Source organism: Pleurodeles waltl, chromosome 4_1 (genome assembly GCF_031143425.1).
Source record: "Pleurodeles waltl isolate 20211129_DDA chromosome 4_1, aPleWal1.hap1.20221129, whole genome shotgun sequence".
In the NCBI taxonomy this organism is placed as follows: domain Eukaryota; kingdom Metazoa; phylum Chordata; class Amphibia; order Caudata; family Salamandridae; genus Pleurodeles; species Pleurodeles waltl.
The window spans coordinates 40,536,505-40,587,223 of NC_090442.1; the positions used below are offsets into that span (position 1 = coordinate 40,536,505).

The 50,719-nt window shown below is 40.5% G+C and overlaps 4 non-coding genes across 4 annotated transcripts; all 4 read right to left on the reverse strand.

The window, feature by feature from the left end:
* Positions 1–5,294: 5,294 nt before the first annotated feature.
* Positions 5,295–5,367, reverse strand: TRNAQ-UUG (transfer RNA glutamine (anticodon UUG)). Its single transcript has one exon. It is a non-coding gene; the product is annotated as a tRNA-Gln (tRNA).
* A 7,218-nt stretch (positions 5,368–12,585) lies between these two features.
* Positions 12,586–12,658, reverse strand: TRNAQ-UUG (transfer RNA glutamine (anticodon UUG)). The gene has a single exon. It is a non-coding gene; the product is annotated as a tRNA-Gln (tRNA).
* Positions 12,659–30,201: 17,543 nt separating this feature from the next.
* TRNAR-UCG (transfer RNA arginine (anticodon UCG)) lies at positions 30,202–30,274 on the reverse strand. Its single transcript has one exon. It is a non-coding gene; the product is annotated as a tRNA-Arg (tRNA).
* An 18,163-nt stretch (positions 30,275–48,437) lies between these two features.
* TRNAR-UCG (transfer RNA arginine (anticodon UCG)) lies at positions 48,438–48,510 on the reverse strand. The gene has a single exon. It is a non-coding gene; the product is annotated as a tRNA-Arg (tRNA).
* Between the last annotated feature and the right edge of the window lie 2,209 nt (positions 48,511–50,719).

A 50,719-nucleotide genomic window follows, 5' to 3' on the forward strand; every position in this document is an offset into this window, starting at 1 on the left:
ATTTTCTTGCTTAAACCATTCTGTGACTCTGCCTTGTTTGTGGATTCCCTGTCTGGGTCAGTTTGACAGTTGGTTGTTTTTCACCTCACACCAGACAGTGACACAAAGGGAGCTGGGGTGTAACCTGCATTTCCTGATTAGCCATCTCTGCTAGGAGGGAGGGGTGGAGTGGTCACTCTCATCTGAAAGGACTGTGCCTGCCTCTAACAATGCCAGCTCCAACCCCCTGGTGTGTGTCTGAGGCCTTGCCTTGGCAAGGCAGGATTTCACAAGTAGGTGTGAGTCCCCTTTGAAGAAAGGTGACTTCAAAGACTAAAATGGGTATAAGAAGGGCACCCAAATCTACAGACTTGAGAAACACTTCTGGAACCAAGAGGAACCTCTGCCTGGAGAAGAGCTGAATAGCTGAGGAAGAAGAGCTGCCCTGCCTGTGACTGTGCTTTGTGGAGCTATCCTGCAGTTGCTGCTTCTGCCAGAGTAAGAGGGCAAAGACTGGACTTTTTGTGCCTTCCATCTTGAGAAGAAATCTTCAAGGGCTTGATCTAGAGCTTGCCTCCTGTTGTTTGAAGTCTCAGGGACAGCAAAGACTTCTCTCTGCCAGCACCTGGAGTCTCTGGAGAGACTCCTGCTCTGCCCTGTGGTGCCCATCCAGTTCCTGGGACCCTGAAAGGAGAAGCTGGCAGCCTAAAGACAAGAAAATCCACACACAGAGCGCCGTGCGGGGAAAAGATTGACGCGAATCCGATCTGCGGCTGAAAAAACGACGCGCCGCCGGCTCCGCAGCTGAGAAACGACGCTCGCAGGAAACGCGACCAAAAAATCAACGCACGGAGCAGGAGAAACGATTTTCGGATCATCGTGCGGCTGGATTTTCGACTCGCGTACCGCCGTGCGGAGTTATTTTTGACGCACACGCGCCCGTGCGGGGTTATTTTTGACGCGCACCAGGTACATTTTCAATCTAGCAGCGCTAGTGTGTTTTTAAAACTACTTAAAGACTCTTTTTGATTTTTAATTAATAACTTGACTTGTGTATGGTGGATTTTTGTCGTTTTGGTCTTGTTTTGTTTAGATAAATATTTCCTATTGTTCTAAACTGGTGTTGTGTCATTTTCTAGTGTTTTCATTAAGTTACTGTGTGTGTTGATACAAATACTTTACACCTAGCACTCTGAGGTTAAGCCTACTGCTCTGCCAAGCTACCAAGGGGGTAAGCAGGGGTTAGCTGAGGGTGATTCTCTTTTACCCTGACTAGAGTGAGGGTCTTTGCTTGAACAGGGGGTAACCTGACTGTCAACCAAAGACCCCATTTCTAACAATTCTTCTCTAGTACTATACTTTTTCTGAGGGACAATTTGCATTATTCCTGGAGAAAATCATAGAGCTTCTACGCATCCATAGTTTCTGCTTTCTGCACACACACACACTCCCTGCACTGCATCTACCCACAGTTCTGTTCAGAATGATTGTGCCATGTCATATTGTTGCATACGTATTGCATATCCGTGGCATTTATGAAGAGGTACTTTGGTATGACAGAAATACAGAAAAGTAGCAATGCTGAAGGCATAATGTGACTGCTTGTGCAGTTTGCATTGGGCTTCATTAATGAGTGAGAGTGAAAGGAGTATTGTAAGAGTGTGCCTCCAGTTTGTATGTAAAGATAAGTTGGGTGCTGTGAGAAAAAGACTCAACCATGAAAGGATTTGAACCCTCAATCTTCTGATTTGAAGTCAGACGCCTTATCCATTAGGCCACATGGTCACTGACTGTGGTATGTTTGGGTGTTTAGGGTTAGGTGGTATGAATGGATGTGGCACATATCAATTACAGTTGCGCAGGACAGGATCCCATACCGTTCTTCATCTTCTTTCCATCAAAATGAGTTTTTTCAAACAATATCTTGATAATTTCCAAAGTTTCATATCTTATGATGTGCTTTTTTGCAGTTAATCCTCCTTTCTTCTTTTATGGAATACTCTTTTTTATGCTGCAATGGTATTTTTGGATTATTTGAAAAGAGAATGAAACTGCTTTGACAGTAGTTCACACTTCCCATTTCTTGACTTGCTAATTTGCTCCCTTAATTAGCTTATACAAGTGACATGAACAGGGCCTTGACCAAAGCACGTACCTGAAAGCCTGTCACCACCTCTAGAAATAAAATTCACAGCAGCTCAAATCAATCATTTTGAAAGAGAATATTTCAAGTGAGTCCAAGTTTAATTTCAATAAAGAAAGCTGTATAAAATGACACGCTGCACATTTGGTTAACCAGCATGACTCTTTTCAGTGAAGAAGTGGAATGGTTCTGTTGCAATATACTATCACCCTGGTAAGCTGCTACGAGGAAGAGTAAACAATATGATTAGGTTTCAGCAAAAAAGTATTAGTTCAGAGTGTGCACCTCAGATAGACTTAAACTTACACACCCTGGTCTGTGAGAGTAGTGCCCTATCCATTGCGGCATTGAGGGTAATCTGCAAGACAGAGTTCCAAAATCATCCTTTCATCTCAGTTCATGGCCACATAGACTATTTCCGTAGTCATTCGTTTCACTTTTCTGTCTTTAATTAAACAGACCATTTTAAACCTCCACCACCCACCACTTCAATGTTACCGTTTTTATGTTATAGTAGGGCCTGGAACTTTTGGCAAGTGGACAGAAGCAATCAGAGAACCACATGACAATACATACTCCTTTGCCTGATACGTTTCACAAGAAACTGCTCTTGGAAAAAGACGTTAACCGGTCCTTGCTCTCAGACAGACACAGAAAGCCCATCACCACCTCTACTAACATACTTCAACCAAACCAATATATATCATTCAAACAATTATGCCTCTGTATCAATATAACTACAACTCGAGACAGAAAGGAATTTACAAAACAATCTGCCCATTTGAATAACCAGCATGGTTTTAAGGACGTACAAATTGGAATGTGACAATTTCAGAGTTCCTCATTCATAAGAAGTCTGTGAGATAGTATCTCAGAAAGATCTCAAGTTTTTAGAAAAAATGGTTCTAAGGGTAATTTTTACCACACAATTGCAACTAGGTGCCTCAATCTGCAAGAGACCAGTCCTTGACAGATTACACAACTGGGGCAACAGCAAAGGCAGCAATTGTGTCAATCCTTTATGATTCTTCTCTAGTACTATACTTTTTCTGAGGGACAATTTGCATTATTCCTGGAGAAAATCATAGAGCTTCTACGCATGCATAGTTTCTGCTTTCTGCACGCACACACACTCCCTGCACTGAATCTACCCAAAGTTCTGTTCAGAATGATTGTGCCATGTCATATTGTTGCATACGTATTGCATATCCGTAGCGTTTATGAAGAGGTACTTTGGTATGGCAGAAAGACAGAAAAGTAGCAATGCTGAAGGCATAACGTGACTGATTGTGCAGTTTGCATTGGGCTTTCTTAATGAGTGAGAGTGAAAGGAGTATTGTAAGAGTGTGCCTCCAGTTTGTATGTAAAGATAAGTTGGGTGCTGTGAGAAAAAGGCTCAACCATGAAGGGACTTGAACCCTCAATCTTCTGATTCAAAGTCAGATGCCTTACCCATTAGAACACATGGTCACTGACAAAACTAAAATTGGGTGTTTGGGGTTAGGTGGTATGAATAGATGTGGAACATATCAATTACAGTCGTGCAGGTCAGTATCACATACCGCTCTTCATCTTCTTTCCTGCAAAGGACTTTTTTCAAACAATATCTTCATAATTTCCAAAGTTTCATATCTTATAACGTGCTTTTTTGCCGTTAATCCTCCTTTCTTCTTTTATTGAATACTCTGTTTTATGCCGCAATGGTATTTTTGGATTATTTGAAAAGATAATGAAACTGCTTTGACAGTAGTTCTGAGTTCCCATTTCTTGACTTGCTAATTTGCTCCCTGAATTAGCTTATACAAGTGACATGAACAGGGCCTTGACCTAAGCACGTACCTGAAAGCCTGTCACCACCTTACAGCAAAATTCACAGCAGCTCAAAACATTCATTTTGAAAGAGAATATTTCAAGTGAGTCCAAGTTTAATTTCAATAAAGAAAGCTGTGAAGAAGTAGAATGGTTCTGTTGCAATATACTATCACCCTGGCAAGCTGCTACGAGGAAGAGTAAACAATATGATTAGGTTTCAGCAAAAATGTATTAGTTCAGGGTGTGCACCTCAGATAGACTTAAACTTACACACCCTGGTCTGTGAGAGTAGTGCCCTATCCATTGCTGCATTGAGGGTAATCTGCAAGACAGAGTTCCAAAATCATCCTTTCATCTCAGTTCATGGCCACATAGAGTATTTCTGCAGTCATTCGTTTCACTTTTCTGTCTTTAATTAAACTGACCATTTTAAACCTCCACCACCCACCACTTCAATGTTACAGTTTTTATGTTATAATAGGGCCTTGGAACTTTTGGCAAGTGGACAGAAGCAGTCAGAGAACCACACGACAATACATACTCCTTTGCCTAATACCTTTCACAACAAACTGCTCTTGGAAAAAGACGTTAACCGGTCCTTGCTCTCAGACAGACACAGAAAGCCTATCACCACATCTACTAACATACTTCAACCAAACCAATATATATCATTCAAACAATTATGCCTCTGTATCAATATAGCTACAACTCGAGACAGAAAGGAATTTACAAAACAATCTGCCCATTTGAATAACCAGCATGGTTTTAAGGACGTACAAATTGGAATGTGACAATTTCAGAGTTCCTCATTCATAAGAAGTCTGTGAGATAGTATCTCAGAAAGATCTCAAGTTTATAGCAAAAATGGTTGTAAGGGTGATTTTTACCACACAATTGCAACTAGGTGCCTCAATCTGCAAGAGACCAGTCCTTGACAGATTGCACAATTGGGGCAACAGCAAAGGCAGCAATTGTGTCAATCCTTTATGATTCTTCTCCAGTACTATATTTTTTCTGAGGGACCATTTGCATTATTCCTGGAGAAAATCATAGAGCTTCTATGCATGCATAGTTTCTGATTACTGCACGCACACATTCCCTGCACTGCATCTACCCACAGTTCTGTTAAGAATGATTGTGCCGTGTCATATTGTTGCATACGTATTGCATATCCGTGGCATTTATGAAGAGGTACTTTGGTATGGCAGAAAGACAGAAAAGTAGCAATGCTGAAGGCATAACGTGACTGATTGTGCAGTTTGTATTGGGCTTTCTTAATGAGTGAGAGTGAAAGGAGTATTGTAAGAGTGTGCCTCCAGTTTGCATGTAAAGATAAAATGGGTGCTGTGAGAAAAAGACTCAACCACGAAGGGACTCGAACCCTCTATCTTCTGATCCAAAGTCAGACGCCTTATCCATTAGGCCACATGGTCACTGACTGCAGTATGTTTGGGTGTTTAGGGTTAGGTGGTATGAATGGATGTGGAACATATCAATTACAGTTGCGCAGGACAGGATCCCATACCGTTCTTCATCTTCTTTCCATCAAAGGAGTTTTTTCAAACAATATCTTGATAATTTCCAAAGTTTCATATCTTATGATGTGCTTTTTTGTCGTTAATCCTCCTTTCTTCTTTTATTGAATACTCTGTTTTATGCTGCAATGGTATTTTTGGATTATTTGAAAAGAGAATGAAACTGCTTTGACAGTAGTTCAGACTTCCCATTTCTTGACTTGCTAATTTGCTCCATGAATTAGCTTATACAAGTGACATGAATAGGGCCTTGACCTAAGCACGTACCTGAAAGCCTGTCACCACCTGTAGAAATAAAATTCACAGCAGCTCAAAACAATCATTTTGATAGAGAATGTTTCAAGTGAGTCTAAGTTTAATTTCAATAAAGAAAGCTGTATAAAATGACACGCTGCACATTTGGGTAACCAGCATGACTCTTTTCAGTGAAGAAGTGGAATGATTCTGTTGCAATATACTATCACCCTGACAAGCTCTTACGAGGAAGAGTAAACAATATGATTAGGTTTCAGCAAAAATGTATTAGTTCAGGGTGTGCACCTCAGATAGACTTAAACTTACACACCCTGGTCTGTGAGAGTAGTGCCCTATCCATTGCGGCATTGAGGGTAATCTGCAAAAACAGAGTTCCAAAATCATCCTTTCATCTCAGTTCATGGCCACATAGAGTATTTCTGCAGTCATTTGTTTCACTTTTCTGTCTTTAATTAAACTGACCATTTTAAACCTCCACCACCCACCACTTCAATGTTACAGTTTTTATGTTATAATAGGGCCTTGGAACTTTTGGCAAGTGGACAGAAGCAGTCAGAGAACCACACGACAATACATACTCCTTTGCCTAATACCTTTCACAACAAACTGCTCTTGGAAAAAGACGTTAACCGGTCCTTGCTCTCAGACAGACACAGAAAGCCTATCACCACCTCTACTAACATACTTCAACCAAACCAATATATATCATTCAAACAATTATGCCTCTGTATCAATATAGCTACAACTCGAGACAGAAAGGAATTTACAAAACAATCTGCCCATTTGAATAACCAGCATGATTTTAAGGACGTACAAATTGGAATGTGACAATTTCAGAGTTCCTCATTCATAAGAAGTCTGTGAGATAGTATCTCAGAAAGATCTCAAGTTTATAGCAAAAATGGTTGTAAGGGTGATTTTTACCACACAATTGCAACTAGGTGCCTCAATCTGCAAGAGACCAGTCCTTGACAGATTGCACAATTGGGGCAACAGCAAAGGCAGCAATTGTGTCAATCCTTTATGATTCTTCTCCAGTACTATACTTTTTCTGAGGGACAATTTGCATTATTCCTGGAGAAAATCACAGAGCTTCTACGCATGCATAGTTTCTGATTTCTGTACGCACACACTCCCTGCACTGCATCTACCCACAGTTCTGTTAAGAATGATTGGGCCGTGTCATATTGTTGCATACGTATTGCATATCCGTGGCATTTATGAAGAGGTACTTTGGTATGGCAGAAAGACAGAAAAGTAGCAATGCTGAAGGCATAATGTGACTGATTGTGCAGTTTGCATTGGGCTTTATTAATGAGTGAGAGTGAAACGAATATTGTAAGAGTGTGCCTCCAGTTTGTATGTAAAGATAAGTTGGGTGCTGTGAGAAAAAGACTCAACCATGAAGGGACTTGAACCCTCAATCTTCTGATTTGAAGTCAGATGCCTTACCCATTAGTCCACATGGTCACTGACTGCAGTATGTTTGGGTGTTTAGGGTTAGGTGGTATGATTGGATGTGGAACATTTCAATTACAGGAGTTCAGGACAGGATCCCATACCGTTCTTCATCTTCTTTCCATCAAAGGAGTTTTTTCAAACAATATCTAGATAATTTCCAAAGTTTCATATCTTATGACGTGCATTTTTGCCGTTAATCCTCCTTTCTTCTTTTATTGAATACTCTGTTTTATGCTGCAATGGTATTTTTGTATTATTTGAAAAGAGAATGAAACTGCTTTGACAGTAGTTCAGACTTCCCATTTGTTGACTTGCTAATTTGCTCCCTGAATTAGTTTATACAAGTGACATGAACAGGGCCATGACCTAAGCACGTACCTGAAAGCCTGTCACCACCTGTAGAAATAAAATTCACAGCAGCTCAAAACAATCATTTTGATAGAGAATATTTCAAGTGAGTCTAAGTTTAATTTCAATAAAGAAAGCTGTATAAAATGGCACGCTGCACATTTGGGTAACCAGCATGACTCTTTTCAGTGAAGAAGTGGAATGGTTCTGTTGCAATATACTATCACCCTGGCAAGCTCCTACGGGGAAGAGTAAACAATATGATTAGGTTTCAGCAAAAATGTATTAGTTCAGGGTGTGCACCTCAGATAGACTTAAACTTACACACCCTGGTCTGTGAGAGTAGTGCCCTATCCATTGCGGCATTGAGGGTAATCTGCAAGACAGAGTTCCAAACTCATCCTTTCATCTCAGTTCATGGCCACATAGAGTATTTCTGCAGTCATTCGTTTCACTTTTCTGTCTTTAATTAAACTGACCATTTTAAACCTCCACCACCCACCACTTCAATGTTACCGTTTTTATGTTATAATAGGGCCTTGGAACTTTTGGCAAGTGGACAGAAGCAGTCAGAGAACCTCATGACAATACATACTCCTTTGCCTGATACCTTTCACAACAAACTGTTCTTTGAAAAAGACGTTAACCGGTCCTTGCTCTCAGACAGACACAGAAAGCCTATCACCACCTCTACGAACATATTTCAATCAAACCAATATATATCATTCAACAATTATGCCTCTGTATCAATATAACTACAACTCGAGACAGAAAGGAATTTAAAAAACAATCTGCCCATTTGAATAACCAGCATAGTTTTAAGGACGTACAAATTGGAATGTGACAATTTCAGAGTTCCTCATTCATAAGAAGTCTGTGAGATAGTATCTCAGAAAGATCTTAAGTTTATAGCAAAAATGGTTGTAAGGGTGATTTTTATCACACAATTGCAACTAGGTGCTTCAGTCTGCAAGAGACCAGTCTTTGACAGATTACACAACTGGGGCAACAGCAAAGGCAGCAATTGTGTCAATCCTTTATGATTCTTCTCTAGTACTATACTTTTTCTGAGGGACAATTTGCATTATTCCTGGAGAAAATCATAGAGCTTCTACCCATGCATAGTTTCTGCTTTCTGCACGCACACACTCCCTGCACTGAATCTACCCACAGTTCTGTTCGGAATGATTGTGCCATGTCATATTGTTGTATACGTATTGCATATCCGTAGCGTTTATGAAGAGGTACTTTGGTATGGCAGAAAGACAGAAAAGTAGCAATGCTGAAGGCATAACGTGACTGATTGTGCAGTTTGCATTGGGCTTTCTTAATGAGTGAGAGTGAAAGGAGAATTGTAAGAGTGTGTTTCCAGTTTGTATGTAAAGATAAGTTGGGTGCTGTGAGAAAAAGACTCAACCATGAAGACACTCAAACCCTCAATCTTCCGATCCGAAGTCAGACACCTTACCCATTAGGCCAAATGATTACTGACTGCAATATGTTTGGGTGTTTAAGGTTAGGTGGTATGAATGGATGTGGAACATATCAATTACAGTTGCGCAGGACAGGATCCCATACCGTTCTTCATCTTCTTTCCATCAAAGGAGTTTTTTCAAACAATATCTAGATAATTTCCAAAGTTTCATATCTTATAACGTGCTTTTTTGCCGTTAATCCTCCTTTCTTCTTTTATTGAATACTCTGTTTTATGCTGCAATGGTATTTTTGGATTATTTGAAAAGAGAATGAAACTGCTTTGACAGTAGTTCAAACTTCCCATTACTTGACTTGCTAATTTGCTCCCTGAATTAGCTTATACAAGTGACATGAACAGGGCCTTGACCTAAGCACGTACCTGAAAGCCTGTCACCACCTCTAGAAATAAAATTCACAGCAGCTCAAAACATTCATTTTGAAAGAGAATATTTCAAGTGAGTCCAAGTTTAATTTCAATAAAGAAAGCTGTATAAAATGACACGCTGCACATTTGGGTAACCAGCATGACTCTTTTCAGTGAAGAAGTGGAATGGTTCTGTTGCAATATACTATCACCCTGGCAAGCTGCTATGAGGAAGAGTAAACAATATGATTAGGTTTCAGCAAAAATGTATTAGTTCAGGGTGTGCACCTCAGATAGACTTAAACTTACACACCCTGGTCTGTGAGAGTAGTGCCCTATCCATTGCGGCATTGAGGGTAATCTGCAAGACAGAGTTCCAAAATCATCCTTTCATCTCAGTTCATGGCCACATACAGTATTTCTGCAGTCATTCGTTTCACTTTTCTGTCTTTAATTAAACTGACCATTTTAAACCTCCGGCACCCACCACTTCAATCTTACCGTTTTTGTGCTATCATAGGGCCTTGGAACTTTTGGCAAGTGGACAGAAGCAGTCAGAGAACCACATCACAATACATACTCCTTTGCCTGATACCTTTCACAACAAACTGCTCTTGGAAAAAGACGTTAACCGGTCCTTGCTCTCAGACAGACACAGAAAGCCTATCACCACCTCTACGAACATATTTCAATCAAACCAATATATATCATTCAACAATTATGCCTCTGTATCAATATAACTACAACTCGAGACAGAAAGGAATTTAAAAAACAATCTGCCCATTTGAATAACCAGCATAGTTTTAAGGACGTACAAATTGGAATGTGACAATTTCAGAGTTCCTCATTCATAAGAAGTCTGTGAGATAGTATCTCAGAAAGATCTCAAGTTTATAGCAAAAATGGTTGTAAGGGTGATTTTTACCACACAATTGCAACTAGGTGCCTCAATCTGCAAGAGACCAGTCCTTGACAGATTACACAACTGCGGCAACAGCAAAGGCAGCAATTGTGTCAATCCTTTATGATTCTTCTCTAGTACTATACTTTTTCTGAGGGACAATTTGCATTATTCCTGGAGAAAATCATAGAGCTTCTACCCATGCATAGTTTCTGCTTTCTGCACGCACACACTCCCTGCACTGAATCTACCCACAGTTCTGTTCAGAATGATTGTGCCATGTCATATTGTTGTATACGTATTGGATATCCGTGGCATTTATGAAGAGGTACTTTGGTATGGCAGAAAGACAGAAAAGTAGCAATGCTGAAGGTATAACGTGACTGATTGTATTGGGCTTTCTTAATGAGTGAGAGTGAAAGGAGTATTGTAAGAGTGTGCCTCCAGTTTGTATGTAAAGATAAGTTGGGTGCTGTGAGAAAACGACTCAACCACGAAGGGATTCAAACCCTCAATCTTCTGAGCCAAAGTCAGACACCTTATCCATTAGGCGACATGGTCACTGACTGCAATATGTTTGGGTTTTTAGGGTTAGGTGTATGATTGGATGTGGAACATATCAATTACAGGTGCGCAGGACAGGATCCCATACCGTTCTTCATCTTCTTTCCATCAAAGGAGTTTTTTCAAACAATATCTAGATAATTTCCAAAGTTTCATATCTTATGATGTGCTTTTTTGCCGTTAATCCTCCTTTCTTCTTTTATTGAATACTCTGTTTTATGCTGCAATGGTATTTTTGGATTATTTGAAAAGAGAATGAAACTGCTTTGACAGTAGTTCAGACTTCCCATTTCTTGACTTGCTAATTTGCTCCCTGAATTAGCTTATACAAGTGACATGAACAGGGCCTTGACCTAAGCACGTACCTGAAAGCCTGTCACCACCTCTAGAAATAAAATTCACAGCAGCTCAAAACATTCATTTTGAAAGAGAATATTTCAAGTGAGTCCAAGTTTAATTTCAATAAAGAAAGCTGTATAAAATGACACGCTGCACATTTGGGTAACCAGCATGACTCTTTTCAGTGAAGAAGTGGAATGGTTCTGTTGCAATATACTATCACCCTGGCAAGCTGCTACGAGGAAGAGTAAACAATATGATTAGGTTTCAGCAAAAATGTATTAGTTCAGGGTGTGCACCTCAGATAGACTTAAACTTACACACCCTGGTCTGTGAGAGTAGTGCCCTATCCATTGTGGCATTAAGGGAATCTGCAAGACAGAGTTCCAAAATCATCCTTTCATCTCAGTTCATGGCCACATACAGTATTTCTGCAGTCATTCGTTTCACTTTTCTGTCTTTAATTAAACTGACCATTTTAAACCTCCGGCACCCACCACTTCAATCTTACCGTTTTTGTGCTATCATAGGGCCTTGGAACTTTTGGCAAGTGGACAGAAGCAGTCAGAGAACCACATCACAATACATACTCCTTTGCCTGATACCTTTCACAACAAACTGCTCTTGGAAAAAGACGTTAACCGGTCCTTGCTCTCAGACAGACACAGAAAGCCTATCACCACCTCTACGAACATATTTCAATCAAACCAATATATATCATTCAACAATTATGCCTCTGTATCAATATAACTACAACTAGAGACAGAAAGGAATTTAAAAAACAATCTGCCCATTTGAATAACCAGCATAGTTTTAAGGACGTACAAATTGGAATGTGACAATTTCAGAGTTCCTCATTCATAAGAAGTCTGTGAGATAGTATCTCAGAAAGATCTCAAGTTTATAGCAAAAATGGTAGTAAGGGTGATTTATACCACACAATTGCAACTAGGTGCCTCAATCTGCAAGAGACCAGTCCTTGACAGATTACACAATTGGGGCAACAGCAAAGGCAGCAATTGTGTCAATCCTTTATGATTCTTCTCCAGTACTATATTTTTTCTGAGGGACAATTTGCATTATTCCTGGAGAAAATCATAGAGCTTCTAACCATGCATAGTTTCTGCTTTCTGCGTGCACACACTCCCTGCACTGAACCTACCCACAGTTCTGTTCAGAATGATTGTGCCATGTCATATTGTTGTATACATGTTGCATATCCGTGGCATTTATGAAGAGGTACTTTGGTATGGCAGAAAGACAGAAAAGTAGCAATTCTGCAGGCATAACGTGACTGACTGTGCAGTTTGTATTGGGCTTTCTTAATGAGTGAGAGTGAAAGGAGTATTGTAAGAGTGTGTTTCCAGTTTGTATGTGAAGATAAGTTGGGTGCTGTGAGAAAAAGACTCAACCATGAAGGGACTCAAACCCTCAATCTTCTGATCCAAAGTCAGACGCCTTACCCATTAGGCCACATGGTCACTTACTGCAATATGTTTGGGTGTTTAGGGTTAGGTGGCATGAATGGAAGTGGAATTATCATTTACAGGTGCGCAGGACAGGATCCCATACCGTTCTTCATCTTCTTTCCATCAAAGGAGTTTTTTCAAACAATATCTAGATAATTTCCAAAGTTTCATATCTTATGATGTGCTTTTTTGCCGTTAATCCTCCTTTCTTCTTTTATTGAATACTCTGTTTTATGCTGCAATGGTATTTTTGGATTATTTGAAAATAGAATGAAACTGCTTTGACAGTAGTTTAGACTTCCCATTTCTTGACTTGCTAATTTGCTCCCTGAATTAGCTTATACAAGTGACATGAACAGGGCCTTGACCTAAGCACGCACCTGAAAGCCTGTCACCACCTCTAGAAATAAAATTCACAGCAGCTCAAAACATTCATTTTGAAAGAGAATATTTGAAGTGAGTCCAAGTTTAATTTCAATAAAGAAAGCTGTATAAAATGACACGCTGGACATTTGGGTAACCAGCATGACTCTTTTCAGTGAAGAAGTGGAATGGTTCTGTTGCAATATACTATCACCCTGGCAAGCTGCTACGAGGAAGAGTAAACAATATGATTAGGTTTCAGCAAAAATGTATTAGTTCAGGGTGTGCACCTCAGATAGACTTAAACTTACACACCCTGGTCTGTGAGAGTAGTGCCCTATCCATTGCGGCATTGAGGGTAATCTGCAAGACAGAGTTCCAAAATCATCCTTTCATCTCAGTTCATGGCCACATACAGTATTTCTGCAGTCATTCGTTTCACTTTTCTGTCTTTAATTAAACTGACCATTTTAAACCTCCGGCACCCACCACTTCAATCTTACCGTGTTTGTGCTATCATAGGGCCTTGGAACTTTTGGCAAGTGGACAGAAGCAGTCAGAGAACCACATCACAATACATACTCCTTTGCCTGATACCTTTCACAACAAACTGCTCTTGGAAAAAGACGTTAACCGGTCCTTGCTCTCAGACAGACACAGAAAGCCTATCACCACCTCTACGAACATATTTCAATCAAACCAATATATATCATTCAACAATTATGCCTCTGTATCAATATAACTACAACTCGAGACAGAAAGGAATTTAAAAAACAATCTGCCCATTTGAATAACCAGCATAATTTTAAGGACGTACAAATTGGAATGTGACAATTTCAGAGTTTCTCATTCATAAGAAGTCTGGGAGATAGTATCTCAGAAAGATCTCAAGTTTATAGCAAAAATGGTTGTAAGGGTGATTTTTACCACACAATTGCAACTAGGTGCGTCAATCTACAAGAGACGAGTCCTTGACAGATTACACAACTGGGGCAACAGCAAAGGCAGCAATTGTGTCAATCCTTTATGATTCTTCTCTAGTACTATACTTTTTCTGAGGGACAATTTGCATTATTCCTGGAGAAAATCATAGAGCTTCTACCCATGCATAGTTTCTGCTTTCTGCACGCACACACTCCCTGCACTGAATCTACCCACAGTTCTGTTCAGAATGATTGTGCCATGTCATATTGTTGTATACGTATTGCATATCCGTGGCATTTATGAAGAGGTACTTTGGTATGGCAGAAAGACAGAAAAGTAGCAATGCTGAAGGCATAACGTGACTGATTGTGCAGTTTGCATTGGGCTTTCTTAATGAGTGAGAGTGAAAGGAGTATTGTAAGAGTGTTTTTCCAGTTTGTATGTTAAGATAAGTTGGGTGCTGTGAGAAAAAGACTCAACCATGAAGGGACTCAAACACTCAATCTTCTGATTCAAAGTCAGACGCCTTATCCATTAGGCCACATGGTCACTGACTGCAATAGGTTTGGGTGTTTAGGGTTAGGTGGTATGAATGGATGTGGAATTATCAATTACAGGTGCGCAGGACAGGATCCCATACCGTTCTTCATCTTCTTTCCATCAAAGGAGTTTTTTCAAACAATATCTAGATAATTTCCAAAGTTTCATATCTTATGATGTGCTTTTTTGCCGTTAATCCTCCTTTCTACTTTTATTGAATACTCTGTTTTATGCTGCAATGGTATTTTTGGATTATTTGAAAAGAGAATGAAACTGCTTTGACAGTAGTTCAGACTTCCCATTTCTTGACTTGCTAATTTGCTCTCTGAATTAGCTTATACAAGTGACATGAACAGGGCCTTGACCTAAGCCCGTACCTGAAAGCCTGTCACCACCTCTAGAAATAAAATTCACAGCAGCTCAAAACATTCATTTTGAAAGAGAATATTTCAAGTGAGTCCAAGTTTAATTTCAATAAAGAAAGCTGAATAAAATGACACGCTGCACATTTGGGTAACCAGCATGACTCTTTTCAGTGAAGAAGTGGAATGGTTCTGTTGCAATATACTATCACCCTGGCAAGCTGCTACGAGGAAGAGTAAACAATATGATTAGGTTTCAGCAAAATTAAGCTGAAATGTAGGTTTTACATTTATTAGCGCATAAACGTAGTGTAGAAATAATTATGTATGACTTTAACCGAACTAATAAAGATTGTACGGGGACAAAATGTGCCCTCACAGTAGTTTGCCAACATTTATAAGCGTGCTTTATATAACGTGATGTATTAGATGTGCACTAATCCGACATAATCATAAACGTGTGCTATGATTTGCTTGTTTGAAATGTTTTAACTTAGCATTACTTTAGTGCAGGCTTTGGCCTAGTTGCCTGGTCTCACGGTTTAGATGCTCGTATTTTTCCAATGTGCTATTAAACGTGTATTTTTGCTTGAAGCTGTACTTTTCCACTGAGATCGTTCACATGCTTATCTTAAGGTTTCGTGCCAGCCTGGCATATTTTTCTCTTTGCTCCAAGGTCAATCTGCAGGTGCGGACAATGGAAGCTCTGAAAGTGAGTTAATTGGTATAAAATGTTGCAACTTGCGTACCCGTCTCCAAGGATAATGTATGCTTAAGTAAAAGCTTGAGAACTGTTGTTTTTGATTGGATAATTTGAAGTCAACCTATGAACCCTCCAATGGAAGACCCTACTGGATTTGAACTGTTGTCTATTTAAACCAGGTGCACGAGAGGAAAGGAGCCTTTTTGCAGCTATTATCAGCCATTGCAGCCATTATTGGACATCCCGCCATTTTGCAGGACATTGCAGCTATTATGGCCCATCTTGCTGCGACGCCATTTTGAAAGAGACTTCGATGCTTTCTCTAATCGAGAGAAAGAGACTTTAAATGATTCTCGCCCTAGAGACTTTAACTTTGATTCGTCCCTTTGCATGAAGTAATAGTTTTGTCCCTTTGCCGCCGTGAGGCAATTGCCCCGTCCACCTTGCCCCTTTGCCCCGTCCCATGCTGATCGAGAAACGGTACCTGTGAGACGAAGACCTCCTTGAATGCTGATTGAATTTGGTAAATATGAAAGGAAATTGTACAATTGCATTGTGTTTTCTTTTTAGGTAACCAACTGCTGATTTTTGATAAGAGCCCTAGCTAGGAGTTTTTCTAAATTAATGTTGCTAAATTGTTTTTGCATGAAGTCCCACATGCCGATGCTAATTTGAGGTTAGATGAGGATTCCTTTTGTTGCACGATGCAATTTGAGACCTTGTTATGCTGACTAAATGTATGCAATTAGCTCATTACAGATTATAGTTTTAGTGATTTGCATTGCTATTATCGAATGCCTTGTTATTCAAATGCTGCATAGATTGCACTTGTTTTGCCGTTATGGACAGCTATTAATGTTCATTTACGTATATCATTTGGTGTTAAGACACATCTACATTGTGCTAGCTTTGTTAATATAGGGAAATAAATTCACTAACTTTGAATAAACTGGTGTGGTTATTCCTGACTGAAAGGTCAGGGTTCGCCGAAATGTATTCTGGATTAATTGTTAAGTGTTATGTTGATCAGGGCATTGCTTATGTTCGTTATTGATTATTGATTTGATTAAATTGACTGATCTCGGGTGAGGAGAGTCCCACTTAGCCAAAAGATTCATCGGCCTAAAGAGCGTCCAAATACAGGTAAATTATTAGTACGGAACGCTCTATCAGTAGATGGTAGCAGAGGATGGTTTCGCCTTTTGGACCCCTCACTCTTAAAGTACATGGTGTTAAATTAACGGTTACGCCCTTTGAGACCCCACTCGAGAAGTTGAATTAGATTTTTCTTGGATAAAACTGATTGAGAAAATGATGATGGGCTAGGTCCACCGCGACTTTCCCGGGATCTCGGAGCTTGCGAATGGAGAGAACGGAGGTGTGAGATCGGCGTTGGCGGTACTAGTGATGGTATGAGTGAAGTTAGGGTTTTGCGCTGGCACAGCTTATTGCCGCAGATTGTTTGAGTGAAAAGGTTGCGAGGATTTTAGAGAATAGCGGAGGTGCGACTCCGAGTGTAGAAGTAGGGAAGTCGTCGAACTTCATAGAAATAGCGGAGGTGCGACTCCGAGTGTGAGAGTAGGGAAGTCGTCGAACTTCATGTGCATGTGGCGCTTCGTGCATAAAAAGGTCCACGTGGTTGTTGTTGTTGAGACGGGCCCTGCGAGGTCAAGAGACTCCGGAGTATGTTGAAAAGTGTATGAGACACTTGTTTTATGTTGTGGTCTGGTCGGTTTAGTAGGTTGATCGGGCATGGTCAACGAGTCGGTACGTGTGTTAAGGGAGTGAAAGAAACTTCGACTTCGGGCTTTGACAAAATTCTAAGTGCACTAGAATAGATCACTGACAAGTTGAGAGCAGTCTGCGGGTCAGATTTGCTTGCGAACGTGGGGACCGAGAAAGATGGAATAACTGCTGAGGCTAGTGAAAAATCCCTAAGGTCCTGAAGCGATTGTGTTACCCTTCCTGTAGTAAACCGACAGATCTGTTTTATTATTTTTTTTTTGGTAGCTCGCGATACATGCAAGAAGTTGTTACGAGAGGAGCTGAGTGAAGGAGGACTAGCCGCAAGGCTTTGTCAGCCGCAGTGTGTGTGAGTGTGACGTCACTAGGAGCCGCGCTGGGATAGGTTGGTTGAAGAGAAGGGTCGCGCACGGATTGGACGCAGTCCGTGGGGCTCGATTGGAAGGGGAAAGGCAAGCGAAGAGTATTCCGGGAATTAAAGTCACCTATTGATTACAAACTTTGTGAAATAAAAGACGAGAAAATGAAATTTTTTAAAGCATTAAGGAGTGCGATGAAGGGGGAGTCTTACATTAAAGCGAGCGTAGGAGAAGAGACGCCACCCGAAGGCACACCAGCTTACATTGTAATGGAGGAAAAGGGGGTAGCTCCGTGTCTTTGGCTAAAGCAATGGCACAAGCTGACAGAGAAACATGGGAGCGTAGCATTCCCGATCCATGGGACATTCAATATAAGGATCCTAGAGAATTTGAGATTCGCGATGTACGACATGAAGGTACCTCCAAGGCCAGCACAGTTTGAGGCTCTAGCGATTTGGGAGCTGATGGCTAGACAGCAACAGCAAAATAAGTTCGAGGCCAGGATAAGAAAGGTAGAAAAGACACTAGCGGACGCTAGGTGGGATAATGCACAGAAGGTGTGGAGGTCAGATGTATTGCAGGGGATAAAATTGTTCCCCGCAATTAATAAGGAAGAAGAGGAGACAGGTAAGAAAGCTACCTGTAAGACAAACAGGAGGTGTTCCAAGGATAGAGAGGACGAGGAAAAGTTGAGAAGAGAAGAGGAGTTAGAGGATGAGGAGTTAATCATGCAGTTGCTGAACGACCGTCCACCACCTTATGCAGAGAATGGACAAGGTCCAAGTACCAGTTCTGCCCCTCCGGCACCGGTACAGAACAGTGAAACTCAGAGTTCAGGAGCATCATCGGGGTCTAAGGACCCGAGTTTACTGTTCACCCCGCAGATACCGCAGGTTAGGAGAATATATCCAGATGTGCCCATATTGAAACCAGCAGAAAATTATCAGCCGCAGGTCCCAAGGTACTACAGCAGTGACAACAGTACAGGAATGATTCTAGATCCAACCGTAAGGGGAGTACAGAATGGTCACAACCCGACACTGGCACAAGCTGAATCAACTCAGTTTTTGATGCCTCAAAAGCAGATGCAGGGGGGGACAGCACATGCTCAGATGACGGGGAGTCAGATGGGCATGCCGGCAATAATGACCCATAGTGTGGGAATGAACATGTCTCAGAACATGGGAAATGGACAAAACCCAGATGCGATATCGCTACCCATTACTGTAGGTCCACCGGTACCTTTGTACAGTCAGCCTAACTTAGGTATGAGCGGTCAGGGATCAATGCTTCAGAATGGGACAGAAAGGAGGTGCATAGAAAACACTCCAGGGATAACTCCGATAGCGGCTCAGCCAACTGGATCTGGGTCCTTGATGGAGTTTAGTCCCATATGTGCTCAGTCAACACTGGTGAGGTCTAGTCCCCCACTGGTGATACCGCTGTCATCGAATACTGAAAAGTTGCCGCAACCATCGATGGCAGTTGATGTGAATGCTACACTGATGGGGTTGAATGCGCAACAGCTGACACAGTTTTTCAACAGTCTGAATTCCACTCAAAGCTCAGACAGTGGGAAGGGAGAAGATTATATGAATAGGATGAGGTTGAACATGGAAGCACAAGAATTGGTGGAAGGGACTATGGGTGTGAATAGGTTAGAGTCCTACTCGGAAGAAGAGCTGAGGTATCTATGTCCCAGGATTACGAGAGAAGTGAACAAGGTACATAAAAGCTTGCAAGAAAAAGCTGACAAAAACGGGGTTGATATAGACAAGATGAAACACTTGAGCAGGAGCTACAGGTTGGATTTTGGGACCACAGACTTTGAACACATGAGGTCAGCAGGCATGAAGGCGCACCTTAGAGAATTGTTGCAGAGTGCGCAAGTGTGGAGGTGCTTAGACAAATGGGAAAGCAGATGGGTAAAGAGAAAAGAAAAGAGGAAAGACAGTGTCCCAGAGCTCAACGAGAAAAGACCACAGAGTAGTGATGCAGTAACCATGTTACCAATGAGGGAGACAGCAGGGGGAAAATTAATACATGTACCATGGCACAGAAGCGACATTCAGTCTTTTACGGATGATTTTCCCAAACTGAGAGAGAAACCGATTGAGTGGTATCAACAGACTGACAGGTTTGTGAAGCTTGCGAAATGTCTTTGGGAAGACCTGAACACTCTCTTTGAGATTGTGGTTCCGGCAGATTTGTGGGAGGATTGCAAAAGAGCTGTAGGTTGGCCGACAAGTGAACCAGAGAGAGACAGGGATACGGGTGCACCATCACCTATGGTGATGAGCTTGTACTACAAGGTGATTGAGCATTTGAAGACGAAGGTTGCCGCGAAAAATGTGGATTGGCAGAAGATCGATCGAACTGCCCAAGAGGCTAAAGAGTCGATTCATAGTTACTATGAGAGGTTGTTGAAGGCGTTCAAGAACTACAGCGGCACGGAAACAATAGAGGCGAAGGACATGCTTCATTTTGTGTTTAGATTTGTGGAAGGGCTGAGACCAGAGATAAGTCAGATGATAAAGTCGCATTTGATTTGCTGGCAATCGAAACCGATTGATGAGGTGTTGAATTATGCTAAATACTGTAGCGACGAAATTGAAGTGAAACAGAAAAGGTTGAAGGAGAAAGTGATGATGATGCAACTTAAAGCAGCTCAGACAGGTCTGCAAGGTTTGCAAGGGTTGCAAGGGTTCCAACAGCAGGTACCGCAACCGCAGCCGCAGTTGCAGGGAAATATGATGTTTCAGCCACAGGCGAGAGGCTGGGAATAATGGTCCGGATTTGAACACTGTTGTGACTTCGAATGGTGTGCAGGCATTGAAAAAGGTGATGCCGTGTCACGTGTGCGGAATTGTCGGTCATTGGAAACGCGAGTGCCCGATGGTGGTGCAGGAAGGTGCAGGTGTTGGTCAGCAAAACAATGATGTCAATGCATTTCAGACAATGAGGGGACCGAAAATGAGAGGTCCAAACCCAAATTTTCAGACCATAAATCAGTTGCAGGGATTACAACCTATGCAGCCGCAGCAGATGCAGATGCCCCGTATGCAGATGATGCAAATGCAGCCAATGCAACAGCAGTTACCCATGGTACCTAATCAGCAAATGCAAATACCCTTGGCACCAATGAGTCAGCAGCAAGTGATGGTTCCTCCACAGGTCTCGGGTCAGGTAATGAATACAAATGGCACCGTACAACAGTTCCCATTACACAGTGAGAGTGGAATAAACAATGTATGGGAGAGTGAAAGTTCAGGAGAGGAAGGAGATTGTGTGCTTGCAGCATCCTTGGAAGTTGATCAAAAGGGTCCATACGTGGAGGGAAGAGTAATGGGTCATCGTGTTTCATTCTTGGTTGACACAGGAGCCACACGTTCAACTGTTAAGAGCATTGAAGTACCGAATTTGCCACTCTCAGGGAGAACAGTTCAAGTGGTGGGAGTAGCAAACAGGCACCTGACAAACCCAATCACAGATCCAGTACCAGTCAGCATTGGTAACTATCAAGGGTTACACAAATTTGTGGTATGTGACTCAAGCCCGATAGCACTGTTAGGGAGAGACCTATTGTGCAAATTGGGATGTTCGATTATGTGTTCGAACGAGGGAATTAAAATTCAGACGAGCAGTGATGGGCAAGAAGAGGACAGTGTAGAGGGGGATGAGATGGAAACTGTCGATGAAGAGTATCCTCTGATTTGTCTTTTCCCGATGATAACTGAAGAAGACATTCCACTGAATTACGGGAAACAGTCGGAAAGGAAGTGTGGGATATGACAGGGAAAGAGGTGGGATTGATGAAAGGAGTGGAACCAGTGAAAGTGACTGTAAAGCCCAATGCAACCTTTCCCCAGACCCCACAATACCACATGGCACAAGACACCCTCATGAAAGTTGCCCAACTCATTGACGAATTTGTAAAGCAGGGAGTACTGAAAGAAGTGTTAAGCAGTCCATGTAATTCACCAATAATGGGATTAATAAAGCCGAGTGGAAAGGTCCGAATTGTACAGGACTTGAGGAAAATAAATGACATCATAGTCAAGTGTTGCCCTGTTGTACCAAATCCAGCTGTGATAATGTTTCAAGTCCCTTGCGATGCCGAGTGGTTCTCAGTCATCGACTTGTCGCAAGCATTCTTCTCGGTGCCTCTTCATGAGGACAGCCAATTTCTCTTTTGTTTCAAATTCTTAGACAGAGTGTACAGTTGGTGTCGAATTCCTCAAGGGTTTTCTGAGTCACCGTCAATTTTCAATCAGATTCTAAAGAAAGACTTGGAAGCATTAGAATTGCCATTCGAGTCAACCCTAGTACAGTACATCGATGATTTACTGATTGCATCAAAGACAGAAAGTGGCTGCCCAGCCGATACCATTGCTCTGTTGAACCATTTGGGAAGGAATGGACACAAGGTGTCTCCTTCCAAATTGCAGTTCTGTCAGAAGAAAGTGAAATACTTGGGTCACCAGATAGAGAAAGGGTCACGGAGAATAATGAAGGAAAGAATAACAAGTGTACTTCAAATGAGTCCACCAAAGACAAGGAGGGAGGTGAGGAAGTTTTTGGGGATGGTGAGCTACTGTCGCCAGTGGATTCCCAACTTCTCAACTCTAGCAAAGCCTTTACTGAAATTGACCCAGAAGGATGCCTTGGATCAAATTGAGCTGAAAGGAGATGAGATGGATGCTTTTATTGAATTGAAAGAATGCATGTGCAGGGCTCCAGCTTTAGGTATGCCTGATTACACAAAGCCTTTCACATTGTTTTGTCATGAACGTGATGCATGTTCTTTGTCTGTCTTGACTCAAGCCCATGGTGGCGTAAACAGACCAGTAGCGTATTTTTCGGCTACTTTGGATCCGGTCGCAGCAGCACTCCCAGGGTGTTTGCGCGCCGTAGCAGCAGTTGGTATCAGCCTCACTCAGAGTGAAGGAATAGTGATGGGACACCCAGTAACAGTCACGGTCCCTCACTCAGTTGAGATACTTTTGACCCGCTCCCGAACGCAACACATGACTGGAGCAAGACTCACAAGGTATGAAACGATAATTCTGGGCTCACCGAATGTGCAGCTGAAAAGGTGCACTACGTTGAATCCAGCAACCTTGCTTCCTGGTGAAAATGCTGAAATTGAGAACGCTGAAGACGTCGAGCATGACTGCCTTCAGGTGACTGAATTTTGCACAAAACCTCGACCTGACATTAACGATACTAAGCTTGATGAAAATGACCAAATTGTTTTCGTTGATGGTTCATGTCTAAGAGATGGGATGGGAATTTTGAAAGCAGGATATGCTGTATGTACTGTAACAGGTGTCTTGGAAGCGTCCTGGCTTCAAGGAGTCTATTCTGCACAAGTAGCAGAACTTGTAGCCCTTACAAGAGCATGTCAACTGTCTGAATTGATGAAAGTCACCATTTATACTGATAGTCAGTACGGGTTTGGAATTGTGCACGACTTTGGACAACTATGGTCAAAGAGAGGTTTCCTGACTTCTTCAGGATCCCCAGTGAAAAACGGGGAGAGAATAAGGGAATTGTTACACGCCATTCAAATGCCAGCCGAAGTTGCAGTGGTAAAGTGTAGTGCTCATACAAAAGGACAGGACTATGTTTCTCTGGGAAATGCATATGCGGATCAAGTCGCAAGATTTTGTGCCTTGAACTGTATATTACTCAGGGATGAATGGAATTCGATAAGTGAACCAGAACTTGAACCAGCTGAAGCATTTGCCTTGAAGGTCGTAGATACAATAGATGAGCTAAAAGCATTACAGAATAACGTCAGGGAGGATGAAAGAGATTCCTGGATTAAGTCACAATGTATAAAGAGACCAGATGAGTTATGGGTTTCAAATGAGGGAAAATTTGTTTTGCCAAATAGTCTCTTATCGCAGCTTGCGCGGTTCTATCATGGGCAGGCTCACCTAGGGAGAGATGCCATGATAAGATTGTTCAAAACTGATTGGTTTAACCCCAGATTCCGTCAAGCTGCAGAAGCAGTTTGCCATCGATGTGTCACTTGCCAGCAGATGAACCCAGGGAAGGGAACGGTTGTGAACGCGAGCCACATTGGCAGGGCCAGTGGCCCATTTAGTAGGATGCAGATGGACTTCATTGAGATGCCCGTGCATGGAGGACTGAAGTATGTGTTGGTGATTGTGTGCATTTTTAGTCACTGGATTGAAGCATACCCCACACGTAGAAATGACAGCCTTACAGTTGCAAAACTATTGTTGAGGGAGTTAATACCACGTTTCGGATTCCTGATCTCTTTAGAATCAGATAGAGGAAGTCACTTCAATAACAAGGTGATAAAGTTACTTTGCGCAGCGCTGAACATTGAGCAAAAACTGCATTGTAGCTATCGCCCTGAAGCCTCAGGACTGGTGGAACAAATGAATGGTACATTGAAATCAAGAATGGCGAAAATATGTGCATCGACAAATTTGAAATGGCCTGACGCATTGCCCTTGGTGTTAATGTCAATGAGAAACACCCCTGATAGAAAGACTGGATTGTCTCCGCACGAAATTCTCATGGGCAGGGCTATGAGACTTCCTGCAGTTCCCGCAAACGCGCTTTTGAATATTACAGATGATATGGTGTTAGACTACTGCAAAGGTTTGGCTGACGTGGTTCGCTCTTTCTCTCACCAGGTGGAAGCAACCACCTTGCCACCGATCCAAGGTCCAGGACACGCACTGAAAGCAGGTGACTGGGTCGTGGTAAAGAAGCACGTGAGGAAGTCGTGTCTGGAACCCCGTTGGAAAGGCCCTTTCCAAGTGATCCTGACGACAACTACCGCTGTGAAGTGTGCGGGAGTTCCCAACTGGATTCACGCTAGTCACACAAAGAAAGTGTTGTGTCCCACAGATGAGGAAGTTGAAGCGCTGAAACTGCCAGTGCCTGATAAAACAGTGCTGAGTGCTGAGACAGAGCAAAACCAAACTGAAAGCGAACAGGCATAAACAGGAGAGAGAGAAATATTCTCTGAGGACGAAGCAACAGACTCACTTGGGGAAGACCAAGGAGAAACCTCAGACAGCGACGAAGCAGCTGAAGGTGACAAAGAACCTGAAGCAGCTGAGGGTAGCAAAGAGCCTGAAGCAGCTGAAGGTGACAAAGAGCCTGAAGCAGCTGAAAGTGATAAAGAGCCTGACGAAAGTAACGGTGACGAAGGGCTTGAAAGAGGTGAAAAAGCAGGAGAGCCTGATCAGAGGAGGGCTTTCCCAGAAGCAGACGATACAGAAAAAGAAAAAGAGAACGTGATTGATTCCCCAGAAGGAGGGGATAAGGCAGAACAGAACAAAAAAGTTCAAGCTTCCACAGAAAAGATCGCAGGTCCATCAAATGGACACGGTGCAAAGAGAAGACTAAGTATATCACCAGTAAAACAGAGGACTAAAGAAAGTTTGAACGACGGAGAAAGGCCAAAAGTGAAAGAGAAAAGAAAGGAAGTGACTGTCGTGGTACCATCCTCAAGTGAAGGAAAAGACTTGGCCAAAGAGGAAAGTACCAGTGAGGCAGAATCGAAAAGAGAAGCAAAATTGAAAAGGAAAAGGATACCAAACAGGAGATATTCCGGTCCAGAATGGGCATATGTAGTCAATGACGATTGGACTGACGAATTTGTATCTCTAAGCCTCGAGAACGAAGAAGAAGAGATACCAATAGAAAAGAAAAGTTTTATGGACTCTGTTGATTGAAAGGGTAAATGAAATGACATTGCTTGCTATAATATAATGTGATACAACCAGCTGAGACATTGCTAAACCGGATGAGACATTTGCTAACCTGATAAGACTTTTTGAAAACCTGATTGACTCTTAAACACGATTTGAGACAACGTGCCAACTTTGAAAAGAGTGAGTTATTGAACTTTAAGAAAAAAACAAAAAAAAAAAACTGAGTTATTGCCGAATTGAGACTGAGTTATTGCTGAATTGAGACTGAGTTATTGCCGAATTGAGACTGAGTTATTGCCGAATTGAGACAAATGCTGCTAACCGATAATTGACTGGCCTCTTGAAGAAGACTGTGTGAACATTGCGCTCGTTCAGCTTTGTAACTGAATTGTTAAATAGTTTCTTTTACAGGTGCTTCTAGCTCTCAGATTCTATACAGATCATGACGCAAAACAGTAGAAAGAAATATTGTAAATATGTGTGTGTAGGCTTGGTAATTGCATGTGTACTAATAATAATGGCAATTGCGCTTGGAATGCATGGAAAGGGTGAGAATGAGAAAATTGATGCTTCTACTTTTGCTCCTGTTACTGTCACTGAACTAACCGCATTGAAAAGACTAGAATTAGATGAGAGACACTTGCATGATAAGAAAGAACTTTCGTATAACGTTTTCTATCGCTTACTAACAGAATATGTTGAGACTATGGATGCGAAAGATTGTTATGTGTGTACACAGATACCGACATCAGAAAAGGAAGGGGTGACTTATCACCACATGCCTCTTACATACGGGATTACATGTAGTATAGTAATGTCTAGATTTTATGGTCAAACTAACATACAGTATTTTTACTCGAATTATGATGTTACCTTTGCATATGTTCCTATAATAGCGCAGCTAAGCCAGATTGCTAAAGATTGGGATGCTAAAATAATGAGAGAATTTTTCGAGCCAATGCAACCTTTTGAAACGGCTCACGCTCATAGGGAAAATCTTACCTGCTCGCTCTCTGCAGTAGAAATAAGCTTTTTAGATCGCACAGATGATAGAAGGGCACAAATGAATGCGAAATTAGAAACAGAGTTAAGTAAGAGGACTTCAGTAGATCATTATGATTTTGCCGCAATAAAGACACAAGGGAGAATAGCTTTAGATGCTTGGCATGTAGGGAAATTTTTTATATATCGAGGTGAATCTTATTATGACAACATTTTCGTAGGAGCGAGTGAGTGTAAACATACGTTTATCTTTAAGGCCAAATGGACATTCATGATGAACGGACTTGACCCTGTCATTCCAGGTGTATATTACATTTGTGGGTATAATGCCTATTATCGTCTTCCAAAGGGATGGTGGGGGAGATGTTATTTGGGTATAGTGTTCCCAAAGGTTTATCAGCTGGATGACCTATCGATGATTCCAAAGACATCTGGATCCCATCGTATCCAGAAACGAGAGACCGCAGCTGCTGTGGTAGGAGATATATTTGGAGCCATGATTCCTTCGTTGGGAGTTGTGCTGAATTCCATCAAAATAAGAAAGTTGTCTACTATAGTGGATAACATGTTGACAAAGTTTTCAGGTGCTATAATGCTGATAGATGCTGAACTTGCAGCGGAAAGAGCTATGACTCTTCAAAATAGGCTTGCCTTAGACATTCTTTTAGCAAAGGATGGCGGCGTTTGCAAAATGCTTGGTGCGCGCCACTGTTGCACGTATATTCCCGACAACAGTGTGAAAATTAAAACTATGCTTGCTAATCTAACAAAAGAGAGTGCAGATTTGAAGGAATTGAAAGAACCAGGAGTGTGGGAGAAGGTTGGAAAAGGACTTGCTTCAGTGGGAAATTGGATTGGGGGAATTTGGAATGGAATATTACTAAAAATAATACAGGGAATTTTAATAGTACTGATTTGCATATTTGGAATTTGGGGAATAAAAAGGGGAATAATAATGATTATGGAAAGAATTAAAAGAAGAAAGGAAGAGAAAATGATGAAAAGAATGGCAGAAGAATACAAAGCGAAAACTAGGGGAACTAAAAGGAAAAGAGAACTGACAGAATTTTAATGGAATAAAATTTGTGGGAATAGTTTGTGTGATGACAAGTAGTCATCAGAGGAGGGATTGATGAAGCTGAAATGAAGGTTTTACATTTATTAGCGCATAAACGTAGTGTAGAAATAATCATGTATGACTTTAACCGAACTAATAAAGATTGTATGGGGACAAAATGTGCCCTCAGAGTAGTTTGCCAACATTTATAAGCGTGCTTTATATAACGTGATGTATTAGAAGTGCACTAATCCGACATAATCATAAACGTGTGCTATGATTTGCTTGTTTGAAATGTTTTAGCTTAGCATTACTTTAGTGCAGGCTTTGGCCTAGTTGCCTGGTCTCACGGTTTAGATGCTCGTATTTTTCCAATGTGCTATTAAACGTGTATTTTTGCTTGAAGCTGTACTTTTCCACTGAGATCGTTCACATGCTTATCTTAAGGTTTCGTGCCAGCCTGGCATATTTTTCTCTTTGCTCCAAGGTCAATCTGCAGGTGCGGACAATGGAAGCTCTGAAAGTGAGTTAATTGGTATAAAATGTTGCAACTTGCGTACCCGTCTCCAAGGATAATGTATGCTTAAGTAAAAGCTTGAGAACTGTTGTTTTTGATTGGATAATTTGAAGTCAACCTATGAACCCTCCAATGGAAGACCCTACTGGATTTGAACTGTTGTCTATTTAAACCAGGTGCACGAGAGGAAAGGAGCCTTTTTGCAGCTATTATCAGCCATTGCAGCCATTATTGGACATCCCGCCATTTTGCAGGACATTGCAGCTATTATGGCCCATCTTGCTGCGACGCCATTTTGAAAGAGACTTTGATGCTTTCTCTAATCGAGAGAAAGAGACTTTAAATGATTCTCGCCCTAGAGACTTTAACTTTGATTCGTCCCTTTGCATGAAGTAATAGTTTTGTCCCTTTGCCGCCGTGAGGCAATTGCCCCGTCCACCTTGCCCCTTTGCCCCGTCCCATGCTGATCGAGAAACGGTACCTGTGAGACGAAGACCTCCTTGAATGCTGATTGAATTTGGTAAATATGAAAGGAAATTGTACAATTGCATTGTGTTTTCTTTTTAGGTAACCAACTGCTGATTTTTGATAAGAGCCCTAGCTAGGAGTTTTTCTAAATTAATGTTGCTAAATTGTTTTTGCATGAAGTCCCACATGCCGATGCTAATTTGAGGTTAGATGAGGATTCCTTTTGTTGCACGATGCAATTTGAGACCTTGTTATGCTGACTAAATGTATGCAATTAGCTCATTACAGATTATAGTTTTAGTGATTTGCATTGCTATTATCGAATGCCTTGTTATTCAAATGCTGCATAGATTGCACTTGTTTCGCCGTTATGGACAGCTATTAATGTTCATTTACGTATATCATTTGGTGTTAAGACACATCTACATTGTGCTAGCTTTGTTAATATAGGGAAATAAATTCACTAACTTTGAATAAACTGGTGTGGTTATTCCTGACTGAAAGGTCAGGGTTTGCCGAAATGTATTCTGGATTAATTGTTAAGTGTTATGTTGATCAGGGCATTGCTTATGTTCGTTATTGATTATTGATTTGATTAAATTGACTGATCTCGGGTGAGGAGAGTCCCACTTAGCCAAAAGATTCATCGGCCTAAAGAGCGTCCAAATACAGGTAAATTATTAGTATGGAACGCTCTATCACACCTCAGATAGACTTAAACTTACACACCCTGGTCTGTGAGAGTAGTGCCCTATCCATTGCGGCATTGAGGGTAATCTGCAAGACAGAGTTCCAAAATCATCCGTTCATCTCAGTTCATGGCCACATACAGTATTTCTGCAGTCATTCGTTTCACTTTTCTGTCTTTAATTAAACTGACCATTTTAAACCTCTGCCACCCACCACTTCAATCTTACCGTTTTTGTGCTATCATAGGGCCTTGGAACTTTTGGCAAGTGGACAGAAGCAGTCAGAGAACCACATCACAATACATACTCCTTTGCCTGATACCTTTCACAACAAACTGCTCTTGGAAAAAGACGTTAACCGGTCCTTGCTCTCAGACAGACACAGAAAGCCTATCACCACCTCTACGAACATATTTCAATCAAACCAATATATATCATTCAACAATTATGCCTCTGTATCAATATAACTACAGCTCGAGACAGAAAGGAATTTAAAAAACAATCTGCCCATTTGAATAACCAGCATAGTTTTAAGGACGTACAAATTGGAATGTGACAATTTCAGAGTTCCTCATTCATAAGAAGTCTGTGAGATAGTATCTCAGAAAGATCTCAAGTTTATAGCAAAAATGGTTGTAAGGGTGATTTTTACCACACAATTGCAACTAGGTGCCTCAATCTGCAAGAGACCAGTCCTTGACAGATTACACAACTGGGGCAACAGCAAAGGCAGCAATTGTGTCAATCCTTTATGATTCTTCTCTAGTACTATACTTTTTCTGAGGGACAATTTGCATTATTCCTGGAGAAAATCATAGAGCTTCTACCCATGCATAGTTTCTGCTTTCTGCACGCACACACTCCCTGCACTGAATCTACCCACAGTTCTGTTCAGAATGATTGTGCCATTTCATATTGTTGTATACGTATTGCATATCCATGGCATTTATGAAGAGGTACTTTGGTATGGCAGAAAGACAGAAAAGTAGCAATGCTGAAGGGTTAACGTGACTGATTGTGCAGTTTGTATTGGGCTTTCTTAATGAGTGAGAGTGAAAGGAGTATTGTAAGAGTGTGCCTCCAGTTTGTATGTAAAGATAAGTTGGGTGCTGTGAGAAAACGACTCAACCACGAAGGGACTCGAACCCTCAATCTTCTGATCCGAAGTCAGACGCCTTATCCATTAGGCCACATGGTCACTGACTGCAATATGTTTGGGTTTTTAGGGTTAGGTGTATGACTGGATGTGGAACATATCAATTACAGGTGCGCAGGACAGGATCCCATACCGTTCTTCATCTTCTTTCCATCAAAGGAGTTTTTTCAAACAATATCTAGATAATTTCCAAAGTTTCATATCTTATGAGGTGCTTTTTTGCAGTTAATCCTCCTTTCTTCTATTATTGAATACTCTGTTTTATGCTGCAATGGTATTTTTCGATTATTTGAAAAGAGAATGAAACTGCTTTGACAGTAGTTCAGACTTCCCATTTCTTGACTTGCTAATTTGCTCCCTGAATTAGCTTATACAAGTGACATGAACAGGGCCTTGACCTAAGCACGTACCTGAAAGCCTGTCACCACCTCTAGAAATCAAATTCACAGCAGCTCAAAACATTCATTTTGAAAGAGAATATTTCAAGTGATCCAAGTTTAATTTCAATAAAGAAAGCTGTATAAAATAACACGCTGCACATTTGGGTAACCAGCATGACTCTTTTCAGTGAAGAAGTGGAATGGTTCTGTTGCAATATACTATCACCCTGGCAAGCTGCTACGAGGAAGAGTAAACAATATGATTAGGTTTCAGCAAAAATGTATTAGTTCAGGGTGTGCACCTCAGATAGACTTAAACTTACACACCCTGGTCTGTGAGAGTAGTGCCCTATCCATTGCGGCATTGAGGGTAATCTGCAAGACAGAGTTCCAAAATCATCTTTTCATCTCAGTTCATGGCCATATACAGTATTTCTGCAGTCATTCGTTTCACTTTTCTGTCTTTAATTAAACTGACCATTTTAAACCTCCGGCACCCACCACTTCAATCTTACCGTTTTCGTGCTATCATAAGGCCTTGGAACTTTTGGCAAGTGGACAGAAGCAGTCAGAGAACCACATCACAATACATACTCCTTTGCCTGATACCTTTCACAACAAACTGCTCTTGGAAAAAGAGGTTAACCGGTCCTTGCTCTCAGACAGACACAGAAAGCCTATCACCACCTCTACGAACATATTTCAATCAAACCAATGTATATCATTCAACAATTATGCCTCTGTATCATTATAACTACAACTAGAGACAGAAAGGAATTTAAAAAACAATCTGCCCATTTGAATAACCAGCAGAGTTTTAAGGACGTACAAATTGGAATGTGACAATTTCAGAGTTCCTCATTCATAAGAAGTCTGTGAGATAGTGTCTCAGAAAGATCTGAAGTTTATAGCAAAAATGGTTGTAAGGGTGATTTATACCACACAATTGCAACTAGGTGCCTCAATCTGCAAGAGACCAGTCCTTGACAGATTACACAATTGGGGCAACAGCAAAGGCAACAATTGTGTCAATCCTTTATGATTCTTCTCCAGTACTATATTTTTTCTGAGGGACAATTTGCATTATTCCTGGAGAAAATCATAGAGCTTCTACGCATGCATAGTTTCTGCTTTCTGCACGCACACACTCCCTGCACTGCATCTACCCACAATTCTGTTAAGAATGATTGTGCCGTGTCATATTGTTGCATACGTATTGCATATCCGTGGCATTTATGAAGAGGTACTTTGGTATGGCAGAAAGACAGAAAAGTAGCAATGCTGAATGTATAACGTGACTGATTGTGCAGTTTGCATTGGGCTTTCTTAATGAGTGAGAGTGAAAGGAGTATTGTAAGAGTGTGTTTCCAGTTTGTATGTAAAGATAAGTTGGGTGCTGTGAGAAAAAGACTCAACCATGAAGGGACTCAAACACTCAATCTTCTGATCCGAAGTCAGACGCCTTATCCGTTAGGCCACATGGTCACTGACTGCAATATGTTTGGGTGTTTAGGGTTAGGTGGTATGAATGGATGTGGAATTATCAATTACAGGTGCGCAGGACAGGATCCCATACCGTTCTTCATCTTCTTTCCATCAAAGGAGTTTTTTCAAACAATATCTAGATAATTTCCAAAGTTTCATATCTTATGCTGCGCTTTTTTGCCGTTAATCCTCCTTTCTTCTTTTATTGAATACTCTGTTTTATGCTGCAATCGTATTTTTGGATTATTTGAAAAGCGAATGAAACTGCTTTGACAGTAGTTCAGACTTCCCTTTTCTTGACTTGCTAATTTGCTCCCTGAATTAGCTTATACAAGTGACATGAACAGGGCCTTGACCTAAGCACGTACCTGAAAGCCTGTCACCACCTCTAGAAATAAAATTCACAGCAGCTCAAAACATTGATTTTGAAAGAGAATATTTCAAGTGAGTCCAAGTTTAATTTCAATAAACAAAGCTGTATAAAATGACACGCTGCACATTTGGGTAACCAGCATGACTCTTTTCAGTGAAGAAGTGGAATGGTTCTGTTGCAATATACTATCACCCTGGCAAGCTGCTACGAGGAAGAGTAAACAATATGATTAGGTTTCAGCAAAAATGTATTAGTTCAGGGTGTGCACCTCACATAGACTTAAACTTACACACCCTGGTCTGTGAGAGTACTGCCCTATCCATTGCGGCATTGAGGGTAATCTGCAAGACAGAGTTCCAAAATCATCCTTTCATCTCAGTTCATGGCCACATACAGTATTTCTGCACTCAGTCGTTTCACTTTTCTGTCTTTAATTAAACTGACCATTTTAAACCTCCGGCACCCACCACTTCAATCTTACCGTTTTTGTGCTATCATAGGGCCTTGGAACTTTTGGCAAGTGGACAGAAGCAGTCAGAGAACCACATCACAATACATACTCCTTTGCCTGATACCTTTCACAACAAACTGCTCTTGGAAAAAGACGTTAACCGGTCCTTGCTCTCAGACAGACACAGAAAGCCTATCACCACCTCTACGAACATATTTCAATCAAACCAATGTATATCATTCAACAATTATGCCTCTGTATCATTATAACTACAACTAGAGACAGAAAGGAATTTAAAAAACAATCTGCCCTTTTGAATAACCAGCAGAGTTTTAAGGACGTTCAAATTGGAATGTGACAATTTCAGAGTTCCTCATTCATAAGAAGTCTGTGAGATAGTGTCTCAGAAAGATCTGAAGTTTATAGCAAAAATGGTTGTAAGGGTGATTTATACCACACAATTGCAACTAGGTGCCTCAATCTGCAAGAGACCAGTCCTTGACAGATTACACAATTGGGGCAACAGCAAAGGCAACAATTGTGTCAATCCTTTATGATTCTTCTCCAGTACTATATTTTTTCTGAGGGACAATTTGCATTATTCCTGGAGAAAATCATAGAGCTTCTACGCATGCATAGTTTCTGCTTTCTGCACGCACACACTCCCTGCACTGCATCTACCCACAATTCTGTTAAGAATGATTGTGCCGTGTCATATTGTTGCATACGTATTGCATATCCGTGGCATTTATGAAGAGGTACTTTGGTATGGCAGAAAGACAGAAAAGTAGCAATGCTGAATGTATAACGTGACTGATTGTGCAGTTTGCATTGGGCTTTCTTAATGAGTGAGAGTGAAAGGAGTATTGTAAGAGTGTGTTTCCAGTTTGTATGTAAAGATAAGTTGGGTGCTGTGAGAAAAAGACTCAACCATGAAGGGACTCAAACACTCAATCTTCTGATCCGAAGTCAGACGCCTTATCCGTTAGGCCACATGGTCACTGACTGCAATATGTTTGGGTGTTTAGGGTTAGGTGGTATGAATGGATGTGGAATTATCAATTACAGGTGCGCAGGACAGGATCCCATACCGTTCTTCATCTTCTTTCCATCAAAGGAGTTTTTTCAAACAATATCTAGATAATTTCCAAAGTTTCATATCTTATGCTGCGCTTTTTTGCCGTTAATCCTCCTTTCTTCTTTTATTGAATACTCTGTTTTATGCTGCAATCGTATTTTTGGATTATTTGAAAAGCGAATGAAACTGCTTTGACAGTAGTTCAGACTTCCCTTTTCTTGACTTGCTAATTTGCTCCCTGAATTAGCTTATACAAGTGACATGAACAGGGCCTTGACCTAAGCACGTACCTGAAAGCCTGTCACCACCTCTAGAAATAAAATTCACAGCAGCTCAAAACATTGATTTTGAAAGAGAATATTTCAAGTGAGTCCAAGTTTAATTTCAATAAACAAAGCTGTATAAAATGACACGCTGCACATTTGGGTAACCAGCATGACTCTTTTCAGTGAAGAAGTGGAATGGTTCTGTTGCAATATACTATCACCCTGGCAAGCTGCTACGAGGAAGAGTAAACAATATGATTAGGTTTCAGCAAAAATGTATTAGTTCAGGGTGTGCACCTCAGATAGACTTAAACTTACACACCCTGGTCTGTGAGAGTACTGCCCTATCCATTGCGGCATTGAGGGTAATCTGCAAGACAGAGTTCCAAAATCATCCTTTCATCTCAGTTCATGGCCACATACAGTATTTCTGCACTCAGTCGTTTCACTTTTCTGTCTTTAATTAAACTGACCATTTTAAACCTCTGGCACCCACCACTTCAATCTTACCGTTTTTGTGCTATCATAGGGCCTTGGAACTTTTGGCAAGTGGACAGAAGCAGTCAGAGAACCACATCACAATACATACTCCTTTGCCTGATACCTTTCACAACAAACTGCTCTTGGAAAAAGACGTTAACCGGTCCTTGCTCTCAGACAGACACAGAAAGCCTATCACCACCTCTACGAACATATTTCACTCAAACCAATATATATCATTCAACAATTATGCCTCTGTATCAATATAACTACAACTCGAGACAGAAAGGAATTTAAAAAACAATCTGCCCATTTGAATAACCAGCAGAGTTTTATGGACGTACAAATTGAAATGTGACAATTTCAGAGTTCCTCATTCATAAGAAGTCTGTGAGATAGTATCTCAGAAAGATCTCAAGTTTATAGCAAAAATGGTTGTAAGGGTGATTTATACCACACAATTGCAACTAGGTGCCTCAATCTGCAAGAGACCAGTCCTTGACAGATTACACAATTGGGGCAACAGCAAAGGCAGCAATTGTGTCAATCCTTTATGATTCTTCTCCAGTACTATATTTTTTCTGAGGGACAATTTGCATTATTCCTGGAGAAAATCATAGAGTTTCTACGCATGCATAGTTTCTGCTTTCTGCACGCACACACTCCCTGCACTGCATCTAACCACAGTTCTGTTAAGAATGATTGTGCTGTGTCATATTGTTGCATACGTATTGCATATCCGTGGCATTTATGAAGAGGTACTTTGGTGTGGCAGAAAGACAGAAAAGTAGCAATGCTGAAGTCATAACGTGACTGACTGTGCAGTTTGTATTGGGCTTTCTTAATGAGTGAGAGTGAAAGGAGTATTGTAAGAGTGTGTTTCCAGTTTGTATGTAAAGATAAGTTGGGTGCTGTGAGAAAAAGAGTAAACCATGAAGGGACTCAAACCCTCAATATTCTGATCCAAAGTCAGACACCTTATCCATTAGGCCACATGGTCACTGACTGCAATATGTTTGGGTGTTTAGGGTTAGGTGGTATGAATGGATGTGGAATTATCAATTACAGGTGCGCAGGACAGGATCCCATACCGTTCTTCATCTTCTTTCCATCAAAGGAGTTTTTTCAAACAATATCTAGATAATTTCCAAAGTTTCATATCTTATGATGTGCTTTTTTGCCGTTAATCCTCCTTTCTTCTTTTATTGAATACTCTGTTTTATGCTGCAATGGTATTTTTGGATTATTTGAAAAGAGAATGAAACTGCTTTGACAGTAGTTCAGACTTCCCATTTCTTGACTTGCTAATTTGCTCTCTGAATTAGCTTATACAAGTGACATGAACAGGGTCTTGATCTATGCACGTACCTGAAAGCATGTCACCACCTCTAGAAATCAAATTCACAGCAGCTCAAAACATTCATTTTGAAAGAGAATATTTCAAGTGATCCAAGTTTAATTTCAATAAAGAAAGTTGTATAAAATGACACGCTGCCCATTTGGGTAACCAGCATGACTCTTTTCAGTGAAGAAGTGGAATGGTTCTGTTGCAATATACTATCACCCTGGCAAGCTGCTACGAGGAAGAGTAAACAATATGATTAGGTTTCAGCAAAAATGTATTAGTTCAGGGTGTGCACCTCAGATAGACTTAAACTTACACACCCTGGTCTGTGAGAGTAGTGCCCTATCCATTGCGGCATTGAGGGTAATCTGCAAGACAGAGTTCCAAAATCATCCTTTCATCTCAGTTCATGGCCACATACAGTATTTCTGCAGTCATTCGTTTCACTTTTCTGTCTAATTAAACTGACCATTTTAAACCTCCGGCACCCACCACTTCAATCTTACCGTTTTCGTGCTATCATAGGGCCTTGGAACTTTTGGCAAGTGGACAGAAGCAGTCAGAGAACCACATCACAATACATACTCCTTTGCCTGATACCTTTCACAACAAACTGCTCTTGGAAAAAGACGTTAACCGGTCCTTGCTCTCAGACAGACACAGAAAGCCTATCACCACCTCTACGAACATATTTCAATCAAACCAATGTATATCATTCAACAATTATGCCTCTGTATCATTATAACTACAACTAGAGACAGAAAGGAATTTAAAAAACAATCTGCCCATTTGAATAACCAGCAGAGTTTTAAGGACGTACAAATTGGAATGTGACAAATTCAGAGTTCCTCATTCATAAGAAGTCTGTGAGATAGTATCTCAGAAAGATCTCAAGTTTATAGCAAAAATGGTTGTAAGGGTGATTTATACCACACAATTGCAACTAGGTGCCTCAATCTGCAAGAGACCAGTCCTTGACAGAATTCACAAGTGGGGCAACAGCAAAGGCAGCAATTGTGTCAATCCTTTATGATTCTTCTCCAGTACAATACTTTTTCTGAGGGACAATTTGCATTATTCCTAGAGAAAATCATAGAGCTTCTACGCATGCATAGTTTCTGCTTTCTGCACGCACACGCACACTCCCTGCACTGCATCTACCCACAGTTCTGTTCAGAATGATTGTGCCGTGTCATATTGTTGCATATGTATTGCATATCCGTGGCATTTATGAAGAGGTACTTTGGTATGGCAGAAAGACAGAAAAGTATCAATGCTGAAGGCATCATGTGACTTATTGTGCAGTTTCCATTGGGCTTTCTTAATGAGTGAGAGTGAAAGGAGTATTGTAAGAGTGTGCCTCCAGTTTGTATGTAAAGATAAGTTGGGTGCTGTGAGAAAAAGACTCAACCATGAAGTGACTCGAACCCTCAATCTTCTGATCCGAAGTCAGACGCCTTATCCATTAGACCACATGGTCACTGACTGCAATATGTTTAGGTGTTTAGGGTTAGGTGGTATGAATGGATGTGGAACATATCATTTACAGGTGCGCAGGACAGGATCCCATACCGTTCTTCATCTTCTTCCCATCAAAGGAGTTTTTTCAAACAATATCTTGATAATTTCCAAAGTTTCATATCTTATGATGTGCTTGTTTGCCGTTAATCCTCCTTTCTTCTTTTATTGAATACTCTGTTTTATGCTGCAATGGTATTTTTGAATTATTTGAAAAGAGAATGAAACTGCTTTGACAGTAGTTCAGACTTCCCATTTCTTGACTTGCTGATTTGCTCCCTGAATTAGCTTATACAAGTGACATGAACAGTGCCTTGACCTAAGCACGTACCTGAAAGCCTGTCACCACCTATAGAAATAAAATTCACAGCAGCTCAAAACAATCATTTTGAAAGAGAATATTTCAAGTGAGTCCAAGTTTAATTTCAATAAAGAAAGCTGTATAAAATGACACGCTGCACATTTGGGTAACCAGCATGACTCTTTTCAGTGAAGAAGTGGAATGGTTCTGTTGCAATACACTATCACCCTGGCAAGCTGCTATGAGGAAGAGTAAACAATATGATTAGGTTTCAGCAAAAATGTATTAGTTCAGGGTGTGCACCTCAGATAGACTTAAACTTACACACCCTGGTCTGTGAGAGTAGTGCCCTATCCATTGCGGCATTGAGGGTAATCTGCAAGACAGAGTTCCAAAATCATCCTTTCATCTCAGTTCATGGCCAATAGAGTATTTCTGCAGTCAATCGTTTCACTTTTCTGTCTTTAATTAAACTGACCATTTTAAACCTCCACCACCCACCACTTCAATGTTACCGTTTTTATGTTATAATAGGGCCTTGGAACTTTTGGCAAGTGGACAGAAGCAATCAGAGAACCACATGACAATACATACTCCTTTGCCTGATACCTTTCACAACAAACTGCTCTTGGAAAAAGACGTTAACCGGTCCTTGCTCTCAGACAGACACAGAAAGCCTATCACCACCTCTACGAACATATTTCAATCAAACCAATATATATCATTCAACAATTATGCTTCTGTATCAATATAACTACAACTCGAGACAGAAAGGAATTTAAAAAACAATCTGCCCATTTGAATAACCAGCAGAGTTTTAAGGTCGTACAAATTGGAATGTGACAATTTCAGAGTTCCTCATTCATAAGAAGTCTGCGAGATAGTATCTCAGAAAGATCTCAAGTTTATAGCAAAAATGGTTGTAAGGGTGATTTTTACCACATAATTGCAACTAGGTGCCTCAATCTGCAAGAGACGAGTCCTTGACAGATTACACAATTGGGGCAACCCAAAGGCAGCAATTGTGTCAATCCTTTATGATTCTTCTCCAGTACTATACTTTTTCTGAGGGACAATTTGCATTATTCCTGGAAAAAATCAGAGAGCTTCTACGCATCCATAGTTTCTGCTTTCTGCACGCACACACACTCCCTGCACTGCATCTACCCACAGTTCTGTTCAGAATGATTGTGCCGTGTCATATTGTTGCATACGTATTGCATATCCGTGGCATTTATGAAGAGGTACATTGGTATGGCAGAAAGACAGAAAAGTAGCAATGCTGAAGGCATAATGTGACTGATTGTGCAGTTTGCATTGGGCTTTCTTAATGAGTGAGAGTGAAAGGAGTATTGTAAGAGTGTGTCTCCAGTTTGTATGTAAAGATAAGTTGGGTGCTGTGAGAAAAAGACTCAACCATGAAGGGACTCGAACCCTCAATCGTCTGATTAGAAGTCAGATGCCTTATCTATTAGGCCACATGATCACTGACTGCAATATGCTTGGTTGTTTAGGGTTAGGTGGTCTGAATGGATGTGGAACATATCAATTACAGGTGCGCAGGACAGGATCCCATACCGTTCTTCATCTTCTTTCCATCAAAGGAGTTTTTTCAAACAATATCTTGATAATTTCCCAAATTTCATATCTTATGATGTGCTTTTATGCCGTTAATCCTCCTTTCTTTCTTTATAGAATACCCTGTTTTATGCTGCAATGGTATTTTTAGATTATTTGAAAGAGAATGAAACTGCTTTGACAGTAGTTCAGACTTCCCACTTCTTGACTTGCTAATTTGCTCCCTGACTTAGCTTATGCAAGTGACATGAACAGGGCCTTGACCTAAGCACGTACCTGAAAGCCTGTCACCACCTCTAGAAATAAAATTCCCAGTAGCTCAAAACAATCATTTTGAAAGAGAATATTTTAAGTGAGTCCAAGTTTGATTTCAATAAAGAAAGCTGTATAAAATGACACGCTGCACATTTGGGTAACCAGCATGACTCTTTTCAGTGAAGAAGTGGAATGGTTCTGTTGCAATATACTATCACCCTGGCAAGCTGCTACGAGGAAGAGTAAACAATATGATTAGGTTTCAGCAAAAATGTATTAGTTCAGGGTGTGCACCTCAGATAGACTTAGACTTACACACCCTGGTCTGTGAGAGTAGTGCCCTATCCATTGCGACATTGAGGGTAATCTGCAAGACTGAGTTCCAAAATCATTCTTTCATCTCAGTTCATGGCCACATACAGTATTTCTGCAGTCATCCATTTCACTTTTCTTTCTTTAACTAAACTGACCATTTTAAACCTCTGCCACCCACCACTTCAATCTTACAGTTTTTATGTTATAAAAGGGCCTTGGAACTTTTGGCAAGTGGACAGAAGCAGTCAGAGAACCACATGACAATACATACTCCTTTGCCTAATACCTTTCACAACAAACTGCTCTTGGAAAAAGACGTTAACCGGTCCTTGCTCTCAGACAGACACAGAAAGCCTATCACCACCTCTACAAACATATTTCAATCAAACCAATATATATCATTCAACAATTATGCCTCTGTATCAATATAACTACAACTCAAGACAGAAATGAATTTACAAAACAATCTGCCCATTTGAATGACCACCATGGTTTTAAGGACGTACAAATTGGAATGTGACAATTTCAGAGTTCCTCATTCATAAGAAGTCTGTGAGATAGTATCTCAGTAAGATCTCAAGTTTATAGCAAAAATGGTTGTAAGGGTGATTTTTACCACACAATTGCAACTAGGTGCCTCAATCTGCAAGAGACCAGTCCTTGACAGATTACACAACTGGGGCAACAGCAAAGGCAGCAATTGTGTCAATCCTTTATGATTCTTCTCTAGTACTATACTTTTTCTGAGGGACCATTTGAATTATTCCTGGAGAAAATCATAGAGCTTCTACGCATCCATAGTTTCTACTTTCTGCACGCACACACACTCCCTGCACTGAATTTACCCACTTTTCTGTTCAGAATGATTGTGCCATGTCATATTGTTGTATACGTATTGCATATCCGTGGTATTTATGAAGAGGTACTTTGGTATGGCAGAAAGACAGAAAAGTAGCAATGCTGAAGGCATAATGTGACTGATTGTGCAGTTTGCATTGGGCTTTCTTAATGAGTGAGAGTGAAAGGAGTATTGTAAGAGTGTGTCTCCAGTTTGTATGTAAAGATAAGTTGGGTGCTGTGAGAAAAAGACTCAACCATGAAGGGACTCGAACCCTCAATCGTCTGATTAGAAGTCAGATGCCTTATCTATTAGGCCACATGATCACTGACTGCAATATGCTTGGTTGTTTAGGGTTAGGTGGTCTGAATGGATGTGGAACATATCAATTACAGGTGCGCAGGACAGGATCCCATACCGTTCTTCATCTTCTTTCCATCAAAGGAGTTTTTTCAAACAATATCTTGATAATTTCCCAAATTTCATATCTTATGATGTGCTTTTATGCCGTTAATCCTCCTTTCTTTCTTTATAGAATACCCTGTTTTATGCTGCAATGGTATTTTTAGATTATTTGAAAGAGAATGAAACTGCTTTGACAGTAGTTCAGACTTCCCACTTCTTGACTTGCTAATTTGCTCCCTGACTTAGCTTATGCAAGTGACATGAACAGGGCCTTGACCTAAGCACGTACCTGAAAGCCTGTCACCACCTCTAGAAATAAAATTCCCAGTAGCTCAAAACAATCATTTTGAAAGAGAATATTTTAAGTGAGTCCAAGTTTGATTTCAATAAAGAAAGCTGTATAAAATGACACGCTGCACATTTGGGTAACCAGCATGACTCTTTTCAGTGAAGAAGTGGAATGGTTCTGTTGCAATATACTATCACCCTGGCAAGCTGCTACGAGGAAGAGTAAACAATATGATTAGGTTTCAGCAAAAATGTATTAGTTCAGGGTGTGCACCTCAGATAGACTTAGACTTACACACCCTGGTCTGTGAGAGTAGTGCCCTATCCATTGCGACATTGAGGGTAATCTGCAAGACTGAGTTCCAAAATCATTCTTTCATCTCAGTTCATGGCCACATACAGTATTTCTGCAGTCATCCATTTCACTTTTCTTTCTTTAACTAAACTGACCATTTTAAACCTCTGCCACCCACCACTTCAATCTTACAGTTTTTATGTTATAAAAGGGCCTTGGAACTTTTGGCAAGTGGACAGAAGCAGTCAGAGAACCACATGACAATACATACTCCTTTGCCTAATACCTTTCACAACAAACTGCTCTTGGAAAAAGACGTTAACCGGTCCTTGCTCTCAGACAGACACAGAAAGCCTATCACCACCTCTACAAACATATTTCAATCAAACCAATATATATCATTCAACAATTATGCCTCTGTATCAATATAACTACAACTCAAGACAGAAATGAATTTACAAAACAATCTGCCCATTTGAATGACCACCATGGTTTTAAGGACGTACAAATTGGAATGTGACAATTTCAGAGTTCCTCATTCATAAGAAGTCTGTGAGATAGTATCTCAGTAAGATCTCAAGTTTATAGCAAAAATGGTTGTAAGGGTGATTTTTACCACACAATTGCAACTAGGTGCCTCAATCTGCAAGAGACCAGTCCTTGACAGATTACACAACTGGGGCAACAGCAAAGGCAGCAATTGTGTCAATCCTTTATGATTCTTCTCTAGTACTATACTTTTTCTGAGGGACCATTTGAATTATTCCTGGAGAAAATCATAGAGCTTCTACGCATCCATAGTTTCTACTTTCTGCACGCACACACACTCCCTGCACTGAATTTACCCACTTTTCTGTTCAGAATGATTGTGCCATGTCATATTGTTGTATACGTATTGCATATCCGTGGTATTTATGAAGAGGTACTTTGGTATGGCAGAAAGACAGAAAAGTAGCAATGCTGAAGGCATAATGTGACTGATTGTGCAGTTTGCATTGGGCTTTCTTAATGAGTGAGAGTGAAAGGAGTATTGTAAGAGTGTGCCTCCAGTTTGTATGTAAAGATAAGATGGGTGCTGTGAGAAAAAGACTCAACCATGAAGGGACTTGAACCCAAAATCTTCTGATTAGAAGTCAAATGCCTTATCCATTAGGCCACATGGTCACTGACTGCATTAAGTTTGGGTGTTTAGGGTTAGGTGGTATGAATGGCTGTGGAACATATCAATTACAGGTGCGCAGGACAAGATCCCATACCGTTCTTCATCTTCTTTCCATCAAAGGAGTTTTTTCAAACAATATCTTGATAATTTCCAAAATTTCATATCTTATGATGTGCTTTTATGCCGTTAATCCTCCTTTCTTTCTTTTTTGAATACCCTGTTTTATGCTGCAATGGTATTTTTGGATTATTTGAAAAGAGAATGAAACTGCTTCGACAGTAGTTCAGACTTCCAACTTCTTGACTTGCTAATTTGCTCCCTGACTTAGCTTATAAAAGTGACATGAACAGGGCCTTGACCTAAGCACGTACCTGAAAGCCTGTCACCACCTCTAGAAATAGAATTCACAACAGCTCAAAACAATCATTTTGAAAGAGAATATTTCAAGGGAGTCCAAGTTTAATTTCAATAAAGAAAGCTGTATAAAATGACAGGCTGCACATTTGGGTAACCAGCATGACTCTTTTCAGTGAAGAAGTGGAATGGTTCTGTTGCAATATACTATCACCCTGGCAAGCTGCTACGAGGAAGAGTAAACAATATGATTAGGTTTCAGCAAAAATGTATTAGTTCAGGGTGTGCACCTCAGATAGACTTAAACTTACACACCCTGGTCTGTGAGAATAGTGCCCTATCCATTGCGGCATAGAGTGTAATCTGCAAGACAGAGTTCCAAAATCATCCTTTCATCTCAGTTCATGGCCACATAGAGTATTTCTGCAGTCATTTGTTTCACTTTTCTGTCTTTAATTAAACTGACCATTTTAAACCTCCACCACCCACCACTTCAATGTTACCGTTTTTATGTTATAAAAGGGCCTTGGAACGTTTGGCAAGTGGACAGAAGCAGTCAGAGAACCACATGACAATACATACTTCTTTGCCTGATACCTTTCATAACAAACTGCTCTTGGAAAAAGACGTTAACCGGTCCTTGCTCTCAGACTGACACAGAAAGCCTATCACCACCTCTACTAACATACTTCAACCAAACCAATATATATCATTCAAACAATTATGCCTCTGTATCAATATAGCTACAACTCGAGACAGAAAGGAATTTACAAAACAATCTGCCCATTTGAATAACCAGCATGGTTTTAAGGACGTACAAATTGGAATGTGACAATTTCAGAGTTCCTCATTCATAAGAAGTCTGTGAGATAGTATCTCAGAAAGATCTCAAGTTTATAGCAAAAATGGTTGTAAGGGTGATTTTTACCACACAATTGCAACTCAGTGCCTCAATCTGCAAGAGACCAGTCCTTGACAGATTACACAACTGGGGCAAAAGCAAAGGCAGCAATTGTGTCAATCCTTTATGATTCTTCTCTAGTACTATACTTTTTCTGAGGGACAATTTGCACTATTCCTGGAGAAAATCATAGAGCTTCTACACATCCATAGTTTCTGCACGCACACACACTCCCTGCACTGAATCTACCCACAGTTCTCTTCAGAATGATTGTGCCATGTCATATTGTTGCATACGTATTGCATATCCGTGGCATTTATGAAGAGGTACTTTGGTATGGCAGAAAGACAGAAAAGTAGCAATGCTGAAGGCATAATGTGACTGATTGTGCAGTTTGCATTGGGCTTTCTTAATGAGTGAGAGTGAAAGGAGTATTGTAAGAGTGTGCCTCCAGTTTGTATGTAAAGATAAGTTGGGTGCTGTGAGAAAAAGACTCAACCATGAAGGGACTCGAACCCACAATTTTCTGATCCGAAGTCAGACACCTTATCCATTAGGCCACATGGTCACTGAATGCAATATGTTTGGGTGTTTAGGGTTAGGTGGTATGAATCGATGTGGAACATATCAATTACAGGTGCGCAGGACAGGATCCCATACTGTTCTTCATCTTCTTTCCATCAAAGGAGTTTTTTCAAACAATATCTTGATAATTTCCAAAGTTTCATATCTTATGATGGGCTTTTTTGCCGTTAATCCTCCTTTCTTCTTTTATTGAATACTCTGTTTTATGCTGCAATGGTATTTTTCGATTATTTGAAAAGAGAATGAAACTGCTTTGACAGTAGTTCAGACTTCCCATTTCTTGACTTGCTAATTTGCTCCCGAAATTAGCTTATACAAGTGACATGAACAGGGCCTTGACCTAAGCACGTACCTGAAAGCCTGTCACCACCTCTAGAAATAAAATTCACAGCAGCTAAAACAATCATTTTGAAAGAGAATATTTCAAGTGAGTCCAAGTTTAATTTCAATAAAGAAAGCTGTATAAAATGACACGCTGCACATTTGGGTAACCAGCATGACTCTTTTCAGTGAAGAAGTGGAATGGTTCTTTTGCAATATACTATCACCCTGGCAAGCTGCTACGAGGAAGAGTAAACAATATGATTAGGTTTCAGCAAAAATGTATTAGTTCAGGGTGTGCACCTCAGATAGACTTAAACTTACACACCCTGGTCTGTGAGAGTAGTGCCCTATTCATTGCGGCATTGAGAGTAATCTGCAAGACAGAGCTCCAAAATCATCCTTTCATCTCAGTTCATGGCCACATACAGTATTTCTGCAGTCATCCATTTCACTTTTCTGTCTTTAACTAAACTGACCATTTTAAACCTCTGCCAACCACCACTTCAATCTTACCATTTTTCTGCTATCATAGGGCCTTGAAACTTTTGGCAAGTGGACAGAAGCAGTCAGAGAACCACATCACAATACATACTCCTTTCCCTGATACCTTTCACAACAAACTGCTCTTGGAAAAAGACGTTAACCGGTCCTTGCTCTCAGACAGACACAGAAAGCCTATCACCACCTCTACGAACATATTTCAATCAAACCAATATATATCATTCAACAATTATGCCTCTGTATCAATATAACTACAACTCGAGACAGAAAGGAATTTAAAAAACAATCTGCCCATTTGAATAACCAGCAGAGTTTTAAGGATGTACAAATTGAATGTGACAATTTCAGAGTTCCTCATTCATAAGAAGTCTGTGAGGTAGTATCTCAGAAAGATCTCAAGTTTATAGCAAAAATGGTTGTAAGGGTAATTTATACCACACAATTGCAACTAGGTGCCTCAATCTGCAAGAGACCAGTCCTTGACAGATTACACAACTGGGGCAACAGCAAAGGCAGCAATTGTGTCAATCCTTTATGATTCTTCTCCAGTACTATACCTTTTCTGAGGGACAATTTGCATTAATCCTGGAGAAAATCATAGAGCTTCTACGCATGCATAGTTTCTGCTTTCTGCACGCAGACACACTCCCTGCACTGCGTCTACCCACAGTTCTGTTAAGAATGATTGTGCCGTGTCATATTGTTGCATACGTATTGCATATCCGTGGCATTTATGAAGAGGTACTTTGGTATGGCAGAGAGACAGAAAAGTATCAATGCTGAAGGCATAACGTGACTGATTGTGCAGTTTGTATTGGGCTTTCTTAATGAGTGAGAGTGAAAGGAGTATTGTAAGAGTGTGCCTCCAGTTTGTATGTAAAGATAAGTTGGGTGCTGTGAGAAAAAGACTCATCCATGAAGGGACTCGAACCCTCAATCTTCTGATCAGAAGTCAGACGCCTTATCCATTAGGCCACATACTGCAACATGTTTCGGTGTTTAGGATTAGGTGGTATGAATGGATTTGGAACATATCAATTACAGGTGCGCAGGACAGGATCCCATACCGTTCTTCATCTTCTTTCCATCAAAGGAGTTTTTTCAAACAATATCTAGATAATTTCCAAAGTTTCATATCTTATGATGTGCTTTTTTGCCGTTAATCCTCCTTTCTTCTTTTATTGAATACTCTGTTTTATGCTGCAATGGTATTTTTGGATTATTTGAAAAGAGAATGAAACTGCTTTGACAGTAGTTCAGACTTTCCATTTCTTGACTTGCTAATTTGCTCCCTGAATTAGCCTATACAAGTGACATGAACAGGGCCTTGACCTAAGCACGTACCTGAAAGCCTGTCACCACCTCTAGAAATAAAATTCACAGCAGCTCAAAACATTCATTTTGAAAGAGAATATTTCAAGTGAGTCCAAGTTTAATTTCAATAAAGAAAGCTGTATAAAATGACACGCTGCACATTTTGGTAACCAGCATGACTCTTTTCAGTGAAGAAGTGGAATGGTTCTGTTGCAATATACTATCACCCTGGCAAGCTGCTACGAGGAAGAGTAAACAATATGATTAGGTTTCAGCAAAAATGTATTAGTTCAGGGTGTGCACCTCAGATAGACTTAAATTTACACACCCTGGTCTGTGAGAGTAGTGCCCTATCCATTGCGGCATTGAGGGTAATCTGCAAGACAGAGTTCCAAAATCATCCTTTCATCTCAGTTCATGGCCACATACAGTATTTCTGCAGTCATTCGTTTCACTTTTCTGTCTTTAATTAAACTGACCATTTTAAACCTCCGGCACCCACCACTTCAATCTTACCTTTTTTGTGCTATCATAGGGCCTTGGAACTTTTGGCAAGTGGACAGAAGCAGTCAGAGAACCACATCACAATACATACTCCTTTGCCTGATACCTTTCACAACAAACTGCTCTTGGAAAAAGACGTTAACCGGTCCTTGCTCTCAGATAGACACAGAAAGCCTATCACCACCTCTGCGAACATATTTCAATCAAACCAATATATATCATTCAACAATTATGCCTCTGTATCAATATAACTACAACTAGAGACAGAAAGGAATTTAAAAAACAATCTGCCCATTTGAATAACCAGCATAGTTTTAAGGACGTACAAATTGGAATGTGACAATTTCAGAGTGCCTCATTCATAAGAAGTCTGTGAGATAGTATCTCAGAAAGATCTCAAGTTTATAGCAAAAATGGTTTTAAGGGTGATTTATACCACACAATTGCAACTAGGTGCCTCAATCTGCAAGAGACCAGTCCTTGACAGATTACGCAACTGGGGCAACAGCAAAGGCAGCAATTGTGTCAATCCTTTATGATTCTTCTCTAGTACTATACTTTTTCTGAGGGACAATTTGCATTATTCCTGGAGAAAATCATAGAGCTTCTACCCATGCATAGTTTCTGCTTTCTGCACGCACACACTCCCTGCACTGAATCTACCCACAGTTCTGTTCAGAATGATTGTGCCATGTCATATTGTTGTATACGTATTGCATATCCGTGGCATTTATGAAGAGGTACTTTGGTATGGCAGAAAGACAGAAAAGTAGCAATGCTGAAGGCATAATGTGACTGATTGTGCAGTTTGCATTGGGCTTTCTTAATGAGTGAGAGTGAAAGGAGTATTGTAAGAGTGTGTTTCCAGTTTGTATGTAAAGATAAGTTGGGTGCTGTGAGAAAAAGACTCAACCATGAAGGGACTCGAACCCTCAATCTTGTGATCCGAAGTCAGACGCCTTATCCATTAGGCCACATGGTCACTGACTGCAATATGTTTGGGCGTTTAGGGTTAGGTGGTATGAATGGATATGGAACATATCAATTACAGGTGCGCAGGACAGGATCCCATACCGTTCTTCATCTTCTTTCCATCAAAGGAGTTTTTTCAAACAATATCGAGATAATTTCCAAAGTTTCATATCTTATGATGTGCTTTTTTGCCGTTAATCCTCCTTTCTTCTTTTATTGAATACTCTGTTTTATGCTGCAATGGTATTTTTGGATTATTTGAAAAGAGAATGAAACTGCTTTGACAGTAGTTCAGACTTCCCATTTCTTGACTTGCTAATTTTCTCCCTGAATTAGTTTATACAAGTGACATGAACAGGGTCTTGACCTAAGCACGTACCTGAAAGCCTGTCACCACCTCTAGAAATAAAATTCACAGCAGCTCAAAACATTCATTTTGAAAGAGAATATTTCAAGTGAGTCCAAGTTTAATTTCAATAAAGAAAGCTGTATAAAATGACACGCTGCCCATTTGGGTAACCAGCATGACTCTTTTCAGTGAAGAAGTGGAATGGTTCTGTTGCAATATACTATCACCCTGGCAAGCTGCTACGAGGAAGAGTAAACAATATGATTAGGTTTCAGCAAAAATGCATTAGTTCAGGGTGTGCACCTCAGACAGACTTAAACTTACACACCCTGGTCTGTGAGAGTAGTGCCCTATCCATTGCGGCATTGAGGGTAATCTGCAAGACAGAGTTCCAAAATCATCCTTTCGTCTCAGTTCATGGCCACATAGAGTATTTCTGCAGTCATTCGTTTCACTTTTCTGTCTTTAATTAAACTGACCATTTTAAACCTCCACCACCCACAACTTCAATGTTACCGTATTTATGTTATAATAGGGCCTTGGAACTTTGGGCAAGTGGACAGAAGCAGTCAGAGAACCACATCACAATACATACTCCTTTGTCTGATACCTTTCACAACAAACTGCTCTTGGAAAAAGACGTTAACCGGTCCTTGCTCTCAGACAGACACAGAAAGCCTATCACCACCTCTACGAACATATTTCAATCAAACCAATATATATCATTGAACAATTATGCCTCTGTATCAATATAACTACAACTCGAGACAGAAAGGAATTTAAAAAATAATCTGCCCATTTGAATAACCAGCATAGTTTTAAGGACGTACAAATTGGAATGTGACAATTTCAGAGTTCCTCATTCATAAGAAGTCTGTGAGATAGTATCTCAGAAAGATCTCAAGTTTATAGCAAAAATGGTTGTAAGGGTGATTTTTACCACACAATTGCAACTAGGTGCCTCAATCTGCAAGAGACCAGTCCTTGACAGATTACACAACTGGGGCAACAGCAAAGGCAGCAATTGTGTCAATCCTTTGTGATTCTTCTCTAGTACTATACTTTTTCTGAGGGACAATTTGCATTATTCCTGGAGAAAATCATAGAGCTTCTACCCATGCATAGTTTCTGCTTTCTGCACGCACACACTCCCTGCACTGAATCTACCCACAGTTCTGTTCAGAATGATTGTGCCATGTCATATTGTTGTATATGTATTGCATATCCGTGGCATTTATGAAGAGGTACTTTGGTATGGCAGAAAGACAGAAAAGTAGCAATGCTGAAGGCATAACGTGACTGATTGTGCAGTTTGCATTGGGCTTTCTTAATGAGTGAGAGTGAAAGGAGTATTATAAGAGTGTGCCTCGTGTTTGTATGTAAAGATAAGTTGGGTGCTGTGAGAAAAAGACTCAACCATGAAGGGACTCGCACCCTCACTCTTCTGATCTGAAGTCAGACGCCTTATCCATTAGGCCACATGGTCACTGACTGGAATATGTTTGGGTGTTTAGGGTTAGGTGGTATAATTGGATGTGGAACATATCAATTACAGGTGCGCAGGACAGGATCCCATACCGTTCTTCATCTTCTCTCCATCAAAGGAGTTTTTTCAAACAATATCTAGATAATTTCCAAAGTTTCATATCTTATGATGTGCTTTTTTGCCGTTAATCCTCCTTTCTTCTTTTATTGAATACTCTGTTTTATGCTGCAATGGTATTTTTGGATTATTTGAAAAGAGAATGAAACTGCTTTGACAGTAGTTCAGACTTCCCATTTCTTGACTTGCTAATTTGCTCCCTGAATTAGTTTATACAAGTGACATGAACAGGGCCTTGACCTAAGCACGTACCTGAAAGCCTGTCAC